This window comes from Phaethon aethereus, assembly GCF_964289735.1.
Source record: "Phaethon aethereus genome assembly, chromosome: 5".
NCBI classification, from domain to species: domain Eukaryota; kingdom Metazoa; phylum Chordata; class Aves; order Phaethontiformes; family Phaethontidae; genus Phaethon; species Phaethon aethereus.
The window spans coordinates 29790374-29862195 of NC_138579.1; the positions used below are offsets into that span (position 1 = coordinate 29790374).

The window sequence follows — 71822 nt, forward strand, 5'->3', positions numbered from 1 at the left end:
TTCTTGGCATTAGTTCATGGCACTGGTGAAAAACGAGGCTTTAGATAGTTCAACTTTCTGCATCAGTGTAGCTGTATATGGGCATTAAGTCATTCGTGGCAAAGACAGAATGTGTCTATAACGCCATGTAAATGAATTTTTAAAAGGCAAAATTAAAAATGTGGTTTTTTCCAAGGGAAAAAGTGTGCTGAATTGTCTTACAACGTCCATGCATACGTGTAGTCAGCATCTGGCACAAGGAAGCCAGGATTTTTTAAAACTGCAGAGTGAGCCTTTTCAGGGTCCCTGCAGTCTGAACAGAAACCCACACATCCTTATTATCTGCATATGGCCCCATTATGCTTTGGAATTCACAGAAGTCTATTCCACACTGAGAAACAAATTTTTGGGTTTTTTTTCTGATGGAAATTATTGTTCTTCAGAGTGGCTAGAAGTTACTAGGCACATACTGTACTAAGCTATATTTCGCTTTCTTCTCTAGAATATTATACATTTTTTCCCTCTCTGTTCTTTTAATCTTACAGCTCACATCCTCTTTGTGTTCCTAAAGGAATATGATCTGTTTGAAAGTAATTTCTTGCTGTAAAGTGATCTATCTCTGTAACAGGTAAAAAGCCTCTATTGCTAACTGAGCTTTTTAGACTGGTTTTATAATAAGATTTTGAAGCCTTTTTCTCCTTCAGCCTTAATCTTCTGGAAACCTTACACTTAAAAGCTCTAGTTTTCCACAGAAATAAAAGGTAAATACTGGTTCATCTTTTAAAAATGTAATTATCTGCTCTGCCACATAAAAGCCTTGCAATATAGCTTTAATGATATGGTTCCTTAATACAGTTTCAGTCAGCAGCAGTAGAGAAAATGTAAATGAGGTATGTAAGAGAATGAAGTATTTTCATCTCAAAGATGAAACAATAGGAGGAATCAACCTGGCACTGAGATACAGGAAAGCTGGTCCTGGTGACCACAGTTTGTCTGCAAGATGTTGTATTTGAGCTCCAGATGCACAATACATGAGGTTGTTTGAAGGAAATTGAGAGTAATTAGGTTTAGAGAGGGAAGACGAGAGGCTTCTCAAAAGAGAAAAGTACATGAAGAATAGTTCCTCACACTTTTAAAAAATATATATCCGCTAAAGAAATATCAGAACTATCAGAATATCAGAACAATGCATACATCAGCTGTCTGCATTCACTGAATCACTCCATGATTATTCATATAGTACAGGTAGTACTATATCGCGTAATGCCATGGAGTGGAAAGCCTTTAGATCTCTGCAGTGATTCCTTGATAAAAGCCAAATACTTCTTAAATTGCGTGGCTTCTAGGTTTTAAGGGATAGCACACTCAAACACAAAGGAAATGTTACTGGTTGGGTAAACCTTGGCCAAAAGTATTCCTAAAAATGTGTATATAACACCATCTACTGACATTATGAGTCTTTGCAGGGGAACATTTTTAAAAAATCTGAAGACCTATGGATTACAATAATGCAGCAGTTTCCCCCCAATCGGTGCAGGATCAGTCCCTCTTTCTACTTATGGGTCTGTAAACTCAAAATAATGATGATCTTTGCCTCAAGAGTTTAGCAGCTAAAAATGAGACAAAATAAAACACAGTAGCTGAAAAGAAAAAATGAGGAAAAAAGGGAGGAAAAATGAGGAAAAAAATGAGTAGCTGAGTGAGTCAGAGCATGTCCTGGAGCAAAAGTAAGATGTTGTTAGTAAAGGGAATAATTTCTCAATATGTCATCTCTGAGCCCCAAAACCTTCCTTTCTTCTGACTTCAAAATCCTGCATCCTCCTCTGGGCCATCCATACAGCTTATCAGAGTCAATGCAACTCACCTGCCAAAACAGTTTTCCCTTCCATTATCCTGGATAATTTTTCTGCTGGTGAGACAGGCTGACTGGAGGCAGGGCCTGCTGAAGACCAGAGTTGGTATAAAGTAGACAGCCAGATGTGTGGAGAAGGAGGGGAGGCATGTGATGGTACCAAAGGGCTGTCAGATTGCCTCAGTTACAACGTGTAATTGCATTCTTGCTGGGTTACATTTAGTTCATTGACCTGTTTTATTGTTGTTACGCAGACATAGAGGGGAGTGTGCAAAGAGCCAAGATGGAAACTCCTTAGGTGGGCTGAGCTCACCTGTCAAAGGAAACTCAATGTGATCCTGCAGCCTCGGAGTCTTGACAGAAGAGCCCTGAGAAGAGGTAGTGCTCTTCTCCCGCCTACTAGCTAGGATGTCCCCATGGCATATATGATCTGTCTCTCAGCCGCTGAAGCAGAAACAGCGTGCAGCAAGCATTGCTTTGCCAGCGGGGAGGAGCATGGGGACAAAAGTCGGGCAAGTCATAGAGCTAGGAAAAGTTGATCAGGGCAGGACAAAATTAGTATCGTGGATAGTGTTGCTGCTTAACAGTTTTGGTATCATTTGGCACAGAGCACCTTTAGAGTCACAGTACTGCTGTTGTTTTGGAGTATGTCCCTCGTGAGCCTCTGTGCCATCCAAAACATGACGGAACTGCTCCCAGAGCAGGAAAGCCATATAACCTGATTTTCTGTAGATGTACCTGAGATGGTCATCCTGCTGGATTCATGCCAGTCAGCTGGACTACTTAGCTGTCCCCTGGATGAGGGAATTGTCTCTTTATTACTTGTGAAGCCTTTTCTCAACTCTTTGACTTGGGTTCTTTGGTCCTACAAAAAGGTATTAACAATAAATAATAAACAAGTTCATTCTGTGACTGATTTCAGTTTTTTCCAGAAAAATAGATGTTTGCTAGGTGGAGTGGTAGTACAGTACTGAGCCCAGACTGTGCACAGAAGCTAATACAGGCAGGTGAACCCCCAGAAATTAGTTTCCTGTGGGATTTTGTCTTTACCCCTTCAGCATGACATGATTGGTGTTTAAACAGAGGTCACATACTCTTTCTCAGTATCTTGTAAAATATTTTTACTTCTCTTGACCCGAGTAGTAAGTTAGTACTTTGGATGATGTTGCTTGTGTCTGTATCAAGACACAAACAGACTGTATACATGAAAATTGTTTAAAGAACAGCTTTTTTAATAATTTACAACATGCATACCCAAAGGCCTGTTTCTACAGCCATACTAAGAACAATTTCCAAGAGACAATTTTAATTTCCTGAAATCCAAAGCACACTTCTAAGCAGTGCAGAACACAGAAAGCTTTTTCTTCACTTCTCTTGAGGCTGCATGAGTACCATTTCTCAAGGTGTAGTTTCCTGATTGGCTTAGTCCCATCTAAATCCATGGTGCTACTGTGGCAGGTGGTGGTCCTGTCCCACTGGTGCTTGTGTAATTAACTATGGGCTTGGCTGGATTATGGAGCCGACTAGGAAACTAACAATTTGTTGCAGGATTAATTTACAGCTGGATCAATGCCCTCATCTGACTGACTCTACGCCCAGGGAGGTACCAATGTCCACACCTGCCGCCATCTCTGAGCAACAGCACACACTTAGATGGGTTTACGCTGATCATGAAACCCCACCCTGAGGCTGTTTCTTGTCTGTTCTAGCTCTGATTCACAGAAAAATGCAGTCTCATGCATGAACTCCCTACCGTCCACGCTGTGGTGGCTTAGTCGGCGGATGCTGATGTTTTCCATTGTCATTAGACAAAGGGGCATTTAGCGGCTCCTTTTCTTAGTCCGAATGACAGGCAGTCATCAATCTTAGTCACGCAACTGCCCATAAATCAAAGGTATATTACAAGCCACTTAATTTCTGGCACTGTGTAACGGCATAGTCTGTTTCACACACAAGTTTGTAAAAATGCTGGTGCTGCGAAGCGCGTCTCTCGCAGAACTGATGGAAAGAAGAGCAAGGACAGCATGAAAGCCATCGCTTATCAATAAAGGTCAGGAATGTCAGCAGAGCTCTGCCTGTTGATGCACATTTTCAGAGGTTTTGCACACTTGCTCTCAGTCTGCCAACCATTCGGGTTTTGTACACGCGAACAAAGCCACTCTTGCTTCTGCAAGCCGCGCACGGGGAACGTTCACCATTGTGGGGTAGATGCACTTTGAACACCAGGCTGCGGCAGCGCGGGCCAGCGCACACCCACGGAGCAAAGGGGAAAACCCAGGCGGCCGCGACACGCGCGGCCACGGCCGCAACCTCCCCCGTCCGGGGGCCGTTCCCCTCCTCTCCCCGCGCCGCGGAGAGCCCCATCCCGCAGCCACCAGGCCTCGCCACCGCCACGGCGAGGGCCCGCAGCCGAAGCTCCCGCCCGCCCTGTCAGGCCTCGCCCCTCAACGGCCGCCGAGCGCGCGTTGGCGGAGGATGGGCGGGGAACGGAGGGGAGCGGTAGGCGCGCGCGGGCCGCGCCCGCCGCTCCCTCGCGAGAGGCGCAGCCCGCCGCCGCCACGGCCCCGCGCGCCCTGCCCCGCCCCCTCGCGCCGCAGCCCCGCCTCGCCGCTGGGCGCGGGGCGGGCTGGCGGGGGGAGGGCCGGCGGGCGCGGAGCGCTGCGAGCAGCCATGATGGTGGGTCGCGGGGCGGCAGCGGTGCCGGGGCGGGGCGGGCGTGTGCGGCCGGGTCGCTAACCTGTGCGCTTTGTCTCCCCCCTCCACCCTCCCCGTTGCTGGCCGTGCCCCTCCGCGTCCCCCCGGCCCGCTCCGCCTCCTCCTCTTCGCCCCCAGCAGGAAGGCTCGGACGACGGCCCAGATTTCCTCTCGGAAGAGGACCGAGGTGTAAGTGCCGCGGGGAGGCGTTGGGGACCCCGGGGGCAAGAGAGAGGCCGGTGGGGTAGCGCAGGGCAGGGCTGGGCTGGCCCTCTCCCACGGGGGCCCCTCCGGCTGCTGCCCGGCCCGAGCCCGCTGCGGGGGTACACGGGGGGACGCGGGGTGCCGGGGGGCGGCAGGCAGTTGGGGTCGGGGGTGTTTGTCCGCCGGCTTCTGCTATAGTGGAAATAGCACAGCCTCCCGCTGAAATTAGTGTCTGTGTGTGAGGGTTTTGCCTTGGATTTTTCATTGTTCCGTCACCCCACTTTTGGAAGGGCAGTTCTTTCCATGCTTTTGCTGGAATAGCTTGAGAGGGGGTTGTGTCTGTTGCTAGAGATTCATATTCTCTGTGTCCTTCCCTGCTCTGATACGTGTCCGCAGCCCCCTGCACACACACAAATTGTGTTGTGGTCCTGACCAGGTTGACCAGCCTTGTGGGGAGCACCAGGTTCCATCTTTAATCCTGAGCCAGGCCTAGGTGAAACAGCCCTGCCCTCTCTTCAGGCCCCAGACGTTCTCCCATAGGTAACAATGGGACTTTTACATTGCAGGCACATGCTGCATAATAAACTCTTCAGCGAAAAGAAGTTCTGTTGTTGGGCCAGGATACCATGATTATGTTTCTGACTGAGAAAACCTTTCTCTCTGCCCTGCTGTTTCTGGCCTTCATTTCTCTTCTAACTGCTGCATCCATCTTTCTTTAACTTGCTTGCCTCAGTTAAGCAACAAATCAGCTAATCTAGTCTAATTTACTCAGACTGATTACCCCTATCGGTTAGTATCTTGAGAAAGACTGACTCTGAGCAAAGTAGGAGAGCAGCTTCTGGGTTGCCTAGGTTGCCCCTTGGCTATTGCTCGTTATTAAAGTGGCTACATCTTTTATATTGCCAAAAATACAAAATCTGAAAAACAGTGTTGGTATACGCTTTTAGCTTGCATGTCATACTCAAGTGTCAAATATAATGTTGAGTGCTAAGTGACTTTTGACTGTATGCATGTGGTAGGAATTCAGTGCATTTTATGTTCCAATTTATGACCAGAAATTAAAAAAGGAATTCTAGTATTGTATTAGGACATTTCTGGCCACTGTAGAGCTTTTGCCTTTAATTATACAGCTGCTTTAGTAAGAATACTGGATTAAAAAAGAGAGAAGAAGGTAGACATTGTTGTCCTTTGAGTGTCTTCAGAACAAGGACTGAAGAACTTGTTAGCTATGGAGTTGTATTTTATGTAGGTTGTCCCTGCTATTTAGGAACAGACACTGAAGTGCACAATTAAGTTGCCTTTATCTGAAGGTGCAAGTAGCACATAAGAATGCAGATCTGATCCTGTGTGAAACTTGTTTGTTTGTTTGGTTATTAGTTCTCCCTCTAAGGCTACAGGTAGTCAGAGTTCACAAGGTAATTTGAAAGCCTTAAGAAATCTGTTAGCAGGCTTGTTTGTGCTGTTGGACAACTTACATCATCTCAGTTGGCCAAGTGCAGTCTTTTTTTTTTTTTTCCCTCCCCCATCTTCATCCAGCACTGAGGAATTAAACCAGAACAGTGTACTTCTCCTTTCCCTAATTTTTTTAGGTTTCTTATTTTCAATCAGTCTGGGTTTTTAATTTTTTCACTGCCATGTAAATCTTTGGGGTTAAAACACTGGCTGTTATCTGCATGATTTTGATTGTGATACAGAAAATCTAATCAAAAGCAAACTGGCAGTCTGTTCATGAATGGATTTGCTGTGCTTTAATCTTCAAAACCATAACTTTTTTTTCTTAGTATCAGTAGTAAAAATAAACAGCTTTTCATAGTGTTTCCCTGGTTCTGATTTGTCACCTTCCTCTGTTTGCGATTAAAAACTGAGTAGGTCAAGCCTTTATTTGAAAGCATGGATGACAACTTCTGGTTAGAGTAACTGAACTTTCAGTTCTGAAAATCAGTACTCTTTCCTCTCTAGAATTCAGATATTGCTATGACAACTGTGCTTTCAATTCTTCAGAATCATGTTGGTCAGATACAGGTGTGTTAAGTTTAACATGGGTGTGATGGAATGAAAAGAGGGCTAGAAGTTATGCTGATGCCACATAAAACAGTGATTTTCAAACAATTGTGTTATACCATGTGGAACCTTTTCCAGAAAATTGTAAAACAGAGCACTGAGAATCATCTTTGAGGAAGTAGCAGTGGGTGGTCTGTAGAAGGAACTTATTATAAATGGTCTGCATAAAATGCAGTTGCGGGAATTGCTTTTCTAAATCTCACTTAGGAAGATACTATTGAGTTCGCTTGCAGTAACACAATTCCTGTTGGTCCTCTCTAACGTAAACAATACATGCTGTGAAAGGTGATATAGTATTGCTCTGCTAGTACTATATTGTGTGTTTATATCTATACAAACTTTAGCCAACTTGGCTAATGTTCTTGTCTACTCATTTAGGGGAAGTGAGTGATCCCTCAGGTCTGCTAGAAAGTAAATGCTGTGATGACACTGTGTAATCTTTTGTTGTAAAAGTATTGTTTGTTTCCCTTGCTCTATATTTATCTGACTGTAAAGAACCTGCTGAAGAAAGGGCCCTTCTCTAATATTTTTGAAAAAACTTGGAGTATAGAAGTTACTGTTGTTAAAGGATGACATTACCTAGGAACGTAAGGTTTGGCTGTTTTCCTTGTCTCTACCAGCTTCCTTCCATTAGCATTTGAAGTATAATTGATCCTTGAGCGAGAACTTAGGTGCTAAATCCTCTCCTTGCATTGTGTTCTCTTTTAGTACTGTAACATCGCTTAGCCCTGATTTTGGCTTCTGCTATTTTCTAGACCCTTTGAAATAAAACAGGGACTTTCTTGGTATAGCATAGGAAACTGTAAAGCAGTTAAGTTAGCTTTTGTTTTGCAAGTTGTTCAGCAAGGGTGTAGAGCATGTATCTAAGCATTAAATTATTGTGCTATGTTGTATGTATTAGAATGAGAGGAGTGGGGACAAGATACAAAGGGACTGTATCCCACCTCCATTTTTTCCAGAATTTAAGGTACTTACATTTCAGTTTTCATCCAAATCAAGTTTTGTAGCCTTTTATTTTTTCATTTTCTACTCCCTTCATGACTAGAAGACCATCCATTGGTGGTGGTTTTCTTCTTGAAGTAGAGATGAAGACATTGCTTAAGTTTGTTGTGCCATGATGATGTTTGTGAATTTAATTTCCAGCAATGCGACGTGAACCACTGTGTCACATGAATACATTTAAAGTCCTTCAATTTTCTGATTGTCTTTGACACCTTTCATAAATGCTTCATTACCATTGCAGATGAAAACGTTCCCTGTTGGCAGTCAGACTACACAGCATAATTTAACATATGATTCAACTCTTCAAAACTGTTACAAACTTAACTGAGTATAAATCAAACAAATAGTCCTTTACAGTTGTATGTCATGAGTGATGTTGTCATGTTTATGTATTTCTTCTTTCTCAGCACAGATAAGCATTTTGTTTCTAAAGTTGTGAATAGTGCATATGGCCAGGGTGTGCTGCACTGGAGACTGCATACATGCTAGTGACAAACTTGAACAGGCCTTATACTGAATCTTAGAATTTTGTATGGTACCACTTTGCATGGTACCACCTTCCTCCTTTCAAAAAAGGAAGAAAAAAAGCATTTTAGTAACAATTTTTGTGACCTGTGAAAGACTACAAAAATACCATTTGGATAATCCAGATTATTTGCTAAGATTACTCTGTTAATGTATTGTGGGGAACCAGAGAAAAACAAACAGTACCCCAGACAGCTTAACCACTAAAAACTTTTTTACAGCTGAGAAATGTGGTGTCATGACATAAGGCAGACATTGGTATGTCAGATTATATTTTTCTTTCCTAAATTAGATGTTAAGCACATTGGAAACTCAGTAGGAGATTCTGCCTGTGAGAAGTGATCTACAATGGATCGTTGCATGGTAATATGCCTTTGTGTGAGGCAGTGACCCCTAAACCTTGGGAAAACAAAACAAAGAGTGATGCCTGAATCACATGTGTGAATATGTTACTGTGCAGTGGTTTTAATGATTTCCAACTTTGCTGTAAGGAAAAGCTATTACTATTTGTGTAATAGCTATTGAAGTGTTATATTTTGCTAGCCTAGCAGAATATGCTAGACTGTATCATTTTCATTTACTTTAATACACTAATTCTAAGATATATTAGTCTGGTTGCTGCTACATAAGCAGCAGAATTGTCTGTGCATTGAGGTTAACAAGAAAACTAGAGTGGGAGCTGACCAGTATGATTTAAGATAAGGATTAAGATAACTGGTGGAAAACAAGATGTGGCAGTTGATGCTTCTCTCCTGGTGCTGTTCCAGTGCCTTGCAGCATTACCTTCAAAATCTGCTCATGTGTAACCTTTGTACTGTGTGCTGCTGTAATAGTAAGTAAGTAAAAGTTTTAATACTTAAAACATTTTTATACTTGAATACCAACTTCAAAATGCAGTCCTGAAAAATTTTGCAGGAAAAAGTCTATATCTTTGTATGGCGAAGCATTTTTATAGCATAGAGTGTGATACTGTAGGAAAAAGAAGCATCAAAGACAAGACAGTGTCTCAGTAAAAAGTAAGCTTCATGAGCATGACGTTGAAATATTTCATGACTGTGATTGGAGAAGATTTCAGTTAGTCTTAGTACTTGTAAAAATACTCTAACTGTCTGTTGATCATGATGATTAAATTGTCATGGGACAAATTGCTCTAGAACAACAAGGGTGCAAGGGTGAGGGGACTTGAATTTCTAGTTGGGGTCTAGATGAAGTTGTGGTTTCACCAAGTACTGTTGTAACAGTAACTTGCCTTTTGTCCAGTTACTACCAAATGTTGTGGTGCTCAGATAATCTTCCAGTTTTTCTGTACTTAATCATTGTCTCATTTTCTTTTCGATGTGACTTTGGATTTATTTTGTGAGAGAGTTCAAGTTTCATGTCATGTGGAAAAAAATATGCATATTCCTTGCACTTTTGCCATTTCTCCTGCTGATTCTGAAGAGATTGAAGTCTTGGGTTTGGTTGTGGTGTTTTTTGGTTTTGTGTCCCGTCTGTCCCCCCCTCCCCCAATATTTCCAAGGAGACTTAGCTCTGTGAAGTTCAGGATACTATTTTTTTAAGCTTTTTCAGTATATCATGGGAAATGTTAAACAAAAGACTACTGTAAGACAATGTTAGTAAACCAGGTCTTTAATAGCTCTTGCTTCTTTGAAATACAGGACCACTTTTCTCCTTGGAAGTACCATTCCAACTGTTAGTACCTTTATAATTACCTTTACAAGTACATTTACTTACAGCAGGTTGTGGATTTGAGGGAGTGGGGGGAGTGAAGAGAAAAATGAAGAGAAAAAACCTACCGAACTTGCTGCTGTCTGTAAATGCACTCTTTCTTGACCATCTCAATTACTAGCAAGTTAACAATACACAGAAATGACAATAGTGCACTAACAAGGAGTACGGTAAAGGAAATTATTTTTATGGTCATGTGTGCCTTAAAGAGTACTATTGGAATTTCTTTTTCCGCTGGAAATAATCTTTTAATGTTGGTTTTTTTGTAACCTGTCTTCAGTCTTTTAAGGATGTTCAGTATTGCAGGATCAGGGTTCTTCTCAAGGGAAGAATAAGGGAAATATAATTAACTTTAAAAAAAAAATTATGCTAAATAGATTTTTCTTTGTTCAGCTTAGAGCAATAAATGTAGATCTCCAAACTGATGCTGCTCTGCAAGTGGATATCTCAGATGCACTCAGCGAGAGGGACAAAGTGAAATTCACTGTCCATACAAAGGTAAAGGCCTGGACAAAACACTGAACGTTTTCTTAATGATATAGAAAAGGAAGTTTGCTTAAACTGTTTATTGAAACGTGTAACACAATCCAAAGGAAATTAGAAAGTAACATTATCTCATGTTTAAGAGACTGTGTAGCTGCAGTGCTTAAGAAAAAGGTGGCTACAAAGTTAAGAAGTTAAACTGTTTAGAAAAAAATTTATGTTCCTTTTCTTTTTGTACTGATGTGTTGTCATGCCATTCCCATGCTTATTAATTGGCCTATTTGCAGGTAGAATCTTTAATATACCTCAATATTCTTCAGTATAGCTTTTTACCAGATTAGCCATAGTTTCAGATTCTAAAAGTATATTTCATAACAGAATTGCATTCAAGAATAATTTTCAGTTACTGCTTGTTTATGGCTTTTCTTTTTTTAGATTTGAATGTTTATTGGTCACAGGATCACAGAATAGGGTTGAATAAAATTTCTGGAGATATTTAGTGCCATTTCCTCTCTCACTTCCACTACTAAATCAGGGAGAACAAGAGCACATTGCTCAGGGCTTGTCTGTTTGGGCTTTGAATATCTCCAATGGCAGACACTCCATAACCTCTTTGGGCAACCTATGCCAATTGATTGCTGCACTAATTAAGACAGGGATAATTATTGCTGTATGAACTTGTTTTGGTCAAATTCTTACTTGGATGATTTGATTATTTTTACAGCGATATTTTTGGTTTTCCTTCAATGTATTTTTCATATAGTAATAAAGAACATTTTGGTGGGGTTCTTTTTTTGTTTGTTTGGGGTTTTTTGTGTGTGGATTTTGGTGTGTTGGTCTTTTTTTCTCCTAATTCTTCCTCCATTTCCCCTTCTAGAGTTCCTTACCAAATTTCAAACAAAATGAATTTTCTGTTGTCCGGCAACATGAAGAGTTTATTTGGCTTCATGATTCTTTTGTTGAGAATGAAGACTATGCTGGCTATATCGTAAGTATTACAGTTCTTTTGCTTTATGACTTCTTTTGCTGTTTTCTGTAGACTGTATCAAAAGTACTTGTGACCGCGGATGTTCATTCTTTTTAAAATCAGATCAGATGCTCTAAATACTTCATTTTATGCAATTACACAAACTTAATGGTTGAAGTAAGCTTGGAGGAAAGTTACTGTAGTTTCATACTTTCTTGCCTTTCACTCCTAAGGAGTGAATAGTTTAATCTGTATCCAAATGTATTTTTAGTCCACTGTGTTAAAAGTGTAGGAGATAGGTGAACTGTATAACTTGGTGGTATTGTTTTTGCAAGCTAATGTTTAAGTTGGTTACAAGTTTCATGTTGCCTTTGTTTTAGCTGGAATGGCAGAGTGCAGTAACGGAGCTCTAGTAATTAGACTTTTCCAGTTTTCATTGTGAAGATCAGAATCATTTTACCATAAATCAGTCGGAGGGGGAAAAAACCACAACTCAAATACCACTTAGAACTACAGAGAACCTTAATACACAACAAGTTAAGGTTTGAAGTTTATTTCAGGCCTCTGGGGAACAGGGATCCCAAAATAGTCACCTACTGCCTGTTAAAAAGGTGCTGCTCTTCATACTTTAATTACAAAAAGGAATATTTGTAATGTTGGTGTGAAAGTTTGGTATTCATTTTGTGTTTGGGGGTGTGTCTACTGATTCAGACGGTAAACATATATTTCTAATTGACTGCTGGGTACATTATGATGAATATAATCTGTGATGTGTCATACCATTCTTGAGCTAGTCTTTTTTTAGTCAGAAAAGCTATTTGAAGTGTCTAGACCTTCAGTGTGGTAATGACTAGTTTCAGACAGTTGACTGTGTAGATGCTGTATTTTTCTTTTTTGTAATGCATGAATGTAATGGGCATATATCAGTGAACTAGAAATTAAGCATAATTTAGTTTTGTTCTGTGTCCCTTTACTGATAGCAATTCAGGATTAATTTGACTGCAGTGTTTTCTCTTTCAGTGTTCATATGCTATATTAGAAGATTAGCTTAGAGACTTGTTTGCTGTGTACTTTTTTATTTCAACAGATGTGTCTTTAATGTCAACAGTGCTGCAAGAATGAACTAGTGCCTGCAAACAATATAGAATGTTTTTTTTTTTTGGTTTAAAGTTTTCAGGAGTTGTAAATGGATGGTTTGAAAACAATTGTGGAATTCTTTTTTTTTTTTTTCTTTAAACAAGAAACAATCCTTACCAAATAAGATAAAGCAAAACTAAATATAAAATAATTATTTTAAGTTTTTAATTCATTGTGTTGGGAAAGCTAGGTATTATTTGGTTTCTGTGGTAATTTAAACTACTGAAGCCATTAGTTAATTCTTTAATAATCCTCAAAGATACTTGGCCAAAATTGGTATAGTAATGCAGCATGTCTAACTCATGAATGAGAGAATTTATCCATAAATGCTGTAACGAATGATGAAAGAGAGAGCCATATATTAAAAAGCTGCAGGCAATTTACAGTTCCTGTACTGAAGGGATGTTGTTTGACGGAGATGTGCAATTAAAAAAAATTTGATTCAATTCCAGATTCCACCAGCACCACCCAGGCCTGACTTTGATGCCTCAAGGGAGAAATTGCAGAAGCTTGGAGAAGGGGAAGGATCAATGACTAAAGAAGAATTCACCAAGATGAAACAAGAACTGGAGGCGTATGTAGACTTGATTACTACTATTTTTTTTTATCCCTCAACTTTTAATGCTGTTTGCTGTCCCACGTTTTTGATTCATTGTAATGGTTCTCTGTGAGATATAGGCTTGAGAATCCAGTTGCTACATAACCAGGGTTATCTTAGTGATCATGATCAGAGCCATTAGGAAAATTGTAGAAATAATTTCATGCAAGGTCTTCTGAAACAAGAAAAAAAAATCAGCTTGTTCTTGAGCATTCTTTTGTAAGGAAAAAAATAGTTAGATCCTTTTCTTCACAGAACACGTGCAAAGGGAAGACGTAATATCTATCTTTTTTAGTTCTGGTGTTGCACATTTTATAATGAAACTTTAAGGTTTATGCATGTAGTGTTTGAACTAGGGATTTTTTTGCATGTGGTTGGTAGTGTAAACATAGATGCCAACCTTCTGTTCCCCAAGAAATATGGAGATTATTAGAAAAAACTTTTTTTTGACACTCCCTTTTTTTTTTTTTTGCACAAGGAGAATATACTTCCTGAAAATAGTATTTTCCCTTACAGTGAATTTGATGTGTATTGAAATATCTGCTTTAAGGCTTTTTGTTCCATATGGAGTTACACAGTGAAGTTTCTCCTTGCTTCATCCACTTTCCTTATCATGCATTCACTTCTTTGATCTTTTTCCTGTCATTGATTTCAGTTTTCAAGTGTATATTTACGCTGCTTCTAGACTGCTTCTATCAAGAGCTCTGAATTGGCAAGAAAAGTACATAGAACTCTTAGAACTGCTGCTTTCTCTCGGAACTCCAGCTGCTGTGAGCAAATGTCTTAAAAAGCTCTCTATTAGTGTTACATACTAAACGTGATTTATAGCAGAGTAGATATACACTTCACATGCAGAAAACTGGAAATTAGCAAAACACTATAGATTTTAAAGAATCTGTGGTTTTCCAGCGGCCCTGATCATGATTCTCTTGTGGTCTGGTTAGGGGTTGGATAACACAGAAAACTTTGGGTTTCTTCTACTGCCACCTCCATCCTCTGCATCCTCCTTTTTTGTCTTCACTGAATGACTACTACTCTCACTGAGATCAAACACCTCCCAACACTGGCCCTGCTGGTTTGCTGGTATGTAAATCTTAACCTCCTCGCACATAGTGGAAACAAAAGTGTTGATTATCGTTTCACCATTTGACCTCAGAATGGGGAAAAAGAATCCCTTCCTCATTTCTAGACAAGTTACATCTTATTCATTGAATTTGCAAAGCAAAATGGATTCTAGCAAACTTGTATTGGTAAGAATGCCTTCCTCTTCATTAAATAAAAAATGAGTAATTGCTTTAAAGTTGAGTTGGCTGAACTGGGCAACTATGTGATTGTCATGGTTAAACATGTTTTTTTGGTTGTAACTACCAAATGCAGCACTTAATTTCACTTTTAGAACCACTATGAACCAAGACATCCACATAAGCTTCAGCTCAAAGAGGCTAGGTGCTTTAACATGGAATAAAAGACTGCTATCTACAGAGCTAACAAAACTACATGAACATTTACATAAGTAAGGAGGGTGCAAATAGGCAAGGGGATGGAGATGGGGAGGAAGGAATTTGCACATCAGCTATATAATCCCTAGTGATTGTAGTCTGTATCTCAATTTCTTGATTTTTGGGGAGTTGGGGAAAGGACAATTAAACAAGGTTACACTTTCAGCAAACCAGTCTGTGTTAGCTAGCCTTAAAAATTAGAATGTATTTGTTGAGTCTCTATTAAAAGTCTCTCTGTAATATGTTAGGGCTTCAAATTTCCCCCTAGTATTAACATTGCACTATTTATGTATATATCAATTACTGGAGTGATAATGACTCTACTACATCAGCTTACAATTTTGTATCTTTACTGTGGATACCTTAAAGCTGCTCACTAAGTTTATCTCAAACTTTTAATTGCTTCACGTGAAATTCTTATGTCTGTCTTGTTTTTTGCTTTCAGTGAATATTTGGCAATATTCAAGAAGACAGTTGCAATGCATGAAGTGTTTTTGTGTCGTGTGGCAGCACATCCTATTTTGAGAAAGGATTTAAATTTCCATGTATTCTTGGAATATAATCAGGATGTGAGTATTGAAAACTGAATTGCTGGCGAGAGAATTCAAGATGTACTTTTATGGTAGGATGGAAAATTGATTAAGAGGGCTTTACCTCCTGGAGCAAATTGCATCAATTCCTTCATACCAGACATAGTTGTATTTTAGAAGTTAGAAACTCTGTAGAAGTTCATTTTGCTGTCACCTGGGGAACAAAATGCACTATGTGTTCTAACCTCAGAATCAAAAATATTAATGGGAATCCAATATGTTTTATGTATCTTATTAAAAAGATTAGCTTTTGATGGTGATTTCAGATGACGTTATACTTGTCCATTCTTTGACTGAATTTTTTTTTTGCGGGGGAAGATGATGCAACAAAGATGGAATGCTTAATTTTTACGATTTGGAACTACGTTTTAAATTCCATGGCTAACAAAATTAGAGAGGATTTCTAATGAAATGTTCTGATAAGTAAAGCCTTTTTGTTAATAATGTAGGAGAAAATTAACCAAATTTTCATTCTAAATACTGAACTCCTGTGGCTATCCACATGTTTCATACTGAATTGCTATCTAATTTTGAGTTAATGGAGAGGACTTTCTGTATTCATAATAACTCTTTGGTATTGGGGGTTAGTGGTTGCTCATATTCTGTAAATAGTTTTTAGTTGCTTTTTAATATTGCAGAAATCAGCACTAAATGTTGAAGAAAACATTACAAAGATTGGCTCAACAGAGTACATGCTTAACTTCAAAATATGCTACAGAGGATCTTCTTGTTGCTTGATGTAGAAATGCTTACTTGTTCAGGAACTCAGTTTACCTAGATTGGGCAAGTTTAGATGGACAAGAAGAGTGTGAGGAGGCTGAAACTAACATTATCCTCAGTGCAGTGAGGGGTAAATGCTTCTGTGGTTTCTGAAAGTCAAAGATCTGCCATTCTACAGTTAAAAGAGCAAAACTAGATTATATTAGATTAACTCAACAGCTATACTGTGTGTGATAAATACTGTATGATTGATAACTGAAATGTACACCTTGTACATTTAGTATTATCTGTAGGTGCCAGAATGTTGCTGATTCTTCTCCCCGACAAAACAAACAAACAAAAAAAAAGTATTTTAGGTGATAAAGAATGGTCTAGTAAATTAGGTAGTCTGTCATTCTGTGTGCGTGGTGCCCTGTCTCCATTAATGCAGAGTATAAGACTAAGCAGAGAGTAGGAAAACTGGTTTAGGAGTAGCAAATTGTGGTACGTAGTTCTATTATTTTTTTTAAGCTTTTATTGCCTCCAGAAAATGAACTAACTTGATAAATGAATTTGTTTTTCAGTTGAGTGTTCGTGGGAAAAATAAGAAAGAGAAACTTGAAGACTTCTTTAAAAATATGGTTAAATCAGCAGATGGTGTCATTGTTTCAGGAGTAAAGGTGATGACTGCTTAACATACTAAGATTTAAAATGTATTAACATTGTTGTACCCTTTTACATAGCTACAAAAAAGGGATTTTTGTAGTGTTGTCTAACTTAAGAATTAGAGGCAGAGCATGGGAAGGAACGTGCGGCCCTGGATGCAAGATAAGTGAGGGCTATTTGATTGCTTCTGTGAAAGAGGACTTTCAGTACTCTTTCCCCTGTGTTATGAAATGAAGCATTTTTTAATCCATAGATAATTGATAATATGTTTTTTGTTCTGGCCTTTCATTTTATATAGTGGGAAGGTGCATTAGCTTTGACAACAGCTGCAGCTCAGAAGTTACTAACACAGTGTGAATTTTACCAGCCTTGTAACATCCTTCTACTGTTCCAAAGCTAAGAGGAGCAGTAGAGGTGATACTATTTTTCCCAGCAGATGCAAGAATGTAACTGAGACAAAAAAAAAAAAAAGAAAAAAGAAAATTCAATTTCATTTTGACTTTTCCAAAGGTTGAAAGATTGGTTTTATAACAAGCATAAGTTCTGCAGAAGATTATTTTGATCTCCTTTCTTTTTAGTGGTAACTTTCCATTTGCAAGCAAATTAGAGGAGCTAAAGTTCCTATTTGTAAAATCTTGAGTTTCAAAACTGCTGGAAAGTGGATATAACCATGGATTAATTATGATTTGGAGAAAAATACAAAGTCCAAATAACCAGCGGTTTTCAAAAGCACATTGTTCAAAGCCCATGTTGTAGACTATTCCATGTGCATCTGTGCTATTTTAGAGAGTTTTTAAAAATAAATATAAACCAAGTATCTCAAATTGTAATATAGAAAATATTAAAATTTACCTACATTTATCAACTTGAAAGAAATCTGTCATCAAGATGAGTGTTCCTGAGCTAGAAATTCATACTGTCTCTGCTATGACTGCAGCATTTGTGCAACTCTCCTCTTTTTCTAGGTACATGTCTTTTTATTAAGTACTTGACATTTGTTCTATTTTTCTATCACCAAAGTGGTAGTTAGTAGTGAAATTATATACTTCATTTCAGGTTTAGTTATCTAGACCTTTAAGATGCTTGTTACAAAATTCTTAATTCTTAATAATTTCTTAATAAAACTTCAGATCATGATAAAATAAGTGAGGAAGAAATCAGTTTACATAAATGGTGTTTTAGACGACAAAAGTAGATTGCATTTCATGTCACAGCAATGTGTGCACATTTACTCTGCAATTGCTGTGTACAGAGTGAGTGAAATCCTGTTTTTTTTAAATTGTTCTTGTTTTTTGTAGGATGTGGATGACTTCTTTGAACATGAAAGAACATTCCTTGTAGAATATCACAACCGAGTCAAAGATGCCTCTGCCAAGTCTGATAAAATGACAAGATCACATAAAAGTGAGTTCTTCTTCCAAGGTGAAAATAGTATTAGTTAAAGTGTGCAGAAGTGGTTTGTGAGGAGCTGTAATTTTTAGCTTTCTTTTTGCATGTGAAAAGTTAATTAATTTCTACAAGTGTAGTCTTTGGATAGTCTAAAGACGTTTAATCTGACTTTAAAAGTTTAGCCTTTGCTGTAATAGGCTGGATAGAGTAAGAACAGCCTGATGTGACACTGAAGATATCTTGATTCTTCATGCTGTCCCTTTGAAGAGAAACACATGTTATGTAATAATATTTTTTGAAGTCTTTAAAATGTAAATGTGAGTAATATAGCAGTATATGTGATTTTACTCCTAATGAAGCTGCTCTTGATTGGATGAGCTTGCGTTCATCAGAGTGCAATTTCTTGGCACACTAGCCATTGCATTACATTGCTGAGCAGCAAGCTCCTATTTGGGCCATTAGTTCTAGACCAGGAAGTCAGGTTTCCATTCTTCAGCCTTTTAGAATGGAGACTGGAACATGTAATTTCAGTAGCTTGGTTTGCAGGACCCCTTTTCTTACTGAGGTGAGATTTTCCACTTAGCTATTATTTTCTCTTCCTGAGCTGAGTGCTAGCTAATGTGATTTCTGGAAGCTCTAGATAGTCTTCTCAAGTGTAGTGTGTTTATTTGAGAAGATGGAAAATCTTTGGTTTAAGACTACTGTGTTTGGTTTAGGATTACTGTGTTTTGAGAAGCTCAGAAAAAAGTTGACCTTTATTGCCCTTGATTTTAAGGTTTTGTGCCTAAATAAATTAAAATTGAACTACTAGATTCTATCTACTTTCTTGAAGCTTGTGTCTGATTCACAGATTCTGTCTTTGCTATCTATAGTAATATAGTTCACAGAAAACCAGGCCACAAACCTTTTATGAACCTTCATTCATAAGGACTCTGAAGTGGATATTGAATGAGACATTAAACCAAGAATTTACTGAGCTCTTCAGATGCTTTTCTTGATATTGTATGAAGACTGAGTCTTTTGTAGCTTTAGTATCTATACTAGGAGATGGCGAAGAGTCCTTCACTGCTTAACGAGTACTAATGGAGCCTGGGTCTTCATTCAGTTCCCACCTGAAGTGATTTCTGGTCTTTTGTTTGCTTTCTTAAAATGAAAACTGAACTTCATTCAGGTAGGTAGGTGCCAAACTTCAGGTAGTGAGAGAGCCTTTCATGTTGGCTGTAGAACCAGGAAAATTGTTAGAAATGAGGTTGTAGAGGACCTGATGGGAAAGGATAGATCAACTCGTGGCAAAGCTTCACTGGTTTTCAGACTCAAATCACCGAGGATGTTTATTGACAACTTTTATCAAACTGCAAATTGGGACAAAGGGCATCTTTTGAAATTCTGGCTAGAAGAGTAGACCAGTGCCCTGGGAAGCCTGTTTTGGAAATGGACAGTCTGTAGTTTATGGATGACTTATGATGAACAGAGAGCTGCAGGGCTCGCAAAGATACCGGCATCCTATTTGCAGCAGAAAATCTATTTTTACGTTTGAAGGGGAGGTTAATGGCTTCCTAATATCGTTCTTCCCTGTAGCCAACTGCACTGATTCCCTTGGGATGTATGGAGTAATGTATTGGGTGGAAGGTGACCCACTCAATCTGTTAAAACAAGGTTGTGTTATTTAAAAAAAAAAAAAAATCTGCTTAAAGGCATATAAACTTTAAAAATAACAAGCAAATTTATTTTCCTGTTCATTGCTTGGATCTGTTAGCATTTTCATCATCCATTGATTTTATACGAAAAGCTCTTTTAAAAAAGCCATCTGTGCAAATATTTGATTTTTATCATTACTATATAGCTATACCTCACTATTCAAATTATGCAGCCTTCTTTACAAATCCTGCTTCTACTTTCATTGTTTAAAATGCTTTAACACGAATGCTACTTCAACCAGTAACCACTTGTTAACGAGGCAAGGGTTTCCTGAAAATTAAGTGTGCGCTAGAAAAGGTGTTGTGCATATAGTGCTGTATTTTCGTAGTTTGGAGTTTGTATCCAATTTACTGCTCTCAGGCACACAGACTTAACTCCTCATTACTATTAGACTGTGGTGGTTGTTTTTTTTCAAATAGTTTTGGACTTTAGATTCAGATTTAAATTCAGACTTTGAGTTTGTACATCTTCCACCAAAATAAAACCTATCAAAGTTGCACAATAAATTTATCCAGCAGGTGCTAATTGTGCTATTCCTAGATAAATTACAGGTGTCATGATTTGGTGAGAGCCCCATGTTTATTGTGTGAAGTTATCCTTCATAAAATTTCAGTCATGTCACTTATTATTTTTGCTTTTGTGTTAAAGCATTTTCCTTTTAGAAAAACACCTCAAAATTTCCAGAAAGCAGAGGAATGAAATAGTAAAACAAGTGCTTGTTTGTTTTTTCTAGATGTGGCTGATGACTATAATAGAATTGGTTCTTCATTATATGCATTAGGAACACAGGACTCCACAGATATATGCAAGTAAGATATTGTTAGTAACTTATGGGGGAATCTGCTAAGTAGCAGTCTCAACGGTGACCTGCTGAGATCAGTAGCTCTCTTGTTATGAGAAAAACAGAATTTATTATACTTATATCACATTACAATTTTTTTCTTCTCTAGCATTTTATTTCTGTAACAGACTGCTTTAATATTTTTCTGGAAAAAAAATGTTGTTTTCTGTGGTTTGTAGAAAATTACACAGATCAGATGGAAGAGTCCTCACAGAATAAGGAAAAAACTCAACTCTTTCATCAGTTTTTTTTAAATGTTTTACGTGCTTTGACATGTGCAGCAAGAACCGGTCTTGGTCTGAGTATACTGATTTTTGTGGGTGTTCCCTGAACCAACATCTTGAAAAATAGTTTTGATGTTCTGGCAATTTTTCTGCCCTTAGGAAAAGAAAGTAATCTACAGAGATCCCTAACTTTGAAAATAGAAGAGGGTCTTGTTGGAGTAGTACAGTTGTTGGAGTTAGTGTGATGACAGGTACCAGATGAGTATGAAAGTTAACTTATTTTTATTAGTTTACCTGAGTTACAGTGACATACTTCCAAATGTGGTGATTACTTTGATTATAGAATTGAGATTGGATGTAGTCTGTTTGGGTCAGTCAGGAATCATGCCTGTCTTCTGTCAAAATAGTATGATTTGACTGTACTTCAGTCTGCTGTTATACTGAATCCTTTTATTGTCTCCTGTGAGGAGGATATGCCACATTGTTGCTCAGCCTCCCTGAATTCAAAGTAGGCCGTGCATCACGTTTACTGTGTGTAGAAAAGTACATTCAAATTTGAGTGAAGGACGCTTGATAATTGCATAGGACCATTAACCCGGGTGGTGGTGTTTGGGGTTTAATTCACGGAAGCATAATCTCTGTGGAGCTGTGCAACTATTCTTTAGTAAAAAACATCCACCCGTTAGGCTTTGCTTGTCCCTTACCTTTTTTAAGTTGTACAATGCCCAGATGTTTGAAGTGCTACAATTTGAAACTATCATGTTCTTGGAGTTCTGTGAATTACAATTCTAAGCAGTGCTGTTACAGTCTTTATTGCAGACACAGATTATATTTTGGGTTCTAGAAAGTAATTAGACTGTTCAAATTAATGTTGTAATATAAGCTGTTTCCTTTGTGCAGGTTTTTTCTGAAGGTATCAGAGTTATTTGACAAAACAAGGGTATGTACTATGAAACCTTTTTAGATACATTTTTTGTGTACATCCTGGAAGTGTCAGGACATCTTGTGTCAACTAGACATTAGTATGTGGATGTTTTATGGGTTCTTCTATATGAAGCATTTAAACAATGTGTGGTAGGGAATGAAAAAGCGTAAGATTTCAGTCACCTGTTTCGTAAAATGAGTGATCCTTAGGAGTCTTCAGTCCACTTAACATTTATAGGCAGTCTTCCTGTCTTCTATGTAATATACTAGTAAAGCTGCTGTTCCTCTAAAATGCTTAGAGGCCTTCAGTATTTGTTACTGGGTACTGCAGAACTTGTTATGGAAAAAAGAAAGGAAGAAATGTAATCCTTAATCCAAAAAATGGCAGTCGTGCTGCTTTTTTCTGGAACCAAGATCTGTTTCTCCAATGATTTGACTCAGAAATACTATTGCTGATGCTCCTAACCAGATTTTCAAATATCTTGTCTCTTTTGCCTTATTTGTTTGGCTTAGCAGAGCAGAAGATGCATGCCATGTATCAGGAAAACTTCTGAATGAGAAATGTGTGCATTTCCTAAACACAGACAGTTAATCTGCATAAATATGTACTTTAAAGAAAATGAAGTTAACGGAATTACTTGTTTTGACAAAAAATGTTGCCTTCTAGAAATTCTTTTAAAATTAAGATTTAAAAAATGCACTTGCAGACTCTATTTCTAAATTCACAGAAATGTCTGTTTCAAATAGAAGCAAATACGTTTATTGGGCTTTTGGGCCCTTTAATGTACTCAGTTACACAACTAGTCTGCAAAGGTGCCTTAATGTGTTTTCCTTTGATCTCAAAAACAATACAAAACTTCTTGTGCAACTCTTCATGCCAAACCCTAATACTGCTTCTCATGATGCATCTTTTAAGTATTCTGTCACAAATGCATGATCTTAGTTTTTTGAAAAAGACAAATCTGTCATGTACTGCTGTATATTTTATGTTGTATTTACATCATACAAGTTGTCCTGGTTTTGGCTGGTGTAGAGTCAATTTTCTTGCTAGTAGCTGTATAGTGCAGTGTTTTGGATTTAGTATGAGAATAGTATTGATAACACACTGATACTTTTAGTTATGGCTAAGTAGTTGTAGTGCTTACACTTAGTCAAGGACTTTTCAGCTCCCCACGCTCTGCCAGCTGGGAGGGGGCACAGCCAGGACAGCTGACCCAGACTGGCCAAAGGGATATTCCCTACCCTATGCTGTCATGCTCAGTATAGAAACTGGAGTTGGCCAGGGGCAGGATTCGCTGGTTGGGGACAGGCTATCGGTCACTGGGTGGTGAGCAATTGTTGCATTGCGCATCACTTGGTTTTGTATATTCCTTTATCAGTATTTTTTTCCTCTTCCTTCACTGTTCTATTAAGCTGGTTTTATCTCAACCTGTGAGTGGTTTTTTTTTTTTCCTATTCTCTCTCCCATCCCACCTAGGGCAGGGGGGAGGTGAGCCAGCAGCTGAGTGGTGCTTGTTTGCCATCTGGGGCTAAACCACCACCCAAGTGAATACCCAAAGGCTGGATGTTTTTTATTTTCCAGAAAATAGAGGCTCGGGTATCTGCTGATGAAGATCTTAAACTTTCTGATCTTCTGAAATATTACCTAAGGGAATCTCAAGCTGCTAAGGTGAATTTATGTTTTTTTGTTCAGTGAAATAGTGTTTCTTTTTAAAAAAAAAAAAGTGTGTTATGAGGTCATCTTGAGAAATACACAGTAGAGAGATGAAAATGCTGCCACCTCTAGCCTGCAATTTCTCCCTCAGCTGTAAACACTGGATCTCTGTTGTATATAAGGCGTAACAATGCAGTTGCTGACTGTGGGACTGACTATTTGGAACTGTGAGATCCACTTGTACTGCATGATTTGGCCTCAAAAACAGTGGAAGAACTGTTGGTGAATTGTTCATGTGTTTGCAGTGCGTTTGCTGCTTGTAGACTGCAAGCAATTCTACCTTTTTTAATATTCAAAATGGATACTCCAGATGATCTGCAAGTGCTGACACAAAAACATGTGGGCCAAATTTGATATTCTATACCTATAGAAAATGTCATTCTTAGTGGTGTTTGATGTAGGATAATTAAGGAACATGACAGAATGAGGAAGCATTTGACAGAAAATGTCTGTAGTTAGAAGATCACAGCAATAACTGTTGCACAAAAAATGCTACTGCTGTTTCTTGGGCCCTGTGTGTATTTCAAATACGTAATCTAAATATAGCTTCTTTCTAATCTAAGAAGCTGTGAAATTTCCCATGATTGCCCCTCCTTAGGCTTTTTGGAGTATCATCTAAGCCATCTGTTGCTAGCCTTTGTCAGACAAGATGCAGACCAAACAATATCAGATTCTGTGTCTGATCCAGTATGGACATTCCTGTGACTTGCAGGATAAAGTAAAGCGAATGCAAATAATTTAGTAAGAACTGAAATACAGCAAGAAAGACTAAAATTAATTGATTTTTATTATTATTATTACTTGGTATATGCTGAAATTCTTGGGTAGATTCTTGTAAACTCTATATTTTCTTTATGTTTTTTTTAATAGGATCTCCTTTATAGAAGATCTAGGTCACTAGTGGATTATGAAAATGCAAATAAGGCATTGGATAAAGCAAGAGCAAAAAATAAAGATGTGCTGCAAGCTGAAACTACTCAGCAAATATGCTGTCAGAAATTTGAGAAAATATCTGAATCAGCAAAACAAGGTATTTGGGTGGTCTTTGATCCTACGTTACTACTTGAAAATTAACAGATTTTAGGATATCATTAATGAGAATAGATCTTTGTTCTGTTTCCTCGGATGAACTATTATCTTTTAATCAGTATTTACTTACTAGAATAAGTATATAATACTTACATTATTATTATTATAATACTTATTTACTTATAGTTCAAATGATATTTTTCTTTGGCTCCTCATAGCTCCATTAGGCAGAGCAAAGTCTAACTGCAAATTTTTTGCTAACCACTTTTTTTTTTTAATATGAATAGGATAGGATACAAAATGATAATTGCTAGCAGTAAAGGCAAACCTAATTTTTTAAACTACTGTTGAAATCCTTTTGGTTTTATACATTCTACTGTGAATGCAGCAGTCTGTTGCATAGATGACAGGATGTTAGAAAAGGGAGAAATAATGAAATGAGATTTCACTGAAGCTGTAGTGTTAACAGTAGCTCTAGAGAAAAGGAACCTTATTTACATGTTGTTTTTTTCCTGGAAACTTACTCTTTTTTTTTTTTTTCTTTTAGGCTGAGATTGCTGTGAGTTAGTCTGACTAATTATTTGGAAAAAAAAAATCTAACTTATTATTTGGGGCAGATTTGTTCAAGGTTTAAACACCATGCTCTTTTGTTTTTATCATTTAAGAGTTGTTTGACACTGTAATGATTCCTGTAAATGACACAGTGCTATTAGCCACAAAGGTATATCCATGAAGCATACTTGCTTCCTCTGTTCTTCATGTTAGTTTTAGCTTAGTATCTTCCCTAGATACTTTTATATATCAGCCTTGAAAGAACAGTGCACATGGAATAAGAGAATTAAATGTTTTAAAGCATCCACACTGCAGTCTTTTTTCAAAAGAGCTTTGTGACCACAAAAGGTTAGCTAGAGATGAAGAACTACAATGATTGTTTGCTTTCATCCAGCAGTGTAGCAGTATCTTTGAGCCTGGGATGTGCTGAGATTAAACTTGAGGTTTTTTCCTTCTCTTACCCTGTACCTTTTCCACCCAGAAGGAAAGTCTGTTAACAGTTGAGGGTACTAGCAATAATACTGTTAATGAATCCATTTTTATTTTCTATAGAACTGATAGACTTTAAGACAAGAAGAGTTGCAGCATTCAGAAAAAACCTGGTGGAACTAGCAGAACTGGAATTGAAGCATGCTAAGGTAATTGTGATCCTTTTTGGCCTGTATTTCAACTGATTTTAAATATTATATGTTTGAATAAGTGAAATGGCTGCATTTGTTATGCAACTCAGGAAGGGGAATTTGAATCATAGAATCATAGAATCTTTGGGTTCGAAGGGACCTTCAAAGGTCATCTAGTCCAACCCCTCTGCAGTGAGAAGGGACATCTTCCATTAGACCAGGTTGCTCAGAGCCCTGTCCAACCTGACCTTGAATGTTTCCAGGGATGGGGCATCTACCACCTCTCTGGGCAACCTGTGCCAGGGTTTCACCACCCTCCTTCTGAAAAATGTCTTCCTTATATCTAGTCTAAGTTTGCCCTCTGTTAGGTAAAAACCCTTACTCCTTGTCCTGTTGCAACAGGCCCTGCTAAAAGATCTGTCCCCGTCTTTCTTATAAGCCCCCTTTAAGGTCTGGAAGGCTGCAATAAGGTCTCCCCAGAGCCTTCTCTTCTCCAGGCTGAACAACCCCAACTCTCTCAGCCTGTTCTCAGAGGAGAGGTGTTCCATCCCTCTGATGATGTTTGTGGCCCTCATCTGGATCATATCCAACAGGTCCATGTCTTTCCTGTGCTGAGGGCTCCGGAGCTGGATGCAGGACTCCAGGTGGGGTCTCACCAGAGCAGAGTAGAGGAGCAGAATCACCTCCCTCGACCTGCTGGCCACGCTGCTTTGGATGCAGCCCAGGATACGGTTGGCCTTCTGGGCTGTGAGCACACATTGCTGGCTCATGTCCACCTTTTCATCCACCAGTACCCCCAAGTCCTTCTCGGCAGAGCTGCTCTCAATCCCTTTATCCTCCAGCCTGGACTGATATGGGGGGTTGCTCTGACCCAGGTGCAGGACCCTGCACTTGGCCTTGTTGAACCTCATGAGGTTCATACAGACCCATTCCTTGAGCTTGTCCAGGTCCCTCTAGATGGCATCCGGTCCCTCGGGTGTCAGCTGCACCACTTAGCTTGGTGTTATCTGCAGACTTGCTGAGGGTGCGCTCGATCCTACTGTCTGTGTCTTTGATGAAGATACTATACGATCTTAGAGTAGAATCACAGAATCATTAAGGTTGGAAAAGACCTTTAAGATCATCAAGTCCAACTGTCAACGCAACACCACCATGCACACTAAACCATGTTCCAAAGTGCCATGTCTACACTCTTTTGAACACTTCCAATGCTGGTGACTCCACCACCTCCCTGGGCAGCCTGTTCCAATGTTTGACCACTCTCTCAGTATAGAAAATTTTCCTAATATCCAGTCTAAACCTCCCCAGGCCATTTCCTCTTGTCCTATCGCTAGTTACTTGGGAGAAGAGACCAACACCCACCTCACCACAGCCCCCTTTCGGGTGGTTGTAGAGAGCGATAAGGTCTCCTCTTAGCCTCCTCTGCTCCAGACTAAGCAGTCCCAGTTCCCTCAGGCGCTCCTCATAAGACTTGTTCTCCAGACCCCTCACCAGCTTCGTTGCCCTTCTCTGGATACGCTCCAGCACCTCAATGTCCTTCCTGTAGTGAGGGGCCCAAAACTGAACACAGGATTCAAGGTGCGGCCTCACCAGTGCTGAGTACAGGGGCATGATCACTTCCCTGCTCCTGCTGGCCACACTATTTCTGATACAGGCCAGGACGCTGATGGCCTTCTTGCCCACCTGGGCACACTGCTGGCTCATGTTCAGCCGGCTGTCAGCCAGCACCCCCGGGTCCTTTTCCACCGGGCAGCTCTCCAGCCACTCCTACCCAAGCCTGTAGCGTTGCATGGGGTTGTTGTGACCCAAGTGCAGGACCTGGCACTTGGCCTTCTTAAACCTCATACAACTGACCTTGGCCCATCGATCCAGCCTGTCCAGATCCCTCTGCAGAGCCCTCCTACCCTCCAGCAGATCAAAACTCCTGCCCAACTTGGTGTCATCTGCAAAGTTACTGAGGGAGCACTCGATCTCCTCATCCAGATGATTGATAAAGATACTAAACAGGACTGGCCCCAAAACGGAGCCCTGGGGAACACCGCTTGTGACCAGTCGACAACTGGGTTTAACTCTGTTCACCACAACTCTCTGGGCTCGGCTGTCCATCCAGTTCTTTACCCAGCGAAGAGTACACCTGTCTAAGCCAGGAGCCACCAGTTTCTCCAGGAGAATGCTGTGGGAGATGCTGTCAGAGGCTGTACTAAAGTCCAGGTAGACAACATCCACAGGCTTTCCCTCATCCACTAGGCAGGTCACCTTGTCATAGAAGGAAGTCAGATTGGTCAAGCATGACCTGCCTTTCATGAACCTGTGCTGGCCGGGCCTGATCCCTTGGTGGTTCTGCACATGCCCTGAGAATGCCCTCAGGATGAACCTCTCCATAATCTTCCCGGGTACTAAGGTCAGGCTGACAGGCCTGTAGTTCCCGGGATCCTCCTTCTGGCCCTTACTGTAGATGGGCCAGAAGCCTACAGTCGTCTGGGACCTCCCCTGTGAACCAGGACTGCTGATAAATGATGGAGACTGGCTTGGCAAACTCCTCCGCCAGCTCCCTCAGTACTCTCGGGTGGATCCCATCAGGGCCCATAGACTTGTGCGTGTCCAGGTGGTTTAACATGTCCTTAACTGCTTCCTCCTGGATTATGGGCGGGTTATTGTGCTCTCCATCCCCGTCTTCCAGCTCAGGGGGCTGAATACCTTGCGGATACCTTGTCTGGCTATTAAAGACTGAGGCAAAAAAGGCATTAAGTACCTCAGCCTTATCCTCATCCTTGGTGACAATCTTCCCCCTCTGCCTGCCCCCCCCCCGCCCCCCAAAGGGATGGAGATTCTCCTTGGCTCTGTTTTTGTTGTTAACAAAAAATGTTTTTACAAATCTATTAGCCTTTATGACTGTGGACAGATTGAGTTATAGCTGGGCTTTTGCCTTTCTAGTTTTCTCTCTGCATGACCTAACGAGATCCTTGTATTCTTCTTGAGTTGCCTGATTTTATTATTTATATTAAATTTTGTTTTTATTGTTATTTATTTTATTAATTTATTTATTGTTTATATATTATTTATATTAAAGAGTACTGGTCCCAATACAGACCCCTGAGGGATACTGTTTGTCACTGATCTCCATCTGGACATTGAGCCGTTGACCGCTACCCTCTGGATGTGACCATCCAACCAGTTCCTCGTCCACCCATCAAATCCATGTTTCTCCAATTTAGAGAGGAGGATGTTGTGGGGGACAGTGTCAAAGGCCTTGCAGAAGTCCAGATAGACAACATCCATAGCTCTTCCCTTGCCCACTGATGTCGTCACTCCATCATAGAAGGCCACTAGCTTGGTGAGGCAGGACTTGCCCTTAGTGAAGCCATGCTCACTGTCTTGAATCACCTCCCTGTCCTCAGTGTGCCTTACCATAGCTTCTAGGAGGATCTGCTGCATGATCTTCCCAGGCACAGAGGTGAGGCTGATGGGTCGGTAGCTCAGAGGGTCCTCCTTGCTACCTTTTTTTAAAATGGGTGCAATGTTTCCCTTTTTCCAGTCTCCAGGAACTTCACCTGACTGCCAGGACTTTTCAAATACCATGGAGAGTGGCTTGGCAACTGCATCAGCCAATTCCCTCAGGACTCTGGGATGCATCTCGTCAGGTCCCACAGACTTGTGCATGTTCAGGTTCCTCAGGTGGTCTCGAACCTGATCTTCTCTTACAGTGGGAGGGACTTTGCTCCTCCAGTCCCCATCCCCTTGAGAGATGTGGGAAGAGACACTGCCAGTGAAGACTGAGGCAAAGAAGTTGTTGAGTACCTTATCCTTCTCTTCATCCCTTGTTGCCAGTTTTGCTTGTCAAGGGGGGTATGCTTTCTTTGACCTTTCTTTTCTGGATTACATACCTGTAGAAGCCCTTCTTATTCTTCTTTGTATCCCTTGCCAAGTTCAGCTCCAGCCGCTCCTTGACCCTCCTGACCTCATCCCTACACAACCAGGCAGTGTCCCTGTCCTTGTCCCAGGATACTTGTCCCTGCTTCCACTGCCTGTGCATTTCCTTCTTGCCCTTTAGTTTGCGCATTAGGTCTCCACTCATCCATGCTGGTCTCTTGCCATCCTTTCCCGATTTCTTACACCTGGGGATCGAGAGCACTTGTGCTCTCTGGAAAGTGTCCTTAAAGATCTGCCAGCTCTGTGCTGCTCCCTTGTCCTGGAGGGCAGTTTCTCAGGATGTCCTATTGACTAACTCCCTGAAGAGCTGGAAGTTTGCTTTCCTAAAATTCAGGGTCCTGACTTTACTCTTTGCTTGCCCCCTATCCCTCAGGACTGCGAACTCCACCAGTGCATGATCACTATCAGCCCAGGCTGCTTCCAGTCTTGACATCACCAGTTAGCTCACTTGTGTTGGTGACCAACAGGTCAGGTCCCTCTGATCGGTCTGTAAGCATCATCCAAGGAAGATGAACCTTCTTGTATAATAGAGAAAAAAAAAGTATAGGTGAAATATCTCCGAGGGTCTGATGTGCTTAAAGGTGCCTTTGGAAAACTCATCTCCATGAAGAAAATTTTGGCTTCAGTTTTATGTTTCTCTAGCTGTTTGACATCTATAGCTGCAGAGTTTGAATACTTGCCTGTTTTAAAACCTCATCTCACCATTTTACTGTGAGATAGGAAGTGGTTCCTGTTATCTAGATGTTGGGGACTTAATGTATAGGATAGGCTAACTATTAAGCATGAGATCACACAGGCCTGTGTGAAGTCAGATCAGTGTTACTCTGAGTATGCTTTTTGAACCTTTTTTGCCTTTAAACTATAAAGTGCTAACAAAAAAGGAATGTTGCAGGTAGCCTTTTCAGTAAAATACATTTTTGCAGGAAAAAACTTTGGGGGGCCTGTACTGTCCTTAAATTTCGCAATGCATTCGATTCTTTTAGTCCATATGAAATTGAAGTTTTTGGTTAAATTGGATTAGCTGCATTAAAAATGCTTAATTTCTGTAGCTTGCAACAGACTTGATATGTACTTCTTGGTGTCTTCAGTCTACCTGGAAGAGTTTGAATTCTTTTAGCTGTTCTTATTTTGTCGCCACAGTTTGTGTTTAAGTCGTAGTTCTTCAGATAGTCTATAACCTACCTTGGCTTAGTAATTTTACTAACAATGAGTATATAAGGCTGTAACAGAAGCTTTGAACTGTAGTCCTATTTCTGAAGGTGAACTTTTTTTTGCTGACCCTTTTCACCTCCTTTATCACAGAGCACTGTAAGATTCAGTAGACAGTTTTGACTATTTAAAACTTTACAATATCAAAGGTCATTTTGACAAAGGGTGACAGGTCTTGAAATGTTAACAAATGTTGTGACTTGTTGGATGAAATGATATTTTGTTTCTCACTAGATTTAAAAGTTCTAGTTTTTTTCAAAGCCTGTGTTTTGTATTTATTCAAAACAAGATACTGTAAATGGATCAGTTTGGTTGCTGTGCTTTTATTTCTACAGATTCTGAGTTGGATTACTACAGAATTTACAAGTGCAATAGATAATATTGTTCAATTTTATATGATGGGAAATATTCTTATTAATGCCCTAACCAGTGTATTTGAGGATAGTCTTATGGATAGGTTTTTATTAGTCTGTACAGAGTATTGAAGGATGAAATGGTTTGGTGGAGACTTTTTGAGATAGTTTCATAAAAGGAGGAAAGAAGATATGAAAAGACTTGGGTTTTTTTGAGATAGCATTGTGCCCTGATGTGTGAAGAGCAATGTTAGGGGAACATGAAGGTTTCTTCTTGTCTCAGAGAGTACGTTTTTATACTTGTTGCAATGCAAATCATGAACAAGGCTCCCATTTCAGGGAGGTTAAGTAGCCCTGGTTTTGGCTGAGCTAAGCTGGGGTGTTTGTAGGCACCCAATTCCCCTTGCAGTAGAGCCAAAAGTGGGCTGATAGAAGCAAAAAGCAAGCTACTTTTTCATGTAGGCAATAAATTAATGAAATCATATCAAAAGCCCCCTGGTTGACGGTTCTGGACAAATACTTTGCCTGATGCTGTGCCAGTTCCTGTCTTCATGCTTTTGCAGCTGCTGGAGCCAGGTGAAGTTTCAGCATCCCCAAACTGGAAATTGCTTGGCTTGTCAATGGCAGCAGAGCACAGCACTCCCAGACTGCAACATGACCTATTATTCAGGTCTAAGTGCTCTTTCCAGCAAAAAAAGCTAACTGGGGAGCGGGGGCTGGGGGCAACAGATAACACTGCCGAAGGCTTTTGCTACAAGTCGTCTGGGGCTAGTCGTTCCAGAATAGAAGTCACGCGGACGCATCTGTCTCTGAATCGGTCTAGCCGTGCGTCTTCTGGACTTGGATTTGCCTGGCACAGAAGGCACGGAGGTGAAACCTGATGCAGCACTAGTGCTGGAACTCACCTGAGAGGCTGTCTTTGGGAGGAGTTCAGCCACAACGAAGGCTGCTGCCTGACTTACTGTTAACTTTATTTGCTCTGTGCAGAAAGAAAAACACAAACCCCAAAACACAGCGCTGAGGTATTGAGAGAAGGTTCTGCGACAGCTTGCTTTTCCTGAGCAGTATCTGGCTGTGTGGCTCTAGAAGATTAGAAGGTGATAGGGAAAACAAGCTTTTAGTAATCAAGGACATTGTATATACAAATACTAAGTGTGCCCTCTCTGCCCAGTTATGTTTATATTACTTCCTTATAAAATACTTGTTTTACTCTGTTAATATCCTCTTACCCTTTCCTGGTTGCAGCTCAAGACTTTTGAAAAAGCTAAAAATCAGAGCGTGGCTTGAGATTGCTTTAAGTTGATGCAAGTGCAGACTGCTGCCAAGAGGGATGATGATGCATGGCTCTGTTCTTTTCCCTTATGTTGGCACTGTTATGTGTGTAGCTGTGTAGTAAGACAGAGCTAAAAGTTGCTCAGGGTTTTTCTAAGCCTTACTTTCAGTCTTGTTTTCACAGCATCCCTTGTGTCAAAATGCACAGTTTTGGCTGGGAGGGTCTGAGAATGAAAGCAGCATGTACCCTAGATTTACTGAAAATAGCTGCAAACTGCAGCTTTAGGTTCTGCTAGGTCTCTGACCTATACTAAACAGATTGATGTTTCTTTTTCTATGGCAATTCTGTCTTGACTATCCCTCTAGGTAGTGTTCAGCTTCTGTTTTGCTAGCTCTGTGTTTCTTCATGACTTCATGCAGCTGTAGCTAATGTAAGAGCTGATAAAGTGTTTGGGCATTTAGTGCAAAAGCTGCATTTAAACCTATTCAGTATTTTAAACAGTTGGATTTTGAGGTGTTCCTGTGTTGGACTTCCTGTTCAAGAAGGGAGGTTTGATAGCTGGTGAAATTTCTAAGGTTATAATCATATACTTAAAGCATTTATAGCCTTGGCTATACTTTTAGAGTCTTTTGACAAATGAATTGTAACTAAGATAGCCACTTCCTTCAAATAATAATAAAAAAATCTAAACATCTCTTTCCACAAATACTAATATATATGCTGTGGAAATTTTGTGGAAAAAGAATTTGTTGCATTTCTGGCAATGGTTGTCTATTTGGAACTGACAGAAGAAGGGAGTAAGCAAAATAAAATGCTAAGGGATTTGGCTAAATGCTTTGTCAGTAATTCTTTTTTTCCTGAAAAGGATGTTTCTGTCACCATGGTTCTGCCAGTAAGTGTAATATCTAGAGCTTAGGAGTCTGAGTTGTCAAGAAACACTTTTCTGAATCTGAATTTATAGGATTTTCTTGAGCAATGCTGATATAAGTCAAGTATGTCAGATGTTGCAGCCAGAAAGAGTAATGGCTCACTGCCTCTGTTGTCCTTGATTTATTATAATTTAAATAAGGTTGTTCCTGTGAACTTTCTAAATTTGATCTAATGAGAATGAATGATTTACCTATTAGGAGAATTTCAGTAGACTGGCTAGCTGAATCTGGAAATGACTAATGTATAAAGGATGTCTTTGTACCATCTTTTCTTTAGAGTGCTACATAGTGGCCTGCAACTTGCAAATATACTTCATGCTGCTGATGGGCTGTAAAGAGATGGCCAAAAGATCACAGTCACACTTTTGTTATAGGTAACGTGTGCAGTCTACAATTATACTTCAGTCTGAAGTATTCTCTTTGAAGACCGAAGACTTCAGACTGAAGTATTCCTTTTCATTCATGACTTCATTATAGCCAATAATCATCTGTTCAGTAACAGAGCCCTTAGATTTATGAATCCTATACGCTACAAAAATGGGCCACCAAGTCTGTATGCATCTCATGTATATTGAACTTGTTCATATCGCAGAATTACAAGCCTTTTAAATAGCTTGTGACTGTCCTCTGGCAGTATAGGAATAAAAGGACAACAGGTGTTGAAGCTGTAACTGAAATCGCTATCTTCTGGAGAAGACTGAAAAGGATTCAGTAGACGCAATTGGGAATCTTCTACTTTGAAGCCTTGAATGTAGTTTATTGCTTCATCTGGACTATAAGAGCCTTAATGGGGCCTAGAATTATGATTTCTTAACTTTTTGGCCTGAGGGACGAGTGTCCTTCTGCCGATCTTCTACTGGTCACTTGGAATACCTTCAACTGAAAAAGTAAGAATTACAAATTCTTTAGTACTTGTGTGGACCGTTTATCAAGGACAGGCAAATCACAGCTACCAATACTGTTTAATGACATGCTGTTGTTTGAAGTTTTCTTTGCAGGTTTCTTTTTGGATCAAAAAATTTTTTAAAAGGCAGCAGTTTCTCCCATGTTTATAACTGGGCATTCAGACTGTTTTGTTCTTGCATTTTATCTGAACCTGATAGGAATTACTCTTTACGCTGTCAACAACCTAACATTGTTTCTTACACAAAGATTTCAGATTTGGGAACAAATCTAGTATAGCTGTTTAATAGTGAATAGCCAGTAGTTTAAAGTGATCGAAGCATAAATGAATGCACAAAAAAAATGTGAACACTGTGAACACCAGGTCGAGTTGCCTTTTTTTTTTTTTTCTGGAAAGTAAATCCTAGCTTATTTGGCTAGGATTTATTTGCTTAATTGACAAGGGTATATTTTAAAGTGTCAGCTCTATAAATTAATTCAGAAATCTGAAAGTCAACCTGTATGTCAGAATGCTTTAAATAGGATTAAAAACTGACCTACAGCAGCTTGAAAAGAAGGGTAGAACTTGGCCTTAGAGATAAAGCTTAGTTAATGTTCTGATAATTACTCCTATAGCTCCGGCTCTAATGGCTAAATGGCTACTTTGATGGCTAAATCGCCTGGCTAAGCCTAGAAATCAGTCTGTTGTCTTTCAAACAAGGCCTGTACTCGAACAGAGATGCAAGCTTAGATGCTACAAGCTTAGATGGCCGCTATAGCTAGGAGATACAGTGTCCTGTGAATTGGTTAACACTTCTTGTTGAATTCAGTATTCAGTATAATATATGATATTTCTACTTTAGGAGTAATATTCCAGTGATGGAGTAATGGCAATACTATTTAGAAATTGAAAACTTTATAATTGTGGAACCTCATTGCTAAGAGAGTGCTCTGCAGTGAATAGCTTTTTGTGTCCAGACTAGATCTTTAATACGAAACTTGTGAAGAAACATGGAAAGAGTGGTTATTTTTGCTTATTTTTGAATCTCAAGTTGGCTCTGTTTAGCTCTGTGACAAAATGCTCCTACATTCAAAAAACTCTTTTAAGATAAAAGTTACTTAAATAAATATTTCTATGTAAGCTTAATACCTGTCTGTTCTCCTTTACTGGTGTCATTGCTATTTAAAAAACACTTTTTTTACCAGAACTGTAAAAGTAAGTAGAGAAATGTGGTCATATTTTTCTTTATTTTACAGGGTAACTTACAGCTGCTGCAGAGCTGCCTGGCAGTGTTAAATGGTGACACATAAGCTACGCTACGTCCTCCCACTAACAAGGGCTGCCCTCCTCTGGATTTTGTTTTCCTGACTTTAAATAGGCATTTACAGTTCCCTGGAGAAAACATCTGACAACGTGTGCATAAGCAAGCTCCTTCTTTCAAAAGAATTAAAACAAACACCTGAAAGTAGCTCCAGACTATATGAAGCAACAGCATACTTGTTATACATAATATTCATGTTTATTTAATCATCATATGCTTTCATTCTTCAGAAACCAAATGCTCTGTTTTCGTGAAAATAGCCAATATAATTAGGTTCATGTTATGAATACTATGATACAGCTGCCAATCTTATTTACCTTTGTAAGTAATTTCTGAAGTTCACCATTTGAAGCACATTGTTCAAATGGCCTAAATATTACCATTAGATATTTGAATATTGTTACTATAATGGCATTGTATACACTGTCTTAGGTTTTTTTTTTTTCCCATGTACTGATATCAAAAAACTTAATCTTTTTTTCAATTGTGAACACTTCTTAGAAATTTTGGAGAACCTTGTGTAACCTTTATAACTATGATTTAAAAAGAAAAGCAAATGCATTAGTATGTTTGCCTTAACTTGTAGACTAATCCAATTATTGTAAAATAAACCATGAAATTGATGATTTTTCTAAAATTATGCAGACATTGTATCATCTGTAAGCTTAATATTTTCTAGTAAATCAGATTAATTTAATTAGCTTTTTCTCTACTCATCCTGTAAAGCCATTGAGTAAGTATTGGATTGGTCTGACACTAAACACTTGCCCAGTAATTTTTCACTTGCATTCTCAGGTTTCTCCATTTGCCTATCCGTTTGTCTGTCACTTTCCTATCCAGTGTACTTAAATTCTTTTGAGCTCGGTGGCTGACTCTGCAATTTCTTTGGCAGAAATGCTTTTCAGAGATCTACTTGGATTTCCGTCCAGAAAAGGGAAATAAAGTAGCAGAAGGGAGTTCAGAAAGTGCATAAAATATCAGTGAAAGGTAATACTGCCCCACTTTGATACAGATAAGAAGCTTTGCTTCAGAATATAAAAAGTAAAAAGTATGCCCAGTAAAGGAATGCCTGAAAAGGATCTCATCTGCTAACTGGACTTAAAACGTAGAGCTATGAGTCCAGTTTTATTTGTTGCATTGCTTTGTCTCTCTTGAACCATGAAACTTTTCCAAGAGGTGCTGTTTTGTTGTGTAATTTCAGGATGTCATTAAAATTAGGCTTTACTTGAAGAATTGTTCTTCACAGTGGGATTGCTGCTTTATCTGGGTATGTAGACCTTCAATGGAGCAGCGGAATTTTGGGTGGATGGGATGTTTGGAGTCGCAGATCAATGTAAGTCAGCGTCTCTGTGATTAGATTCCCTGTACTGCTGCACAGAGGTCTGCCGTTTGTTTTGGGTTTTGCTTCGTTTGTTTTTTCCCTCAAATAGGGTGAATTGCACCGTGTAGTACGCTTACCCCGCTGCCTCGTGCATCGGAACACGTCGGAGGCAGAGACGTTTCTTAGCTGAACGTGCTGTCGGCATTGTGTGCTGAGTTGTGTAGGCAGAGCCTCAGCCTTCAATGCCCAGCGACTCATCTAGGATGTACATGATTTTCCGGCAGGGGCTACTACAGTAATACTGCGCTCTTCATATTCTGGCTATAACAGGTATAATTCCTAAGGAACTCATCTATAAATAGACTACAAGGGACGGAGATTACAATGTACATACAGTTAACAAAATTGTAAATATTTTAGGTAGGAGGTGGGAACAGTTTTTAGACTAGCCCTCGCTGTTCAGTGTTACTAGCTCATTAAATTTTTTTCAAGCCTCTCGGTAGTGAGTGTGTCTCTTAAAGCTCTTAACCGCTGGGTGCGTAACTGTGAAGAAAAATACTTAAAACGTGACCCCAGGACTTGCGGCACCAACGGGAAAGAGGGAGAGCCCCGCGCGGCCCGTACCGGTATCGGCACCGGCACATGCGCGGGGCATCTCTCGGGGCGGAAGGGGCGGTGCCCGACGCGCGCGGCCGCCGGAAGCCGTTGGGGGTCCCGGAAGTGGCAGTTGGTGCGGCGGCAGGCGGGCGCCGCCATGAGCTGCCTGCGGGAGGAGGACGACCCGTACGTGGTGGAGGAGCCTAGTGACGAGGAGCGAGCGCTCAGCAGGTGCTGGAGAGCCTCCGCCGCGGGCGGCCTCTGGGCGGCCCGTCACTGCCCTACCTGAGGCGGGCGGGCAGGCAGGGGGTGCTTCGCTTCGTCCCGGCGGCAGTGGCTGCCGCTCCCCTCCGCTCCTCGCTGGCGCCTGGCGTCTCCTGGCCGGAGTCCGGCGAGGCGCTGCGAGGCCCGGCAGCTAGGCGAGGCCGGCGTTGCGCGGCGGTACTCCCTCCCGGCCCGGGCTCCGGGGGGTTGTCGGAGGATCGCTTCGCAACCGCCGCGGCAGTTTTCTCTCTTGAAACCGGAGTATTTGCGTTTCTAACCCTACAAATGCCAGCGTGGGAAGAGCTCCCAGCCCTTGCGCGGGGACTCGCTGACCAGCGCTGCAGAGGCGTCGCGGGAGGCCGCGGCCTGTCAGCTGATGCTCCTTTGCGTTAAAACCGCGTTTTTAACGCCAACGAGCTAATAAAACATTTTAATAAATAAATTTGCAGTGAGCACACGAATAAGTGCTTCCCATGGTGTTCATTCTCCAAATGACTCAGTCGATGCTTTAAGGTGGTTATCATCATTAGGTGTGTAACGCTTAAATATTTGTAGCTCAGAAGATGAGGTGGACGTGCTCCTACATGGCACTCCTGACCAGAAGCGGAAGCTGATACGGGAGTGCCTGACTGGGGAGAGCGAGTCTTCCAGTGATGATGAGTTCCAAAAGGAGATGGAAGCGGAACTGAACACCACCATGAGAATTATGGAAGGCAAATGGACGTCACCAGAAATGGGTAAATCATGCTTAACATCTGCTTGCATATGAAATCGTGAGTTAAGTGGTGTCCAGTTAAGGTGCAAAGTTAATGTATTATTCTTGTGGCTAGAGGCGTGTGTGGTGACAGCTGAGTGCTGTTTGAAGCCTACAGAAAATCCTAAAGCAGCCGATGGCTTCTGCAGAGAGTCTTTTCCAAGACTTTGATTTTTGGTGTTTCTGAAGTTCTGATTTCCTGCTTTAGTATGATTTCTCTTTTGTTGGATCAGTCCTCTTTTTTCCAATATCTCTGTAACTTCTGTTTTAAGTTGTTCTTTCACATTTATTTAGAAGTCTGTTGAGCAGGTTGCGTTCTCTTGTACTTTGTCTAGTGGCTCCAGATGCTATCAGCATTTGGAGCCCTTTCTTGAAGAAAAGAGTACTGTAAGGTAGATTGAGATCCCATATCAGTTTGGGGGAAAAAGTCAGGAAAAATATTAATCTCTTCCTCCATTACCTGCATATAATTACATGTTACATCAAATAGTAAAACTGTACTAAAGAGATATGCGTTCTGGTGTTTGTGTACTATGGGTGCAAGAGATGCATTGCTTTGGCATTTGAAGAGCCTGTGTTCTTTGTATGTATTACAAAACACTCCTTAGTTTCCTGGAGAATCAACGTAGCATTCACTTTAATGTAGGGACTTAACTCTGCATTCAGTAGGTTTAATAGTTTTATCTGCGTAAGTGGGCAAATCTGATCTGTAGGTTTTAGTGTGCAATTAAGATGATGTAGCAACAGCACCACAAAATGTAGCAACCACCACATCCATCCAGCACAGAATAGGATTTTTCGTGCAGACTGGCTGTGAGAACTGTGCTCGGCAATTCATCTAGATCTTTTTTGAACTTTGTGGCCCTGGAATTTTGGGGGATTTTTTTAGTGAATCTTACTGTAATCAAAGTTTGTGAAACAGTGTGCCACACCCATATTTCTTTCCCATGACTGAAGATTTATGGTGTCTGAGATCGCGTGAATTATATAGGCAGGCGTATTTGATGTGGTGCCCTCTATGCCTAAAGGGAGTGCATCTTGGGAGAAACTTTCCTTTGAACTATACCTGAGGTTCGTCTCAGAGGGAGTGAGCAGCTTTGCTCCAAGAGAGCATCTGTAAATGAAATAACACAAGCAATGTGGATGATCAGGATATGGGAGTAAATTGGGAGAGCACCCAGATAAAGCAGAGCACTTCTGGATAAGAGTAACTTGAAAATGAAGGTTTGTTTTGGGCTGTATACTTGCTGTCCTTTTGGTGGGGTGTTCTGACTGCTTCTCTCTCCAATTTCACACATAGGTACTTCCTCAAGTACTGGGCAGACTGGACCTGCCGCCACTTCAAAATACTATGATGACATTTACTTTGATTCTGATTCAGAGGATGAAGATAAAATAGGTAAATGGCTTAGGAGAGGAGGACATCTTTACAGTAGCACTGTCAGATCGTGTAGAATCCTCTTGGGGGGGTCACGGGGCTGTTCCTGAAGGCAGCTTTTTGGGCGGAATTACCAGCCTGTATCACCTTAGTGTAGTTCCTGCAACTTGGTGTTGTTTCCCAGTGTACGTAAGGTGCATTAATGCTTCGGCGTGGTGCATTTGGAAGATAAATGAGCTAGACCTTTATGTTTTAGCCTAGATTCATTGCGAGTATGGAAAAGGAAAACTGAAAAACTGATACTTTGGTTATTTTATTTAAGCAGAGAATCATCGTATGTCTGATGGATGTAACATTGTTTGCACAAATCTTTCCAGTTACACAGGATGTCCGGGAAAACAGAAAATATCAGCAACGTCGGATTCTTTCCAATGATGAACTGCTATATGACCCAGAAGAAGACAGTCGAGACCAAGAGTGGGTAGACTCACAGAGGAGGGGGTAAGAGACCATAAATACTTGAATTGTAGGATGCTTAACATAAAATGAAAAATTTAAATGAAAATGGTGAATATAGAGAAAAAGCCTATGCTGTTAAGTCTATGTAATGAAAAAACTTTTTTTTTTTAATTTATAGCATAGAAATTTAAAAGCATGTAAAATTTGTACATGTATGTAATGGAAGTTGAGTCTTCAAAATGACACAATTCTAAAACTTGCAATTTTTTAAAATATAAACTTCCTAATTCAGTAAGCCAACTTTGTCTGTAAATCTTATCTAAACAACCGTATTGTGGATTTTGAGGTTGCAAGATTTGCTAATTTCAATTTTTAATGCCCTGGGATACTTTGCTAAATTTAATATCTGTTCCTGCTAAATACTGCATTAATGGCTTGGGAAAACTTTGTATTTAGCAAGCGACAAAATGGTCAGATAAAATAGGAACAGCACAAAGCTGCTTTACTGACAGCTTTTTGACAGATGAAGTAAAAAAATAGTTGCTGCAGCAGAAGCAAAATTCTCCATGTAAATCTATTGAAAAGGATAACAATGTATGTTGCCTGCAGAAATTGCACTTGAGACAACTGCCTCGTCAGAGGAGGGTGTTATTAGGCACAAATTCTCATGCTAGATGTATTTGTTTCACCAAATAAGATTCCTCTGTACAAAGTAAATGAAGATACCGGTATGTGGTTCCCCCCCCCAGTTTATTTATTTATGTGCTTTGAGTTAGTGAAAAAGGTGTCCAGAAAGAGCCAAATACTTATTGGTATATTTTAACATAAAACAGATTTGGAGGTTGAATTGATATATCCAATAACAAGGGCACGTAATTTCACTTTTTGTCTCTCCTTCCTTCTTTCTTGAATTGGTAGGTACCGTAATCAAAGAAGAGTGCTGCAGCAGCAGCAGGCAAAACCTTCAGCTGTTCCAAATAGTGATGCTGTTTTGAATTGCCCTGCTTGCATGACAACGTTATGCCTGGACTGTCAGAGGTAACTGGTGAACAATAAGGGGTCTTTTTGGAATGTCTTTTTTTGGTCAGTTGTATTTTTAGTGTATTCAGTTTGATCAGTTGATTTGGTCAAGTCTGTCTTGTGAGGTGGAGCTAACAAAAGAGAAGGCAGGTATATGTGAATCAGATTTAGGGGTGAATGCTGGTCTGTCAGAATGATGATTAGCTTAACCTGCAACATGGAGATGAGGAAGACCAGGGTAGAACTTTAGCATAGTGGAGAAGGTAAACTATATAAAAACCATTTCACAGAGACTAAACAAGAAATTCAGAGTGAGTTGTGGGTGGTGGGCTTTTTGTTTTGTTTTGGTTTTTTAAAATATGTTGGCTTGATGTTTAGAGTCATAGGATTATTCCAGGTTAACTATTATTTTTGTGTGAAAGGGCCTTGTTTAGGGGAGGATTAAGCAAAATCAAGATAGTGTAGTCTTGGTTTGAGTCTTAGCAGTTGTGATTTTGAGTATAGTTCTATTTAAAAGTGCCTAGAAAGCATTTAGGTGGGACTCCGTAGTGTGTTTTGCAGCTCTCCAGTATCTGACTGCACTGCAAACCTGGTTAGTACGGCTAACCCATGCTAAGGAGAGGACTCTTGAACTGGGAGTAAAGGAGAAAGAAATCTTATGAAATGAGGAATGAACTACCTCTCGTTTATTGAGTACTTTTGGTGATTAAGGCTGAAATTCCCCAGCAGCCTAAAATCATCTAAGTGGGAGGTGCTGTTTCTCATTCTTGCCTTTGCTGGCTATGGTATTTCTTGATCCTGTTCTATAGTTAAGTATTTCAGTTTGCTAAGCTGATGGAAAACTGTTTTTATTGTCAGACTGGTCTTTTGTGGTTTTAATAAACTGAGATAGCTCAGCACAGAATTACATAAGAAGTAAAGCCAGCAGAAGTCAAGACAGGACTTCTGCAGCCACCTGTTGTGTTGGTTAAGGCTGCTGGAAAACTGCAGCCCGAGGGACACTGTGTTGAATTGAATTGAACTGCAGCCCTGAATTTTGCTATGTACTCCAGCTATACAGTTTTTCTACTGATGACAGCTGAAAATACATTTTACATTTTACTATAGGCATGCTTTTTCAAGTGTGATGTGTCATTATTTGTTATTTATAAGTAAGGAATTTCAGGCTTGCAAGACATTTTAGGATATAAATGCCAGTATTTGAGTCATTTACACTCGCAACTTCATGATCTTTTGACTATCATCAGCTATACATAGTGATGCAGTTCTGTGGTACCAATAGCATTGTACTCTGGGGTGTTTATTGCAGCAAGAACCAGTGTGTTTTTAAAAACACCTTAAAAATAAGAGAGATGTCTACAGTTCTATTTTTTTAAGATTTTTGTAGTTGTGACTTTTGTTCTGTTTATAAAACCTCATATTTATTTGGCTTTCAGCCCTTTGTCATGGTACTTCCTATCTTTAATCCCATTTCCAGTGATGATAACCAATTTCTTGGAAGCAGTGTTTTACCAGTGGCATGACTTGCATTTTCTCCCCTTCTCCATAGACATGAATCTTACAAAACACAATACAGAGCAATGTTTGTGATGAACTGCATTGTTAACAAAGAGGAAATTCTGAAGTACAGAAAGAAGCCAAAGAAAAGAAGTAAGAAAATGAAGCACAGCAAAGAAACTACCTCTATACAATCAAATCAAGAAGAGGAGGAAGTGTATCATCCAGTATTATGTACTGAATGCTCAACTGAAGTGGCAGTAATGGATAAAGATGAAGTTTTTCATTTCTTCAATGTTCTAGCCAGCCACTGCTAATGTGCAAAAACAGGAGAAAAAAATCCTGCACTGTTTGAGACTGTGTGAAGTATCAGAAATGCAGGCATATTATCCCTTTTTAAATATGGTCTTTTAAATGTACATTTTCATCAGAGAACTTTGTAATGGTTGTATTTTTGCAAAGTTTATGAATACAGTTAACTGCATGCATTTGAGAGCAATATTCTTTCACAGAGTCAGGTGGTTGTGTCATTGAGGATTTAAAATTTTGTAAATATAATGTAAGATCTGTGCATTATGATCATTCCCTGTATATGTACTACCCATTATCTCAATATGTATTAGAACTGCTGCTTAGAATAAATACTGTATAGTAAACTGGTTCTCCATAGCTGCGTTGGTCATTTCTACGGCACATGGTAAACAAGTCTCTGTCAGGATATTTGGCTTCTTTAGGCTGGTATTCTTGGTAGATTTGCACACAGGTAGGTTTGATAAAGAAGGAATTGTCATTACATTTGGATTTTTGGCCCATTAAGAGCTGAAAATGTCAATTTTTCATTTATACAGGGTGGAAGATTAACTTACATCAAGTTTTCTGGCATGGATCATTTAAATGAACATATTAATGCTTAGTAATACAGTTAAGAGTTTTTAATGTAAATACATATATGAGGAAAATACTGGACTTTTGTTCTAGTGTCCTTTTTCCTTATGGTGAGTCATTTTAAGAAGAAATTTGTGGTCATATTTATGACCATAGATCTAGTTTGTATGCTTTTTCTGTTTCTTTAGTACATTTACAACTCCTTTATGGAGGAGAAATTTCTTTCCCGAGAGAGTGGCCAAACATTGGAACAGGCTGCCCAGGGAGGTTGTGGAGTGACCATCACTAGAAGTATTAAAAAAACTTGTAGTCATGGCGCTTCAGGATATGGTTTAGTGGGCATGGTGATGTTGGGTTGATGTTTGGACTTGATGATCTTAAAGGTCTTTTCCAACCTTAATGATTTTGTGATTCTGTGATTGTTAATTTTCTTAACGGCTAACTAGTCTCCTGAGTATGCACCGTACTGAAAAGGTGTAAGGGGTCTCGGCACCACCTGGTGGCATAGGGCAGATGTGGCAGGAGATTTTGAAGCTGGCGTGCATCAACGTTATCTTTGCTCTCATCTCAGGTACTTTCTTGCTGCTTCTGCTTCTTGCTTGCCTTATCACTTGAATTGCAGAGCTGCTTCTTAGGAAGCATTGGAGCAGGTGGGACTGGGACTCATTTGTGTCATATTGAGATTGGTCTTGCAGCTTTGAATGGCAGTAATGCTTCAGTTGTGCTGAATACCCCACTTGTCCTTGAACTTTGTACATGTTTATATGGAAAGGAAGCTTTCCTGATTACTACCACTTTTTCAAGCAGCAACACCAACACAAGTCTCCTCCAGCAGCAACTGCAACAAGGAACAGCAGCCTTGGATAGGGACAACAGCTCCTGTAGCCAGTTGTGTGGGGTATTAATCATGTGAATCCTCTCATTTCTTCTTGTGCTGAAATAAACCTGCATAAATAAAGTGTGTCTAAATGTCTTCTGGTTGAATTAAATCCCTTTTCAGATTCTGCCACACAAACTAGTACAGTATTCAGTTTTCTCTGCCAGCTTGTTTTCTTTTTCACAGTTGCTTTCTGGTACTGTAGTTGTGTTTTGCAGCTCTGTAAACAACTTGTATGTGCATCCTCCTGTAACTGTACTCCCTTGTTTTTCATTGTACTAATAGCACAGGTGAAGGTAGGGGCGGGGTGGCTGCAAGAACAGAATCACGCTGCTCAGTGACACCATCGCAAATTGATTTACTAAGCAGGGTGAATGTAGTGGGCCGATACCAGTTTCTGAGCTACACTGTGCACGCTTGGTGTGCGAGGTCCTTGGCTGGTGGCCCGGCCCTGGTGACTGGTGGTTGCACCTCATGCTCTGCGTAGTCATGGTGCCCGATTACCACCTACATCCCCTTCCAGCAGCCTTTTAACTATTGCCTTCTAAACTGGAGTGCCAGTATAAGCTGCCACTGGCCTTTTTAATCATCCAGTCCCAGACCAGTCTCTGGGAATTTCTCCTTATTTTAGGCTAATTAGCACTCGGGGCAGGGGTGTCCCACTCCCTCTGGGTTCTGTCCCCAGGCACCTTAATGGAAGTGCAAAATTAGCAACAGCTACAGTAAACAGCTGACCTATCGCCCCTTTATTTTTCCTATTCATATGGGATTAATCTAGTCGGAGTTGGCCGATGTTAAGGTCTCCTTTATCTGAGCCATGTTTTTGTGTGGGCTTCCCCTGCGACAACGGAAGACACCGAGGGCTCCTGCAGAGCATTTTTACCACGCTTCCCGCGGGCCCTGCCGAGCGCAGTCTTCGGGTCTTCCGTAATTCCCAGAACGTCAATTTAGATTAAAGTGGATGAGTGAAAACAGGCTGCAGCACCATCTCCTAGGTGTGACTCGGACCGGCAGTTTACTCCACGTTCACGGTCAGACACGCCATTTGATCAGCGCGGGCACGAACTGGCGCGCACGGCGGGACTTTTACCCTTCTGCAGGGTATGGCGGCGGCGGCGGTCTGCTGCCGCGCGCCTCCGCCGTGCCCCGCCGCCGAGGGAGGCCGCGCCTGAGCGGCCCGCAGGCCCCAGCGCCGCCACGCCGTGGGGCAGCGGCCGCCGGGGCGCGGGGCGGGGCCGGGCCCGGCGGCGGGAGGGCGGTGCCCGGGCTGCCACCGCCCCCCGTCTCCGCTCGGCCTGGGCCCGGCGCAGGGCCGCTGGCGGGCGGGGAGAGCGCGGAGCGCGCCATGGCGCTGGGCTCGGCCTGGAAGCAGATGTCGTGGCTCTATTACCAGTACCTGCTGGTCACCGCGCTCTACATGCTGGAGCCCTGGGAGCGCACCGTCTTCAGTATCCTTCTGCCGGCCGGACCCCGCCCGCGGGGCCTGGCGGGGCGAGTGTGTGTGTGTCTGTCTGTCTGTGCGCGGCGTTGGGGGCCGCGGAGCTGCCCTCCCACTGCCTCATCGTGCTCGGCGGCGGCTCCGGCGCCGCCCGAGGCCGCCGGGCGGGTGTGGCGGCCCCGCCGCCGCTTCCCCGGCAGCTGTGGTACCGGGCGGGCGAGCCGGTGCCGGGGCAGCGCCTGCGCCGTGGCCGCGCTGAGGGCGGCTGGCCGCCGGCGGGGCTTTCTGGGGGTGAGGGCCGGGGCCGGGAGGGGAGCTGGGCCGGGCCGGGGGGCAGCTGGCCTGAGGCGCCGAGCGCGGCCGGTGCCCGCGGCAGGCAGAGGAGCGGCAACCTCCGCCCGGGACCGGGGCTTGTCCCCCGCCTCGCAGGCAGGGGCTACAGCTCCCCGCCTAAAAAAACTTACCGTGCTGCCCAAGGTGGGAAATCCTGCTGGCCTTCCGCACCCTGTCGCTGGGCATCTGGCCATCTGCTGCATTTCTCCTCGGGCATGAGTTTATATCTCCCAAGTTCTCTCTCCTTTAATTTTGCTTTTGTAGAGTTACGATAGTTCGTTTTCCTGCACTGAAATCCCACCGTTTGTGTTCAGGACAGGTGTCTTTCATGAATTCTTCTGTATTTTTGCCTAGTGGAAAGTAAATGTGCATGCTGCAGAACCTTGCAAGCTTATGTTTGCACGGTGCTTTGTTACATGATTTTTAATAGATGAGTATTTAATCTTCGAGCTTGTGAGTTTGCTTGACTTTTCTGGAGTGGAAGAACTTGGTAGATGCTGACGTGAAGGCATCTGTATAAAGGCTGTTTATGGCTTTGCTTCTTTGCCCAGCCCTTCCATACAGGCAGTATATTCTCTCAAGTGTTGTTATGGCATCACAAGTATTTTTCTCATAAGTGTGGCTGTTTTGATCTTGACTTAAAATGGTATCTCATATGAGGGACCCTGAGCCATCTCCAATTAATGTTGAGAGGCAAAGAGAGAAATTGCCAAAACATTAACAAAGAGAAGGGTGTAAATGGTAGTCAGAAGCTGCTTTTACTGAGATACTGGTTGATTTTGTAAAGGACCTTGGTTGCCCAAGTCACAGCTGTGCGATCAGACTTTTTTTTCCCCTGTGTATAGTTGAAGTGGACCTAAATTACTATTTCTCTTGTCTAGTATTTATAAGCTTACTGTGCACAGTTCTTTAGGTAGGGGGTTTTACTTTCAAAATACTGTGGTCTTTGCTAACATAACCTTCCTCTTTTTATGCCATGACTGTATCACTGAGGAAACTTCATCTTTGCTTTCCTTGCAATTATGTTAGTCATGAGTGGGTTTTTTTCTTTTGCCTTAACCGTGCAGCTTTTTATTTGTGCAAAATATTTAAATAAATCAAAGTGTGTGCATATGTTTACTTTTATAAAATACTTATATTGCAGTGAAGTAATTGCCACTGCACTTACAAATGTCACACGTGGCACAAGTATCTCTTGCAATCTTGGGTCAGCAAAACTGTTTTTTGTCCTTAAACTGGACGCTTTCACTGTAGGTGGGCCTGGTCTGCCGGGCGCTGTACAGATGCGGCACAGACACGGCGGCTTTGGGAGTTAATGGTGTGTGGCTCCTCTGCGTGTCTTGCTGCTGCTGGCGCTCCAGAACCATAACTGAGCGCTGATATGGAAACGTGGATTTATGAGTTGACCTTCATTTTAGTATCTCATACTGTATAATCTTCTGGGACTAAAAATACACGAAGAAGCTAGTACGCTCTAATAAGCGCAGCTAATACCTCTGCTGCGCCGCAGGGAAGTCGGTCATAGAGTGTTTTGTTACACGTGTGCTGTGGTGACTTGATTTCTTGAAGACATGGAGCATGTGCAGCTCCTCTGGTTTCACCTCTGGAAACCGAGGCCAGTGTTATCATGCTTGTTAATCTCCAATGCTTTTTATAGTGTTCCTGTCTAAGTTTACTGAATCTTTGCAGGTAGTTGGATGAAATCAACAGGTTATTATTAACTAAGAGTACTTCTTTTGAATTTCTGAGACGTTAAACTTTGAATGGCATAATCTTTCTGTAAGCTGATGCCATAATTTCTGTAGATAAAGCTTTGTGAACCCTAGAGCTTGACAAACATCCTGTTGTACGTATATGTTATAAGCTGTCATCTCACTTCTCTATATAAGTTTTATAAAAGGTCCCTGTTAGGAGTTCAACTAATAAAGTGGTTGTCTTAAGATTGTTTAGCAGATAGCTTTACGTGAAGTTTGTTTTGCAGTGTGATCTGCTGTAGTAAAGTACTAACGAGTATCTATTTGTTTAAATACCCAAGTTGACTCCAAGCCATGTTGATGCTGTGCAGCTTTGAGTAAAATAGTTAGAAAGGTGCATGTCACGACGTTACTTGTACTTTTCATTCCTCCTGCGGTTTCTATTTCTGAAGTACTGTCAAACAACACAAAAATTGAGCTGCTTGCCCATGAGGAGGGGTCTGAGCATGACGTGCAGATGAACCAAGTAATGTAGTGACTTAAAGCATAGAGGACACTGGCAGCTACAAATGGATTTGAGGTTTCCTGACTTTATTATACAGATGTGTTCTGTGCGTCATAAATTAAATCTACTAGGTCATACTATTCCAAGAAGCTGAGGTCAGCATCTAATTCTGTCTGCTTAAAAATGAGTAGGTCATCTGCAAATAAGAACCCTTATTCAGTACAGCTACAGTTCCCCATATTATTATGTTTTTGTTTTAGTTTGTTTTTTTGTGATGGTTGACTTCTGACTACCTGGCTGAATGGGGCTGGCTTCTGCAAGGCTTGCTTAACGCCTAGGAAGATGCATGTAAAAACTTGTATATTCTCAGTGCCCGTTTTCTGTTCCTCCTTCACCCTTTGCATGCTTTGGCCTGTCCTCTTGTGTCCATGATAAGGCAGTGGATAACTTGCAAGGCATCCTTCCACAATTCAGCTAGTTGCTCCTACCAGTGTTCTGGTTTTCAGTGTTCAGTTGGTTCTTCCTGCAGCTGTAATTGCTGAATACAGTTGACCCTGTCTGATTTAAAAATGTAATGTTTTAAGATAGTTACCAAGAAAGTTTTAATGCTACAGTTATGTGATGGCTAATGCACTTTCTATTTCAAATGCTTTTTTCCTCAACTGTAATTCAGATTCCATGTTAGTTTCCATTGTTGGAATGGCACTGTACACGGGCTATGTGTTCATGCCTCAGCACATCATGGCAATATTGCACTACTTTGAAATTGTGCAGTGATGAAGAACGTATTTTCAAGAAGTAATTGGTCTCTGAAATCTGGTCTACAAAGAAGAATGAACCTCTTAGTTTTAACAAGACTTCTGCCAATATCAGAAAGACACAATTACAACTCTGAAGACTAGGAAACAAGATATGTAGAGCAGGGACGTGACATGTCCCCTGTGTTGTGTTCATTCCTTTTAATTTTACAAGATACGCCCTTGTATAGTAGTTTTGTCTACTTTAACATTGTGATTGTACTTTGATATCAGTATTTTCTTAACTTTGTGACAGTTTCAATATTGCACTGTGAAAGCTTTTCTTAATTGTAATTTTGAGTAAATCTTAATTGCCTTCTATTTTTAATCGGAAAGTCATCTTATTAAATGGGGCTTAAAGCTTTTGCTATTGTATGGTATGTATTTGCCTGGATATTTCTATTAATCTGTTTTGTAAGAAAATACATCTAGATTCATATTAGAGACATGGATATATTAGTCTAACGCTATTTACAAAAGTTAGTTTGTATGACTGAACTCAGGTGTACCGTTTGCTGTCCAAACTTTGTTCAACAGTGTATTTGTGCATATATCACCTAAACTTGGAATTAGCCATTATTTCAGGTTTCTACATTCCACCTCTTGGAGGAGGGCAGGGGAGACCAGGCATTGAGGCGGAGTGAAGACTGCATTCGTTATGTTTGGAGTAGTGCTGTGGTTCTGGGCTTTGCCTAGTGTGGGGGGAAAAGGACTTCTCTTCACTGACATAGGCTTTGGGATAGCACCTTAAATCAACCCTGTTTTTCTAGCTACCAATTCAATTGTACTTTTACAGGATGCTTTATTATGTTCCAATGGCTATGGTTTCTGTTAATTTTCACTCGACAGTGTAACTATGTCTAGGTCTTAAAGGGGTTTTCTATTGCTGCTAGTGTTCCAAACATGTTGTCACTACAAACAACCAAAACATAGGGGTTTAAATGGACTTGAGTTACAATTACAGCAATAAGTAGCTGAATATTTGGCTGAAGTCCTGTCTTTTTTTTTTTTTTTAATAGGGATTTTTTCAGTTTTGTATTCTGAAATGTAAGATGGTGACAACCTAACTTTCCTAAGTGGAGAATTTTTTTGTTGTTGTTGCTTAAAAAAATAAAAGTTTAAAAGCAGAGCTTTTCTTTGAGCAGTTAATGTCTTTCTGAATGCTGCTTGCTTTTCTCAGAATTTTCCAAAAGGTGAAAAATGATACTTGACCAAAGAGTTACGATTTTTAATTGCGTGGTAATAGTCAATTAAATAGGTATAGTTCCTGATTTCAGTAGAAGTTGTGTAAAAGATATAACAGTACCTAAGTTGTACAACTAAATTGTTGTCTTTTAGGTTTATTTGATTTTCTCAAATGCAGACTCAATAGAGAAGAGTGTCATATCGTGTGTGTGCCCATCGCCCCCCATATTTAAGAGTTTCATGTGTATTTGATTAAAACCTCCATTGTCATCTTGGAGCTATAAACTGTGGGCCTTAAACTTCTTAGGTGAACCTAGCTTTACTGAAGTTGGTAGAGTCTGCCACTAAATTAGTGCCTTTGCTTATTAATAACTGGCTACCTAAACATAGGTAGGTTTCTGGGGTGGTGTCTTTTTTTAATGTATCCAGAGTTGTATATGACTATTTTAAGTATACATGGAGATAACGATAACTTAACATACTCTTTTTGAAGTAATGTAGCATCAACTCCTGCTGTCCATGGGTTAGACTGGTACTGTGATATTTCTTTGCAAGCTACTACCGCGATTGATACACATCTACTGCTGAGAAAGGGATTTAGTTGTATGGGATGGGGGAAGCCTTTCTGTGCAGTGGCATTGGGAACATTAAGCATGATTTTTAATTGTGACAGGTTTTATAAAAGGGCTTTGATATACTGACTTTTATTAGCTGTCTTCTTTTTGTTGAGGGAAAAAAGAGTAACCATGGTCTCCAATCATTTATGTTAGAGTGGGCTTGATCAATATACTTGAATATATACTTTTCAGCATTTCTTTTTTTAATTATAAACTAAGAGTCACATAGTCTTCGACTGTTCTTTCAGGTTCTGGATACTTTGTTAAAGATGGAATAATTTCATTAATAAAATACTGTATGTCACTAGAGTTTGAATTTCTAGAAGAACGCTTCTGGAACATGTCCTTTTCGTAAAGTTGATCTAGTGAAGGGGTAATAATTATGAAGCAGAGTTAAGTTTTCTTTTTTAAAGTAAGGGTATTGATAGGGATATAATTAATCATTAAATTTGAATAACAAATGAATCATAAGGCTACCAAGTTGTTTTCCCACTGCAGTCTGCTTTATTGCCATCTTAGTTGGGGGATCATACCCTCCTTGTGAGGGAACAGTAAGTTTTTCTGTGCAAGCTGGAGGTTGAAGGCAGTTTAAATACCATTTGGAGGCAGCTGGTCAATTATGCTTCTGTTTAAACAGAGTGATAATAATTGAGCCATCAGTAATTTAGATAAAGTTGGAAAAAATAATTGTGAGAAATGAGGGGGAAAAAAAAATAAATCTGAGAGCCCTGCAAGTGTCTTTACATTCGTCTTAGAATAGCAATATCTCTTGGGGTTTAGATTGAGTCATCAGAAATAAACGTTTAAAAATGCATTAACTGTGTTGCAGCACAACTGATAATACCAGCTCCGTCAGCCAGCCCGTGCCTGAGGCTGGCAAAAGGTGTTGGCCGGGACATCCCGCTGGAGTAGGGTGACTTGCTGTGCTGGCTTGCCCACGTAGCCTGCGGCCGCCACGGCTTCCAGAGCCGGCTCTGCAGAGGCACCTCGGCTGACACGAGGGCTGGGTGCTGTAGAAATAATCATTAAAAAGCTTTGCAGTAGGAGTTGCCATATCCAAAAGAGGAAACCGAGAAAGTCAGTCTGGAGCCAGAAACAGAGCCAAGACATGTGTGTGTATGTCCTGGGTCAGTTATATTTATGTGTGTATATATATATACACTGTTTATTTTTATATCTATACACACACACGTATACAAAAAACCTGTTTATCTCTTGTCAGAAATTATTATGTAGCGATTTTGTTGGAGACAGAAGCTGTGGGTTGCTAGGTTTTTTTTTTTATTCTGGTTTCTTAACTACCCTGTGAGGAAAAGACCAGAGAATCCTAAATCGACACTTTCTTGGCACAATTTAGCAAAAAAACCATTTGTTTGTGGATTGTGTATTGATTGTGTAAATATTCAATATTAGACAGAAATGGGTGTGAAAGGAGCGTAGTGCTGAGAAGTTGGATACGGTGCGATAGTGTGCATTGCGTTGCTGCCCACTGGCGCAGCTGGTGCGATGCTGTGAGGCGTTGCCCGGTTTCATTCAGGGGCAATATAAATACTGGAGAAGGGGTAACCTGCTGTTAGCTAACAAGAAATTGAGCTCTGATACCGTGGGATTAGTGGGCTGGGCACACAGCTGTGGAGACAGCAGCCATTCTCTGTAATACCAGAGCAGCATATTCTGGAGTTGGGATCCCATAAAGGTTTTCAGTGCCAGAAGTTCCTTTCACCTGCTAATTTGCCCTTGTTTTCTACAATTGCTATTGTGGGAAAACAGTTTCTTCCCCTCTTGCTGACATGTTGTCTTGACACTAGTGGGGTTTTTCTGTTAGTTTTTTGGTTTTGTGTGGGTTTTTTAATTTTTACTTTTTTTTTAAGACAAAGGCATAAAGCTTTCTGTGCGGCTTGCATTCTCTCTCTGTTTGATCTGCTAGGTCAGCCTTAAAGAGCCGTCATCACTGGGCACAATAGCTGCTGTCTTTTTTGCCTTTTGTTTGTGTAGTGGTGGTTTAAGGAGAAAATCTGGCATCGTAGTCCAGAGCTGGGTCAAGCTGGATCAAACTTCCTTTCTCCATAATGGGAAGAGATTAAATTCTTGATCAAAAATACCCAATGTGTGGGTTCAGCAGAAACCCCTCTGCTTTTCTTGACCTTCATGTCTATCACAAGATCCTCAATAAGTGTGATGTGCATGATCAAAGACTGAGAAATTACGACCATCCACTCCCTGAATTTGGCTAGTTAAGAGCTGAATACGCCCTGATGTAAACTTGATTCAAACTCTAATCTGATTTCTAAAGTATCGTTAAATAAAGCGCTTTTTTCCCCAATAATTTTGCGATTGCAGCAGGTGTCTATCTCAAATGTTACAAGTACTACTTACGGTTAAATAAAATGGGGAATTACGTGATGCAATATCTTGCCACTATATGTTTAACACAATGTACAAAAGCTGGGAGGTGGCCTTGGCCGAAAGTCAGACTGTGCTGAGGGTATATCGCTGGTGCATCTCTTCACAGTGCTTTGTGGGTTCTGTGAGCCATCCAGCATGTCTGCTTAACTGAATTCAGCTTATTTGTGGGTGGACTTCTTGTTGTGCTAAAATAAAAAAAACAAACCGAAAACCCAAAACAAAATCTAAACCCAAACTAATGTAAGACACTGGATAGCACCTTACTTTGTAGGTAGTATTGCCTATTTTAATAGTGAATAAGATGATAATACACATGTACAATTTATAAGCTGCATCTGTTTATGAATTGGGTATTTAGACTTCGCAATATGAATGTACAGAAGCATACTTTATGTTGGAAACAGGAGTCTCCGATACTTGACAGGGCTGTTTCACACTTAGAGCAGTTCACTATGTTTTGCTGTTGCTAAGATTTGTGGCCCCAGAAGCATGTAACTCCTTGGCATTTTGGAGTTTGGTAAAGAGATTCCACTTTCCTGCGTGGAGAATGCCAATGGCATTCTTCATTCTGGAGGAGTTTCTAAATGAGTTAGTGATTCTAATCTAAAATTGGTTCATTATATAGAATCAAAGGGAAGGTGGATACAGGAAAATTGATACCAAAGAAGAGAGACTGGAAATGAAAATTTTGTTTGTCTTTGGACAAGTGACAGGATGAACTGAGATATGAAAATTCATTCACAAAGCCTCTGTTTTCTGTGAAACTTAAACCTTTATGAAATGGGTTTTTCTAATGTTTTGAAAAATGTAGGAGTTATTTCCCTAAACAGGAAGTGTAACCTTGTTTTCAAATCTGAAGCTGATACCTGTGCTAAACCCCAAAATTTACTAGAAAATTAAAAAGTAAATATTTAATGTAAACCTAACAGTTACCAAGCTAGGATCCTTACATTGCAGAAGAGTTGGTTTAAGGGGTGATAATACCACCCTGGTAATACAACTGCATATTTAGACTCTGTGGACCCATGGTTTCACCTGGGTTGGAGAGCCGGCATGCCATAAAGACAACTGGTAGCACTGGTAGGATGTCACAGTGACTTATTTATTTAAAGGCTTGGAGTGATGATGTTTGGGTTTAGAGGCTGAATAATCATCCTAAAGGCTTTACTGTTATATCTTGTGTTATGTAAATGGGTGTTTTGATGAAATAAACTGATGGAAAACCCTGCGGCCTCGGCACCTGTCTTAAGCTAGACAGATAATTGTGGAGCAGTAATCGCTAAATTGGATGTAGGATGTGCCAGTTGCCGTTACAAACCAAACGTAAGAAGCTTGGAAAACACAGTGTGTTTGTGCAGGGAACAGCCATCCTCTGTGTTGGCAGGATCATGGTGGTGATCTTCTGTCACAACTTGTTACTGGCTGAAATGCACTTTTATAGGTTAACAGAAGACTTTTTTTGGTCTTTTGTTGCCCTTTCTTAACCTTGAAGGGTGTATGCTATGTACAGCATCAGTCTTATCACAGGAATAAGTTTTATTAGGCTGGAATACGTTGTGGGTGTTTTAATGGTGAAAAATTGACTGATTCCGTACGTGGGTCTTCTAGTCTTCATTGCTTGAGTTTTGGAAATGAAACATATGATTAATAAACAGCTTACTACTATTCCCCCCCCACCCCCCCCACCCCCCCCCAAAAAAAAAGAATCCTAGTATTTATTTTATTTAATCCTGTAAAAGAGCTTATCCAGATAATGTTGGGGGAAGAAGCCCGAGATTCAATTTAGAGTTGTATCTGGTTGCTTTCTCATTAAAACTGATGGTTCTTGGATGTGAATCTTCATAAACCTGAATGTTCCTGTACAAGCTCCCTGCTCTGAGATCTATATGATAGTTGGAACTAACAGATGATCGACACTTCACTAATACTCATATGATTACAACATCATGTCTGATGCATCTGGGTTTTACTCATGCTCCTATCTGCAGGTGGAATTGTCTTGATATGCCTTGCATTTTGTGCTCCTTGCAGTTTGAGATGGACAGCATATCTCAGGCCCATACTTGACGATGACAAGAAGAGATGTACTACATAGCCCCTAAAAGAATTTTTTTGGAAAAAAATTGTCTTGGCAATGATTGATCTTATTTGTTTTTTTGGTGAATTTGGCTTGTTTTAGGTCTACCTAGAGAGAAAAACTAAGCATTTATGATCATATAAGAATTTAAACCAAAAATCCTCTGGCCAAGGTTTGTGTTCCTCTCCTGCTCCTGTAATCATTAGCTCTTTCCCTTTCTTCCATCTGGATTGTTTTTCCTTCAAGCTGTTCTTGCTTCGTATACCTCAAAAGGCAAGAAACTGATGCCTCAGAATATGTTTTTCAGTATTGCTATTTAATACACACTGGTACGGTTACGAAATTCTGGAAGACATCTTTGCATAATATTCTTGCTGGCATAATAGGATTGTGCTATCAGATCATCTGAGGAGTTACCCAGAAGGATGCTTGGTCTGAATTTGAATATCTAGTTACAGGTGCCAGGCTCACGACAGCTATTATTTTGCTTATATTATGTTACCAGCTCAAAACTAACATTTTGGAGAGAAAGCCCCCTGTATTGCATCCCAGGACTCAAGAAGTTTCTATGTTTGGGTGACACTTGCTGAATTTTAATCAAAATTAGCAGATAGGTCCCAAACTTGGGACTGAATTAGTGGGTGATGATATGAAATTATTTCTTGGTCATTAGCCTTGTTTAAAAAAAAAAAAAAAAAAAATCTTCAAAACACCTCCTCTGTGGCTGTAGAGTATTCCAGTAGGCTGGACAGAAAAGTACTGCTCAATCACAGTGACTGAGGACGAAATGCACAGTCTCTCTGTCTTAGACCACAGAAACAAGGACCATATTTAGATCGCCCGCTAAACTCCTGGCATCTAATCAAATGGAAAGGGCTCCACTGGAAAGTGCTCAAGGGGCTGTCTGCACCCAGAGAAAGGAGACAGCTTCTGTGGAAGCGAGGCTTCCCGGGTCAGGATGCAGCCACAGGGTGTTGCCTGTGCCAAGTGATGGTGCCTAATGCTGAGATCCGAAAGTACCCTGCAGAAGGGCTTGTACAGCTTCTCCGGATTTCTTTGGAAAGAGACTTATATGAAGCCATGCTTATGCTGAAAAGATTGAAAGTGTTCGCAAGGAATCCTGAACAAGCTGAAGCACACATCGATGCAAGCTCTGGTGTCTGTGTTATGCCGCATTGTGTGAGGTGGGCAGCCTTTAGACATCTGCATGGCATCTTGGTTTTCAGTACTGTTTCTGCTAAATGCGATGTGCACGTGTGCACAAACGTTCTGTCTTGTGCCTTTTGAAAATCATAAGGCTTGTTCAGATGAGTGGCAGGCATAGTTAAAGCCTTTAATTCCTTCTTCTTTGGCTGGTGACTGCAATCTGGGCAGCAGATGCTACACTGACTGGTGGTCTCTAAGTTGATTGATGATGGTAGTGTTTACTCCTTCTAAAGCCAACATATATGCATCCCATGATATACCAGTGTCATGGATGTCTTTCCCAACAGGACTGCTCCTTGCAGCAGGTAAAACCTCTTTTGCCTGGTATTTCAGCAGCATCTGAACTCTTCATACAGCTACTGATAAGCCCTTCACATTGTGCATTAGAATGGTTTCTACCGCTATATACTTTCTCAGATAAGTTTCTAGGCCTAGATTAGAAGGACAGTAGATGCAAGAGGGAACATGGATAGGAGAAAAAAAAAAATCATCCATGTCCCTTTTATTTCACCTGGTGAGTTACCACCTGTGTTTTGATAGTTGGAAGCTGGAGTTGCCAAGGGTAAAGCACTGCATTACAGTAACGAAAGCAAAACATGGAAAGTAACACTGATGATGCTGTGGTGAGGGTCTGCTGTGTCCTCCTGCCTATGAGGGTACTTTTTTTTTGGCAAAAGGCTTACTTACATGAGCAAGGTGCTTGTTGGTGAACTAGAAGGCCAAAAAAGAGCGCACAAGAAGTGGGAAGAAGTAAGGACATGCTACAAAGGAGATGTGTAAAAGCATTGCTTAGACAACCAGATTACCATATATGATTAAATGACTTGTTATACAGATGAGGGCAGTGGTGGTTGTTCTTGTACCTTGACTTTAGAATGGTGTTTGACACAATGTCCCACAGCGTTTTCATCTGGACCAGAGGAATTATGAGTAAAGTGAATGGATAGTTTGGTGGTTTGAACTGGCTGGATCACTGGACTGAAATCAGTTGCTCAATGTTCATTTGTGGAGCTGATGTTCAGTGTCTTCATAGATGACCCTGATAATGAGACAATATTCCCCTGTGAGCAAGGGAGTTAATATGCTGAAAGATAGAGCCTAGGTTCGAGATGCGGCAGACAGAAACCTCATGCGGTTTGGCAAGGAGAAGTGCCAGTTTCTGCACCTGATGCAGAATAACCTCATGCAGCTTTGCTGAGAGAACACCTGGGAGTTACAGTGGCATGTGCTGTACATGAGCCAACAGTGAGTTCACAACATAAATAAATCAGCCTGTGTGGTAGGCTGCAGTAGAACGTGGCCACCAGATCATGGGAAGTTATTTTCCTTTTCATGCTATTGAGGCTGCAACTGTGATACTGTGTCTGGTTTTGGGCTTTTTGCTTCCGGAAGGATGGTGGGAAACTAGAGAGGGTCCAGAAAGGGCTACAAAGATGGTTAGGAGTTAGGAGCAGGTTTCCTAGAGAGGTTGTGAAACCTCTGTGCTTGCAGGTTTTCAGGACTTGGCTGGACAAAGCCATGACTAACCTGACTGGAACTAGTGCTGGCAATAGTCCTGCTTTTAGTGGGAGGTTGCACTAGATGATCTCCAGAAGTCCCATTGAACCAACTTTTCTGTTGTTCTTTAAAGGCTATGGAAAAAGTCAGGCGAAGGAGCAATACCAAAAAGATCACATGGATCATAATAACAACTGAAGCAGTAGGCATTAGGAGAATTGCGTAGAACCCAAAGTGTTAGAAACTCATAGGATGACAGCGTGAATGTACAGGGAAGGTGCTGAGATGACAGTGGTGACATAGTCCCAAGATGATCTTTACAGCAACATTGCATTTCCCTCAATGCTATTATTAGTCAATAGAAATTTGTAGTTAATGAGACTGAAAACAACAGAATGGAAAGCGCTATCCTCCGAGTTTGAAATGAGGAAAACAATCAGGAGAGGCATGTGCTGCAATATTTTGGAAGTCTGTTTCCTATAAAACTGAGCAGCTTGTGAGCTGAGCAGAATTATTTACATTCTCATGAGCTCTGTTTTCAGAATAGGTGTCTCATGGACTTACCTCGTACTTTTTTGTTGGTACAACATTAAAGTGACTTTTCTTTTTGCCTTGGAATGCATGTCTTCAGTTGTCTTCTGGGCTCAAAGGTTGATTCATCTTTACCCACATCTGGGGACTTTTGTACTTGAGACTTAATGTGTCATAGTCTTGAATGACTCTGCTGTTAAGAAATCAAAATGTCTCATCTTCATTTTCCGTAAAGTATTTGTTCTGGAAGAGAACGGAAAGGAGAATCTGATTTCCACTAATTCAGTTTGAGGCTGTTCCCTGTGGAACTTGAAAATATCTTATTTATGGGAGCTGATTGTTCTTGTAAAAGGCCTGAAACTGTAAACCAGAGAAAACAAGCCTGGTTTTGCAGTGAGTATTTGTGGAGTAATTTTTTCTTTCCTTTTGGCTATTATAGAATTGCTGTTGATGTTCTTTTGCAAATTCCTGAATGATGTGTGGTTAAGACAAATTGTTAAAAAGGAATGCTTTGTTGTCTCCTAGTCCTGTATTGTCATCAGCAAGAAAAAAAGCACTTGGTAAAGAACATTTTTTTGTGGATGTGAGAACACTTAAAAAGTGCTACTTAGGAGCCTTCAGTCAGAGCCTAGACCTTTATTTTGTGTCCTTTTCCAGTAGTTGGAAAAGGTGGGAAGGAGCCTCTGCTCTTGCTAGAGGTGATTCTTGGCTTCTTTGGACTGTAAGGGCTCATGAGATTTCAGCAAACAATGAGGATCCGTGTAACTTGCATTTCTCTTGTCACTATGTCCAGCTTAAAGGGTAAGGGATGTGGTCACCCTTGCCAGCTGAAGTTAGTGCCAACTTTACTTGTGTAACTAAAATGTGGTCATATGGTCACTCACCTGGGGAAACCCAGCATCCAGTCCCTGCTTTCACATCCAAATCAATTTAGGAGAGTATTAAGGAGACTGTAGCTTCCTTATTGACCCGTATGCGGACTGGGTATCCCTTGATCCATATTATGTGTTTGGCCTCAAATGCATTAGCTTCCAGTTATTCTTTACACCTGATTGAAAATTTCCCTCTGGAATGAGACGGGTTTCCCACTGACAACTCAATTGATATATCAACTCAATTGATACACCCTATCCATGCAGCCCCCACAGCCCCTGGCAACTACTCTAAATGCAGTGATTCACATTTTGAGTGACAGTACTCAAGGAATTGGAGCTCACCTCTATGGTGTGGGTGAAGCTTGTGAAAATATTCCCTGCTCTTCATTTAATTAGCCTGTTTGTCATACGAACTTGATGTACTGGTATAACAAGGCTGAATGTCAAGTGGATTACAAACATCAAACAACAACTGCTTTGCTTTTAAATGAGCTGTAAGTTTAGGTTTTCTAGTTCAAATCAACCTCCTCGCAAAGCCATCAACCAGCGACAACCCCCCAAGAATTGCCCCTTAAGGAGGATGCTGCCGGCCAACACGCAGTCAGTGAGAGAGCGAGTTTGCACTAGTGAAAAGGGAATGGCATCTGTCTGTCTGGAAGTGGCCGATTCCCCAGCTGTTCCCAGCTGTGCACTTTTGCAGAGCTCTGTTCCAATTAGAGATTCCTTTTGGGGACTGCTAGCACAGCAAAAAGCAGTGCACGGTTTTGAGGAGAAGAGAGCCTGTTTTTGTGGTCAACAGGGGGTCATCTACAGTTTTGGGACCCAAAAGGTCTTCTGATTGCTCTTGTCCTTATGTGTCTTTTCAAGATGCTTTTTGTATGCATCATATGCTTGTACAAATAAAGGAACAAACCAGGTAATCTGTTGTGGGGAGGGGCTGTTACCTTCCCGATTATGAAGATGTTCCTCATCTCTAACTATAATCCTGCTTCCATCTAAGCCTATTGCTGTCTGCCCTGTCCACCGTGCACAAAGATGACTGTTCCTTTTCTCTTTGCAACAGGTTTCTATATGCTCGAAGGCTGGAGGGCTGAGGGGGGGAATTAACACTCTTCTAGGAATTAACAATCTTTGAGGCTAAATTTGAAACTGGATGTTACCTCAGCTGAGGCCTTATCAGTGCCAACTAAAGTAGAAAAATTGTATCCTGAAAGACACATGGAATAATCCTGTTCATACATCCCCGTCTGATGTTTGCCTTTTCACAGTGGCATTATATTGACTTGCCTTCTGCTTGATATCTGTTGTCTTCCCATCCTCTTAAGAGCTGTTACCTTGCCAGCCATTTCCCGACATAAATTCATTCAGTTGGGTGTTACTATGAAAATGCAATGTTTGACCTAAGTTCTTGCTTGGATTGTCTCCTTTGGAGATTGCTTCTCCAGTTTGTTTATTTTAAATTCTGTTTGCCATCCAGTATACTTGCAGTTCTCCCTACTTTCTCATACGCAAGTTTAGTAAGGTTGTTTATTCCATTGTCCAAATTATTAGTGAAAGCACTGAATGAAGTTGGAATTGGTGCAGTTATCCATGAAATACCCAGCTCAATGCATCTTTCCTTTTTGACAGAGAACCATGGATAATTACCCCGTGGGAATAGTGTCTGATGACTTTTGCAGCTGTCCTGCGGTGGTTTGATCTAATCTTTGCTTCTACAGCTTGCTTACGAGGTTGTTGTGTTAGGTGACACAAAGGCCTTTACTGAAATCGAGTTTTGACATCTGTTGCTTCTTCCCTGTCCAGAAGGCCTCTTGATCTGTTGTGGATGGAAATTAGATCAGTTTGGTATGATTTGTTCCTTACCATTCATCTGCTTTAGTACCTTCAGTGGATTTACAGATCGTATGATTTCTTCTAGTAGTTTTCTGGTAATTGAACATGACAGGCTTTTAATTTCCAACTCTTCTTTGTCCTCTCATTAGAGGAGCAGTAGATTTTCTGCCTGTCAGAAACTGCCTAAGAGTTCTCCAGGATGACCATCAACACTTCTGGGATTAATTCTTCTGCTCTTTTAAATTATCCCAGGACAAACATCATCATGCCCAACCAATATGAAAAGGATGGCCTAGTTATCATAACCTATTCTTCGTATTGGGGCTTTTGGGTTAAAAATTCAAGCCATCTGTGAATATCTCCTTTTATTTAATTACTTTACTTTTAAAAATATTTTTCTTCTAAATACTTGGGTAACTGTGCCATAGGTAGTCTTACCCCTTTTATTGTTGCTATTAATTGTATTAACCATCTGCATGCTGCTGACATTTCTAGTGAAGACTCCTACATGATGACATTAAATGTTATGGCTTGGTAATAACAAGTTAATAACCTGTTAATAATTTCAATACTTTTCTTCCTTTCTGAATTCTATTCCTATTCTAAATTTCCTGTTCCTCTAGCTGCTGAAGTATTTGTGTTAATGTTCCATCTCGTTTTGTCTTGCTGCTCTGGTTCTGTCCCTAGGCACTCCTGCTATTTTATGCTCATCTTTAGCAGTATGCCCTAGATTGTTTTCTGTACACTTGCCCCTTCTCATCTGCGGTGAATAAAGAGCTTTTGTGTAACGTCTTTGAGGAACAGGCAAGTTTCTTAGTTTGCCTTGTCTTGATGGTAATTTTCATAATACCTTTTACTCAGCCTTCCAAAGTGTCACTCAGACTGTCATTTCTTGGGTGCTGTCACCTTTATTTTCCCAGTTGATTCCTCTCTACATGTTGGCACCAAATCCAGCAGGCCTTCCTTGTGTTCCTGTCCCCTCCCTCTGTGTCAGAAAGCACTTTTATTATTGCCATTCACAGGGCTACGTCCTGCTGTGCTCCCCTCCCAAAAGCCATTACTGCTTTCTGGGTGACGTTGCCAAGTGAGGGGGGCTGTGTGTGTTCATGGGGAGCCTCATCCACATAACTGATCGATCCTCGGTATTACATCTTCATGTTTGCTTTCCTCTTCAGTCGTTACTATTACCACAGGGTGGGTTTAATTCCTGAAGCGGTCCAGACCTCACAGCGTTCTTAAAATAAAAGACGGCAACTGTTCTTTTTTTCAACTTACCTGTCCTTCCAGAAGAGACTCTGCCCTTTCACGTGTATGTGATGGAGCAAACCATACGGCCTGTGGATCAGTACCTCTCCCTAGATGCCATACGTTCTGCTCCATGCTCCTGTGGAGCCACGTACAGCTCTTGTACGCAGTGTTGACCCGTATCAGGTGATGGGAGGAGTAGAAGATAGGGGAAGGAAGAGGTGCGTATCAGTTACTAAAGAGAGGAGGACACGTGTCATGAGGCCACCGAACATGTAGCAAATGGATCGTGTGGCCTAATCAATTATAAACCTTGATCATCTCTGGCTTTCAGCGCTGCAGCCACTGAGGTATGAAATATTGATTGACAGCCTTCTTCCCACCCCGGGATGCTACTTAGGCATCTTAGCAAATGCCTTGTATGCAATGTCTGAGGAAAAATAAAGCAACTTAAATTTTTGCAAATCACACCCAGAGCTAGTAAAGCATCTGCATTGTTACGAAGAGGGAGGAGAGATTCTGAGCAGATGTATGATGCTTCCCATGCCACTTTACTCTTCTTTTAAAGGAGAGTTGAAGTATAGCAGTCACGAAAGAATGAATGACAGGAGCCCTGAAATACATCAGCATTTTTCAGAATGGAAGTTTGAGTGGCTATGAAGTATGTTGGGGAAGGGACAATAAGAAACCCCCAGGAAAATACTCCCTTCTTCCTCCCCAAAATGTTGTCCTTCCTGGCAGCCATTAAGCAGTGGCTCATAGCAACAAACATTACTTTGAGCTGGTGAAGCTGGGAGAGGGCAGAGCCGAGGCTGAGATCTCCAGAGGTTGGACATGTTCTTTGTGGAGCAGAAAAAAATGGAGATGGAAGGTGGTGTGGGAAGATGGGGAGGGCTGGCTGCAGGGAGGGCAGCAACGAGTGCTGACGAGAACCCGTGAGCAAAACATGTTCTCTGCAGGGCTCATCTCAACCTGAATAAATGAGGCAGTTCATTGTTACTTCAAGTAATGAGAAGGTATCTATGCAAGGCTACCTGATACAGGTAATGAAGCTGAAGGGAGGTGATGGGCACAGGATATTGGTAGGGCTGGTCTCTGAAGCGGAGAGCAGAGCTTTGCACACTGAGGCTGGGAAAATTGTCAGATTGTCATCAAAATCTGCAAAGCCAACAAATACCACAGAAACCCCGGGTGGTTTTCTGATGCTCAGGGGTGAAAGCCCCCTTTTTGGTGACTAAAAGGAAACTGAGTAGGGAAAGAGAAACGGTAGTGTGGGATGTATGGATTATAGCAGCAGATAATAATTTTGTGACACTTCATTTTATTTAGAAGATTTTGTTCAGATTCTCGCTGGGGGAAACAAGTTGTAGCTCGTTTTGAAACTTTGCTGAAGCTGGGAGGGGTACAGCCTATGGTCTCAGGTGCTTCTAAGAAACATGAAGCCCGTTGCCTCCCCTTGGATCCTTTCTCTTTCTGCTTAGTGCACACTTGCAACAGGTCCAGCACCTTGGCTGTGCTGCGGTGAGGGGCCTTCTGGTTTTGTCGTTGTGCATGCCATGCCTGAATGGCTATGGCATAGCAACAAGCTGTGGGTAGAAGACAAGGCCTCTGCTTGTCTTGAGCCAGTGCTTTTATTTCCTTTTCTCCTCAATTTCCTAGTTTCACAGAATCACAGAATCATTAAAAGGTTGGAAAAGACCTTTAAGATCATCAAGTCCAACCATCAACCCAACACCACCATGCCCACTAAACCATATCCTGAAGTGCCATGTCTACATGTTTTTTGAACACTTCCCGTGATGGTGACTCCACCACCTCCCTGGGCAGCCTGTTCCAACGCTTGACCACTCTCTCAGTAAAGACATTTTTTCCTAATATCTAGTCTAAATAATATTTCCTAATAATCTAATCTAAATAATATTTCCTAATATCTAATTTCTTCAGCTAGTGCAGGGATTAGGTAACTCTGGTGTTAGAGTAGTGATCAGCCTAGCCAAAACGTTGAGGAATCCCAGCCCCATTCAAGTCAGTGCGATTGGTGTCACAGATGTACCAAGTGTCAGGAATTCACCTTGGTTAGTCTGAACTGTCTGGAGAAATCACGCTACCCGGCTGTATTGTGTGCTGAGTGCGGTGTATTTACCACTTATTTATTCTCCCTCCATAAGTGGTACTTAAGATTCAAACCTTAAGCCAACAAAATCCACTGGAGCTGAATATTTGTGAAAAACAAGTAAAAGTCTCTTCTCAAAGCATAAACATTTGTATTTTCCTTGCACTCAGTGTAAATACTTCTGAAAAGTGAACTTGGCACAGATGAAGCGTGCCTGTTCAAAGGCTCTGAAGCTGGAAATCTCTATTGACAAGGCAAATCAACAGGGAACCGCTGACGCAAACCCTCGGCTGAACAGTTCAGCTCCGCACAAGGCTGAGAACTGCAGACAGCCTGAGCCCGCTACAGTAGGGGATAAAGTTCAGCCTGTGGCAGCACAGAGCAGCTCCACCATCTGAGCTTTTTTCTACTGTACTGCTTATTAAAGGCAGTTAGGTACGTTGAACTTAAGTGAGGAATAAAATTGAAATACGCTTTCTGGTGAAAGTCCATTTGCTGTACGTCACAATGAGTGTATCTCTGGCGAACTGCCCAGAAAGCTTCTCTCAGCTTAGACTGCACTTTGGGCTGAGCTTAGGGAGGTGGGTGGAAAAGGCTCTTTGCCTTCCCTCAAGAGATGTTCAAGTAGGACTGAGTTCCATTAGCTTTGTCCCTACCTCGTCCTTACTCGGCTCGGGCGTTTATTGTACCACCAGGTCCATGCTCCGCCAGCGGTGATGGTGCTGCCCCATCATCACCGTGCAACACACCCAGAGCGTGGCTGGTGAGACCGGAGCGTGCCCTAGAAAATTAGGGAGAAATGTTTCCGCTGCTTGCCCGGAACTGCAAAGCAATTCCCGCTAATTTAATGGGGAGCCTGGCCGCAGCTGAGAAAGGGGAAGGTAACCAAGGATAACCGAGAAGTAAAAACACCAGAGATTTTTAATTCTTACAGACCTATACTGGTGCTAAACACAATCTCTTTTGGCATAATGAAGGGCCAGAAATTTCTCTCGATGTTGATCAAGTTGGTTCTATGCCTTCTTTCCTTCTGCTGATATTAACTGCGTTCCATGTCTGGTTAAAACAGGACCTCAAGTTGAGGAGTATTCAAAACCTTCCCCCAAGGAACAAAGGCATTTCTGAAGGACGGAACAAATTTTTGATGCTTTCTGTGAATGTGTCTTTCATATGGGCTTCTTGGCTTTTATTGGGCTGTGGAAATCCAAGTATTTCTTAAGAAAAACGCATTTTCCTAATGTCTTATGTTTTGGAGGTAGAACCTAAATGTTCAGAATTAACCTTTTATCGTACTCGGTGAGTGATTGGCAGTGGTAAACATCCATACATCTTAATTTTCCCTGCATTTGGTAGGACGATAGGATGACTCAATCCTGACTTGAAGTAAGGGCCATCTTCGATAACACAGTATTGAAAAACTGATAATAGCCTGACAGATAGAATTGCCTGGTATTGAATGTTCACGTCTTACTCGATGGAAACTCCTAATTATACCAGTAATACTGGATACCCGCGTTTCAAAATTTTGATTATTAATTACTATTTTTATTATGAGCCACGAGATAGGTAACTGCAATGATCCTCTGTGGCTGAAGACAACAGGAAACTGGATTAAACCAAGTTCTTGTTCACAAAGTCTTTCTGAAGGGAGATGGAGCCTTGCACAAGGCTTGACTGACTCCTGTTTGCTAGAAGCTACTTCTGAAGGCCATGACCTGGCTGGGAAACCGGCAGCTGAGGGAGCCAGTTAACTGGACGTGCTGGGTTAGAGCCAGGCCTCTTCTGGGCAGTTTGGGCTAGAGGGTTTGTAGATGTCAAGGCCACAGCATTATGTTTTGCTTGGGGAACAGGGGGAACTGACTTTCTGGTTTATATTGACTTATCCCAGAGTGTGTGTGTGCATACACTTATGTTTTGTTGTTGTTACTATGATCATTGTTTTTGCACTCTATGAGCATCCTGGTTCTATGATATATCCTATCATATACCTGTGGAAGAAAGCAACTTTGCCACGTTCTGGGTGTCTTAGGTCTCTTCTTACGCATGAGAAGCTGAAATAATTCTTCTTCTACAGGACCTTACTTCTTAATTAGCTGACCTTGTTGCCACCACCACCTCGCTGTCCCTGGTCAGCCTCAACACCTGTTCTGTTTTCCAGAACTGGCTCCAGCAGGTCTTTGGGGCTGGGAAGTGTGGGGTTGGTGTCTGTGCCAGTCTCTGCAGCCCCAAACTGGTGGCCTGAGCACCAGACCTGTGGTGACGTTTGTGAAGGATGGGAGGTATGCTGCACAACAGCGTGGTGAGTTAGACATCTTTTTATCATGGACTTAAGTACTTATGGTCAAGCCTGGGCAAGGAGGCATTAATGAGCGCCCAGGCAGCGAAACAACAGCGTAGAAGTATGTAGCCTTGCCTGGTAAGCAGTAGTATCAAGGAGAAGAGGAAATATCCTGGCTTCTTGGCTGCAAGTTCAGGCGTATGGGATTTATATGCTCTCTTTAATTGTGCTTTTATCTCAGCCTGTGAAACCTCGGCAGGGGTCCACGGGGTCACATAGCAGCTCAGTGCTCAGAGGTCAGTGGGGCTGAGTGGGGATGGCTTGTGCCCACAACTGCGCTCAACTCTCCAGCAAGCAGCAGGAGCTGCTCCCTGCGTCTTCTCTTCTTGTGATGCGCAGAGAGCAGAAAGGTGGCGATTATCTTCTGGCCTGTGGGCTTAATGAAAGCTTTGAAAATGTGGTCTTGTTCATCCCCACTCAAAGCTGACTTTCAGACACTTTTTGGTTTGGGGTTTTTGCATGTAGGTAAGCTTCTATCTGTGTTGCAGCAGCACGAACCCATATTTAAGGTGGTTTATGTTTCAAGTCACATCCAGGCACAGCTGCAGTGCTTGAAGGGTAGACCTGAAGGTAAGTTAAACATGGTATTCCTTCACATCTCTCCCCTCTTCTTGACCTGCCATAGCTCTTGAAGGGAGGGAGAGTGAAAAAGGAGATACAAGGATTACTGTGCCTGGGCGCAGCACAGGAGGAAATACTCTGATCTCATCACCAACTCCATTTTGCAAATATATCCAGAGCACAGCAGTGACAAACTCGTGTTTATCACTAAGGTTCCTAACTCCCTTCAGAAATGTGTTACATGCCAAAGTTTATCTGGAGTCTCCAAGGCCTCATTTTAGGTCCAAACAGACATTAATTAGAAACATGGAGCTCTCCACTGCTCCTAGGCTTTTCATGCATCACAGCTGGAGTTTGTTTATCTTGAAACTCAGTGCCAAACAAGGCACACCCAAGTGCAGGCTCTGCACACAGTCAAAATCTTTAATAAAAAATGGGCTTAACCTCATTTTGCTTATTTAAAAAAAAGAGAGGGGGAGAAGTCCTTTCAGCTTTTTTTTGTTTTTTAATTTAATGACATTTTGGACCCAGAGCCCTTATTTTTAGGAAGATGAAAGTTGACAACACTGCTCTTTTCCATTGTCCTCCTGCTTTTGTTCTGCTGTTGCCCCTCTTTCCCCTCTTTGCTCACTCTTTTCCCTTTCAGTTCCCATACTGTTTTAAATTTATGCCCTTTCTGGTTGTACTGAAAGTCTGTTTCCTGGTTCATCCTGTTTTCTAAACCTTTGGATGGCTATCCTTTTCTTGTTTTAGGCTTTTGAGGCAAGGACATCAGTATTTTAGGTTATGGATAATACACTTTCCATATTTATTACCCTACAGTTCTGGTTTTATTTGATCTGATTTTTAACATACCCTATAGAAAAACAACTTTTCCTCTTTGCTTACCCAGCTGTCTTTGAGCTTTCTCAACAACTTCGGTTACGTTTGTGTTGTACTTATTTGCTAGTTTGCTTATTCTTTTTGGTCAGGAAAGAAGCTGGAGCGCTAGTTACAGATTACCTCAGCGCTCCGCTGGTGAGCCGGAGTCCAGGATGTTGCTCTGCCTTGGTCTGCCCTAAAATTACTCCTGATTATTACTTATCGCCTACTCCAGCCCGCAGCTTTTGGATGCTAATGGAGGTTTCCCCTCATGTCAGGGAAGGCTTTGGCATCCCTGGCCGTGCACCTGGAGGGACCTGGCTGTGGATGAGGTGTCCAGGACCAGCAGCTCCCAGCAGTTCTGCTCCTGTCCCAGGAGGTGACAAAGCCTCTGTGGACTGCTCTGTTGGAGGACCCTGCTTGACAGGCGTTTCAGAGCAACCTGGGGCAGTGGTTTTTAGAGAGGGACTGGTTGCAAGCCCAGAGGAAGGTACAATTACAACCAGTCTTTAGCAGGGAGGCTAAACAACGCTGGGGGAAAGAGATTCCAAGGGGGGATGCCTCAGCTTTGTGTCAGATACTGATAAAGAGGTAGTTTTAGCATCGCTGAGGACATGCGGGTGTTTTATTTTTCTGGCCCACGCTGAGGCTGTGCCGTCACCTCGCTGCTGTACCTGAGCTAGCTCCACCAGCGCGGCTGTGCTCCTGCCACACCTCTAACTGCACTGTGGTTTTATGTCTAATCTAGGAGGTATTTTACCTGGCTGCTTGATCTTACGCTTGGGCAATACATCCACGTATTTGGACAGAGGGGACTGGTATGTGATACTGTTCCACCTTGTGGCGAGCACTTTTGGTGGTGAGGTGACCATGGGCAGACTGGCCATTGCAACGCCCCGTTTCTGTTTCCCTTTGCTCAGAAGGGTGACCGTTTACTGATGGGTTTAGAGACAGTGTAATGGTCAGTCAAAACCAGTTAGACCACTGTGGGGTGGAGGCAGTTCTCCCTTCTCTGTAAGTTTGTGGGGTATTTACGTCAACAGGATGTTTGTTTTGATGCATAGGCAAAAAAAGAAGAGTGAAGGCAACGTTAAGATAGCTAAATCTACAAGATCTAGGAAGAGTGAGGCTAGGCATTGCTGTGCGAAGTTACCCACCTCCCAGCCAAGCATAGGACCAGCCGTGCAGATCAGCAGCGTCCGCTGTGCTGAGCTAGACCAATGTCCATCTAACCCGAGAGATCACCAGTGGTGGTGACTTCCTAGCATCCCTGCACACTCTATTCCCCTGCTTATGGGAGTGTGCCTACTTTAAATTAATGAATGGATAAACCCACCTTAGTGACTCCGCTGTCACCTCTTCCTGGATTTTGCCTGCGGTGATGGCCATGGAGAAGGGAAACAGATTCAGGCCATACCGTGCCTGGGCAGTGCCTACCTCTTGTAGGTCCCTCCTCCGATCCCCAGGGACGCGTGCTGATGCTGCACACGGGTGGCCCGGCTGTGGTCCATGTATCATATGCTGTGTGGAGTTAGCTCTCAGCAATGCAAAGGATAGGTTGATACTACAGTGGCCAGATTCCATGATTTTAGATGTTTACTGCTTTCTGAACTTGATATTGAGGGGTGGCTAGCTCAGTAATGGTGAACCTCACAGCCTACCATAAAGGTGATGTTCTGGAGGCAGATAGACAACACGTGCAAACTTGTTCCTTGTCATAATAATAATAATGAGGTTACAATGTCAGCAATGTCAATTGAAATTACAACAAAACCAGGTATAAAAAAATACAATGCAATAATCTGCAGCCAGTTAAGCTTCCTTGTAAAGTGACAATGAATTGAGTTGCAAATGTTTACAAAGCTGCAAACTATGTGACAGTGAGATTGGTTTGTTTGTAGTAGTACATCACTGTTTATCAGGCTGGTGCGAATGGACCGGTTTTGTCTGGAAAAAAAAAAGGCAGTGCTTTTCTACATTGAGCTTCAGCTGTTGTTTTGTACCTTCAGAATGAGACCCACCATTTTTTCAGATGGTGGAAAAATACTTACGATCTTTTTGGCAAATTCTCACACAGTGCTCACTGTCTAATTTTTACTTTCATAAGATAGTTGATATTCAGAATAATCCCAAGCCTTAGCTTCTGCTGGATGTACAGGAAAACAAAAAGGGAGACAGTAACCCACAAGCTTTAAATGAGATTTATCTCATATAACTCTTGAGGTATATACTGCTTAGGTGAGGTTCTGACTTTCTGGAGTTTCTGACAGTTCCTGCTCTTCGCTATGTATATAAATTGTCTCCTTTCTGGTCCAGGTACTAATCCGGTCACCTGAAATAGTGCTACAGGACAGACCCATCTAAATGATGGTGGAAGCATTTACTTCCAGCGTTTCAAAGTCAGCATTGTCACGCTTCTGTCTCGATCCCACTAACGGTTCATAAGGATTCAAACCTTTTAAAACAGAGAATGACAGCTGTGATTCATGGCCAGTGTATCTTGGTATTTACCCTGATGAGATTTTTGTGACTCATTTGAGAATAGGCTGAGTTGCCCAATGTGCAATTGCCGTACCTCTGAGAGCGAACCTTTTCCTCCTCAAAATAGGTTCCTATACAAATTGTTCCTGTGAGAAGTCACTCAGTGCTCGGGTGACTCAAACAATGAAAGTATCAATGGGGTGCTGAGCCCTCTGAACAGTAAGTGCCGTAAAGACTGAACTCCTTTCGGCAAATGTTCTGCCTCATGTTATTGTTGGGAAAGAGCTCCCTTGATAAAACTCCGGGAGACATCAAAACTATTATTTCTCAAAAATACATGAGAAGCAGCTGTTCATCAATAGATCCGTCTAGACTGCAATACTTGTCATTTCTCTAGAGCATTAAAACGTCGCAGTGACCAAAATAAGAACAAACTCATCTTTCCCAAGATATGCCAGGAACAGAAGAGCTTGTCCTTAAATGAGTACCGCTTAGACGGTAGGTCAGCCTCATGTGCTTAGTCATACGAGAGGTGAAAAAGAGTTCTTCTTCTTATTGACATGGGCCATTTTTTTGTCGTTACAGCAAAACAATCTGTTAATAG

General features: G+C 41.2%; 3 protein-coding genes across 3 annotated transcripts; all 3 read left to right on the forward strand.

Annotated features, from left to right (window-relative positions):
• Nucleotides 1-12164: 12164 nt before the first annotated feature.
• SNX6 (sorting nexin 6) lies at nucleotides 12165-35562 on the forward strand (the record flags this gene model as incomplete). Its single annotated transcript, XM_082000329.1, has 10 exons — nucleotides 12165-13206; nucleotides 15175-15298; nucleotides 16603-16698; nucleotides 17983-18088; nucleotides 20505-20580; nucleotides 21737-21776; nucleotides 23343-23429; nucleotides 24345-24504; nucleotides 25608-25693; nucleotides 35509-35562. The coding sequence occupies exons 1-10, from the start codon at nucleotides 13163-13165 to the stop codon at nucleotides 35560-35562; spliced, it is 873 nt and encodes a 290-aa protein (XP_081856455.1). The 5' UTR covers nucleotides 12165-13162.
• A 2086-nt stretch (nucleotides 35563-37648) lies between these two features.
• On the forward strand, nucleotides 37649-43180 carry EAPP (E2F associated phosphoprotein; the record flags this gene model as incomplete). The annotated part of the gene is made up of 6 exons (XM_082000881.1): nucleotides 37649-37722; nucleotides 38311-38492; nucleotides 39810-39908; nucleotides 40265-40388; nucleotides 41265-41384; nucleotides 42916-43180. 6 exons carry the CDS (start codon nucleotides 37649-37651, stop codon nucleotides 43178-43180), a joined length of 864 nt encoding a protein of 287 aa, XP_081857007.1.
• Nucleotides 43181-45970: 2790 nt separating this feature from the next.
• SPTSSA (serine palmitoyltransferase small subunit A) lies at nucleotides 45971-49372 on the forward strand (the record flags this gene model as incomplete). Its single annotated transcript, XM_081999828.1, has 2 exons — nucleotides 45971-46073; nucleotides 49269-49372. The coding sequence occupies 2 exons, from the start codon at nucleotides 45971-45973 to the stop codon at nucleotides 49370-49372; spliced, it is 207 nt and encodes a 68-aa protein (XP_081855954.1).
• Between the last annotated feature and the right edge of the window lie 22450 nt (nucleotides 49373-71822).